General features: G+C 34.7%; 3 protein-coding genes across 7 annotated transcripts; 1 reads left to right on the forward strand and 2 right to left on the reverse strand.

The window, feature by feature from the left end:
- The first annotated feature begins 11,178 nt into the window (after positions 1-11,178).
- LOC132609896 (RING-H2 finger protein ATL20-like) lies at positions 11,179-12,125 on the forward strand. Its single transcript, XM_060324095.1, has 2 exons — positions 11,179-11,439; positions 11,901-12,125. The coding sequence occupies exons 1-2, from the start codon at positions 11,179-11,181 to the stop codon at positions 12,123-12,125; spliced, it is 486 nt and encodes a 161-aa protein (XP_060180078.1).
- Positions 12,126-27,430: 15,305 nt separating this feature from the next.
- On the reverse strand, positions 27,431-39,863 carry LOC132632329 (uncharacterized). 5 transcript variants are annotated; one of them, XM_060348217.1, is made up of 9 exons: positions 38,885-39,855; positions 36,283-36,471; positions 35,232-35,324; positions 34,903-35,085; positions 34,315-34,417; positions 34,041-34,226; positions 30,534-32,725; positions 29,460-29,980; positions 27,431-27,894 (listed from the first exon to the last, which is right to left on the reverse strand). In XM_060348217.1, exons 1-9 carry the CDS (start codon positions 39,098-39,100, stop codon positions 27,870-27,872), a joined length of 3,708 nt encoding a protein of 1,235 aa, XP_060204200.1. In that variant the 5' UTR covers positions 39,101-39,855; the 3' UTR covers positions 27,431-27,869. The 5 variants fall into 5 exon arrangements, 4 of the variants coding, with proteins under 4 accessions (XP_060204200.1, XP_060204217.1, XP_060204208.1 ...); XM_060348234.1 differs by having other exon boundaries at positions 27,431-27,978; XM_060348225.1 differs by having other exon boundaries at positions 27,431-27,891; positions 38,885-39,852.
- A 13,065-nt stretch (positions 39,864-52,928) lies between these two features.
- On the reverse strand, positions 52,929-58,990 carry LOC132609918 (uncharacterized). The gene is made up of 5 exons (XM_060324130.1): positions 58,577-58,990; positions 58,241-58,488; positions 57,695-58,106; positions 56,731-57,365; positions 52,929-53,016 (listed from the first exon to the last, which is right to left on the reverse strand). Exons 1-5 carry the CDS (start codon positions 58,988-58,990, stop codon positions 52,929-52,931), a joined length of 1,797 nt encoding a protein of 598 aa, XP_060180113.1.
- Between the last annotated feature and the right edge of the window lie 13,099 nt (positions 58,991-72,089).

Raw genomic sequence — 72,089 nt, forward strand, 5'->3', positions numbered from 1 at the left:
ATTCTATTTAATAATGGCGAAGAGATTTAGACGTGGTGCCGGTAGTAGTGGGATTGTTAGGCGTGGGCTTAATGAGGAAACATTTGTGGAAGAAACACCTAATTTAGGTATTGATATTGGTGGAAATAATCCACTTTTAGGTCATGAGGCAATGCAACAATATTATACCGACACTTTTAATGAAATTGATGATGATGATGATGATGATGAAACACAACCCCCCGAAAATCTCATAGGAGATACATGTCCTGCACAATCACATACACAAGACAAACCGCCTAGAACTCGTAAGCCAGCCGCTAAAATTTGAAAATTTACGACTAAGGATAGGGAAAGCCAAACAGCTAAATGTACCCTATGTGGACAAGTATTTACTTTTAAGCAAGAAACTAGTAAGGATGGTGAAACGGGTACACTAAATGCTCATATGAGAAAGAAGCATATGGATGTTTGGGGGGAGCAAACGGGTTCAAATGTGGGGGGTATTCAAATGACGATAGACCCACGAACCGGTAAAAATTTTAAGTATGACAAGATAAAAGAGCGTGTAGAAATAGCTAAAATGGTAGCTTATGATTGTTTATCGTTTTCCTTTCCTTCGGGTTTGGGGTTTGTTACTTACATTCAACGTTGTTATAATCCGTTATTTGAGGGTATTCCTAGAAGTACTTGTAGAGCGGATGTATAGATTTGTATAAAAAATATAGATTTTATTTGCGTCATGTATTTAATTCTTTAAATTGTAATGTTTCTCTTATCGCTGATTTGGGTCTTAGTCTTAACAAATTAGATTTTTTTGCTATTACATGTCATTGGGTTGATGACAATTGGATTATGCAAAAAAGAATTATAGCTTTTTTATATGATGAAGGAAAAGGTCGTCACGATGGAAAAAATTTAGCGGATTCAATGTCTACTATTATGAGATTTTTTAACATTTATAGAAAAACGCTTTGTATTGCTTTAGATAATGCTTCTAATAATACAAAGGCGATTGGTCTTTTAAAAAGAGAACTAAACCCTCTGCTAAGAAATATTTTTCATGTAAGATGTAGTTGTCACATTTTAAACTTAATTGTTAAAGATGGTCTTGTGCGTTTTGACGATTCTATTCAAAAAGTTAGAGATACAGTTGCGTTTCTTTTTTGTAATGCTGATAGGGGATATTAGAGATTTTAAGAATGCTTGTGTGAAAAATAACCTTAGACCTAGAAAAATTCAAGTAGAAATTGAGACTAGGTGAAACTATACTTACATTATGCTACAACCGCGAAGAGGCTTTGCTGTGATGTTGACTTTTTGTAGTAATATTTTTTTGCAAAGTGGATTGCAAGTGAAACATCCACATGTCACAGATTATGTTATCTTTAATCGAATTACATATAAAATCAAATATTTATCAATCCCCAATATATTTGCTTATATAATCAAATATTTATCAATTATATATATATATATATATATATAAGGGTCAAAAACACACCCCAACTATCACTTTTGTTTTTAGTTTCATACCTAAACTATCATAAGGTTGAGAAAACTACATAAACTATCATTATCTAGTTTGTAAAACACAACTCAAATTATTCTTGAATGGCATGTGATCTACACTCTCTATTTTATAAAAAATGTTACCAAGTGTTGTCCACGTGAATAAATAGTGTACAATGGCACCTACATGAAAATTAAAAAAAAAAAACTATTAGTTTTAAAAAAATAAACTGAAAAATAATATTTGTAAAAAAATATCAAAAATTATAGAAAATAAAAAAAAATAGTTTAAAAAATGGAATAGTTACTTTTTTTTTTTTGAAAAAAATAAGAAAACTGATTATTAGTTTTCACATTTTTAAATCATTTTTTTCTGATTTTCTAAAATTTTTGAATTTTTTTTACAAAAACTATTATTTTTTCATTTTTTTTTAAATCCAGATTTTTTTTAAATGCAGTTTTTTTAAAAATATATATATACATTTTTTTTATAAAAAAATTATTTTTTAATTTCCATATAGGTACCACCATCGCATTACTTATATATGCCATGTGGACAATTTTCTTGAGAAAATTTCAGCTTCACTTGCCTTTTGGAGAGTGAGTTCACACATTGAGTTCAGGTGTGTTTTGCAAACTAGATAGTGATAGTTTAAGTAGTTTTCTCAACCTTATGATAGTTTAGGTATGAAACTAAAAAAAAAGTGATAGTTAAAGTGTGTTTTTGAACCTTATCTCTATATATAATCACATATTTATCAATCTCTATGTTGTTATAAAACAAAGCTTACACAAAGTAAGAAAAAAGAAAACTATCTCTCTAAAGAAAATCTCTCTCTCTCTCTCTCTCTATATATATATATATATATAGAGAGAGAGAGAGAGAGAGACTGGTATATTATTTCACTTCAAACTAATATATATAAATAAATTAATTTAGCTTCCTATTTATAGAAGAAGAAAAAAAAAACATTTTTTGGATCCTTTTCCGAAAAAATCCCGAGATTCTAGGTTCGAACCCTCGCTCAATAAAAAAAAACAATTTCGCAAAGCAAGCTTCGCAAAAAATTTGTTTGCCTTAAGGCAGAATTTTGCAAGGCATTTTTTAAAAAAAAAAAAAATTACAAAAGTTAGGCCTTAAGCCCGAATGGGCCTAATGTTGCTGCGAAATTCTGTTTGAGATTTTTTTTTGATTGATCCAAGGTTCGAACTTAGAACTTCGGGGTATTTTAGGCGAAGGCCAAAAATTAAAGACCAACAATTTGGGGGGCAAAAATTAAATACACCCCCGGATAAGGGCAATTGTGCAAATTGCCCAAAAAAAAACTATTGTGAGGCTTTTTCATGAAGCTATTGTAAGGCTTTTCAAAAGCTGCAAGTTGTTTGCTTGATTGCAAGCATCAGAAAGTTGTTGCAAGACTTTTCAGGAAATGTTTGCAAGCTGTATTCATGAGCCACTTGCTTCATTGCAAGATTCTTGAGGAAGTTGTAAGAGTACTTAAATGGACATCCACAATACATTGTATTTAGAAAAAGAGCTAAATACTCCTGCACCTTATTAATTTGCTCACACCTATCCTCCATTATCCTATCTGGCCAAAATTATCCTCGTCGTTATGAAACTTATTAGATTTACCCTCTAATTAATGGTTTTCCCCACTTGGCCTATCAATTAGTCAATTTTATCTAATTTTACTCAATTCACTTATTTAACCTATTTAAACCCGTGATTCGGTATTTTTAAATTCGGTTTCGGTATTTTGCGGTACGGTAATTCGGTAACCATAGTTTGTTCGACTACGACTTATATATATATATATATATATATATATATATATATATATATATATATATATATATATATATAATAAAGAATTAAGGCTTCGGTTATTCAAGAAACGTCTTAATTATATTATACTAACACCTTATACGAGTAAAAATATTCAAAAAAAAGTACAAGCAATGTCTTTCGTTAATCAATTACACAAAAAAGGCATTTCAACCAAGATATATATACTTCGGTATACACAAAGGACATTTCAATCAATTATGTCATACTAACATCTTACACATGTGAAAATATTTAAAAGAAACTACAAGCAATTCCAACGTCTAAACAATTGGTTGGTACTAATACTAATTATATATTTGTTAGTATTATGTGTGTGTGTGTGTATGTATATATATATATATATATATATGAATTGTAATTGTAACTATATGGAATACCTCGGTATGATATTCGGTATTTCGGTATTTTCTTTATCAATATCAAATATCAAACTTTTCAAAAATGCATACCAAATACCATAATATCGAAACCGCAGTATCAAAAATTTTGATTTCGGTATGATAATCGGATATACCGTACTGTGTCCACCCCTAAATGACTTTAGTATTTTTTTTAATTAATTCTTATTGTAGTCTAATTATTTCATTTTTCTATATCTCTATCGGTTTAAAAATAGTTAACTAATATTTTATTATTGAGAAAACAACAAAAAGACAAAAAGAAAAGAGGGGTGGCGGGGCATGGGGGGCGGGGGAGGGAATAAAATAGAGAAAAAGACAAAAAGGGTTTGGGGAAACTAGTCTATTTATTCACTCAAAACAAAATGTGTAGTACCTGACGCGCTGGTACAAAAAGGAATTGAATAAAAAAATTAATATTTGGTTTGGTTTGATTTGGTTTTAAATTTTACAAATCGATAATATTTGGTTTGGTTATGGTTATATTAAAAAATAACCGAATAAATAACTGAACCAAACCGATAAATTATATACATAAATTTTATAATTATTTATATGTATAATATTAGTTTTTCATAAATAATTATAAATATTTTATACTTTTAATCATTAATTTTATTTTTGATCTACTTATTTCACATGATTGTTTAAGGCCCATATTTTTAAGAATATGTCTAAGCCCATGTCAAGTCTTTTAACTCTTTAAAGTGTTAAGTGTAAACCTACTAACAGAAGCTCACGTTACAGTCTAATGTCTTTAACTTAAATTTTTAGCCTTTCTTTGTCAGCCATTTAATTTTAGGTTTTTTTTTTTTTCGAATTTATACCTTTTTTTTTTTGTCTGAATGGGTCCTAAACTTCTAATATTTTTCATATGAAAAGGACAGAGGTTATAGATTTGGAGGTTCCTATAGAAGATACTTCAGTAACATCAGCATTTGCCGCAACTCAAGCACATGGTAATGCCCTAATACTTCTTCCGTGGGTAATCCTCCTAAAAAGCAGAAAAGAACAACTCCTTGTAGTTGAGACCTTAGCCTTTGGGATAATGATAGAAAAACATCTGAAGTTTTGGATCATTATACAAAGTTTTTTTTTTAATAAAATGGGAGAATTGAGGGCAAAATGCAAGTACTGCCCCAAAGTTTGAGATCATTACTCAAAGTTTTTTTATTTCATATATTTTCATTTTAATTTTAGGTAATCTTTATATTTAATTAATATGTATGTTTATAACAACAACTAAAAGCTCATATGCTCTACTTTTTTTCCAGGTATGTGTATTAAGATGACAAAAATGGTGCAGCCACCACTTAGTTAGTTTTTAGCTCTATATGTAATAGTTTAGTAACTTTGGGTAACTTGAATACGACACTATCACTAATAGTGAAAATGTTTCTATGATGTATGTTCCACCTTAAACGATAAATAAAAGTTATCGTTTGAATAAAAAAAAAAGACATGTCTTTTTCAACTTTTTAATGTTTTACTAATAAGTCTCATGGCTGTTAGTCATAAACCGAAAAATCCAACCAAACCGACAATAACCAAACCGGTGGTTATTATTTTATTTGGTTTGGTTATGGTTTTAGACGTTTAAAAACCGACTAAATTGGTTTGGTTATGGTTTTAATCAATAACCGATCCAAACCGAACCACGAACACCCCTACCCATAGGTAATTCAATACTTACGGTTAGGTGTTAAATGGGCGGGTTGGACAGAAATTCGGCAAATGAAAATAGACTGAGTTGCACGACCCAAAAGTTATTTGGATTGAAATGGGCTAAATATGGGCTGGGTCATGACACGCCCAACTAAATCCAGTTTTTTTGAAGGGTCTATTTTCTAGGAATACAATTATCGTGGAAAAAAATTTCGAGAATTTTTTTTTTGTCAAAAATATTTTCCGTCATATCAAACACACCCCAAAGTTATAAGATATATGATACAAGAAAAGTGAATATGTAAAAGAAAAAAACTCTCAAGCAATAAACCCAAATTAAAGTAATCTTAAAAATCATTTTTTCAAAGGCACCGGTCTTTAATTTTTATTTTTCGTTTAAAAAAGTAATCGAAAATACCCCGAGATTTCAGGTTCAAATCCCCACTCAGTCAAAAAAACTTAAAAATAATCGCAACGCAGAATTTGTCTTATGCCTCAAGGCAAACTTTGCCTTAAAGGTAGGCAAAATCTTCCTTAAGGGTAGAGTTGCTACCTTAAGGCAAACTCTGCCTTGCGAATTTTTTTTTTAATTTTTGACTGAGCTGGTGTTCGAACTCAGAACCCAGAAATTTTTAGGGGAAGGGCAAAAATTAAAGACCAGTAATTTGAGTGGCAAAAAATTAAAGACAAGTAATTTGAGTGAGGGCAATTGTTCAAATTATCCCTTAAAAATGGGTTAGAATTGGGCTAGTATTGGGCCAAGTTTGAGATCACTTTAAAATGAGTTATGTTGGGTTAAGCTATAATTAGTCCAATACAAAATTATCAACTCAACCCATAAAAATTTGCGCTGATTGGACAGGCCGCCATCTTTTGGGTCATATTTGACACCTTGGGTAAAAAAAAGGATAATTAAATAGATCTAAATAGGTAGTTTGTTCACTTTTCTCAATATTTTAACTAGCGTACCTCAAATTTCTTCAAATGAAATAAAACGGAAAAATTATTTGAACATACTAAGTACGCGTCAAAGGCAACACTGCCGCGACCTCAGGGTCATGACAATCTTTGAGTAGGGATGGGCGTTCGGTTCTTCGATTTGATTTTTCAAACTTCGATTCGGCTATTTCGGTTTTAATTTTTTGAAGGTGGAACCGAACACCGAACCCAACTAGTTCGATTCGGTTCTTTCGGTTTCGATTTTTTGAAGGTCGGTTCGGTTTCTGTTTTTTCAATTCGATTTTTTTTATATGATATTAGAAGCGATTCCATTTACACTAATTCATAATCTCAAAAACAATAAAACATAAAACTGATAAATTGAAATCAAAATCAAACAAACAGGATACACAAGAACAGAAAACCATAACCATGATATAGGATTACTAGGTGTTATATACATACAGTAAGAATAATTAAGAAAACACATAAATTAATCCTAAAGACACATCCTAATCACCTTTCTTTGTAAAGGATATTTGATATTCTCAACGGAAGTGAAAAATTAGGAATACAAAAGCAAAAGAGGACTTGTTACAATTGGATTTTTTTTGGGCTTAAACTTAATGGGCCTGGACTATTTGAATTTTTTTGGGTAATGTATTAAATTGTAAAACTTACACAAATAGCTACCTTTTAATAGCTTCTAACTAGTTATAGCTATAAGTTGAAGATTTACAATTCGTAGCTGCTTTTGGATGTATTTCAGTTGTATCTCGCATTTTTGAAATACAGTGAAATATAGCGAAATACAGAGAAATAGAAAACACGTTAGAGTAACTTTAGGCTCTATTTTTGGAACATATTTTTTTAAAAAAATTCTGAGAGAAAAAATAGGCTATATTTTTTTAACATAATATTTTTTTCCTTTTTAAATAGTAAGTCAAATTAAATCAATCATATTTCACACAAATCACTGAATAGTAAAATCAAGCCCTATTTATGGAACCGTTTTAAAAAATAAATAAATTATGGGATTCAATTTAAACCTTCCCATAAATCATGCATAACAGTTGTTCTTCCATAAAAGCTTACGAATCTCTCTCAACTTTTATCACTGAAAAATATACATTGAAATATAATGAAATATGGTTAATTGTTTAAGAAATATAAAGTTGTAGTATGCATATATACAATGGAATACAATGAAATATATCAGAAACTGTTTCATAAATTAGAAATACAATATGCAGAAATACATTGAAATACAGCGAAATACAAAAGTCGTGAAAACAAAGTGTAGGAAAAATAGGCTCTATATTTGGAACATTCACTATATTTATACAAAAAAAAAAAGATAAATACATTGAAATATACTGAAAATTTAATATACTGTTTGTTAATACAAAGAAATATACTGAAACATTTTATCAAACACTTGGTGGGCATGAAGCTCCACAACTCTCATCAATGGTGTTCTCATGGGAAAGAAGCGAGTCGTCTCAAATTGCTACAAAAAGGACGTTACCGGAGATAAAGACTTTCAATTTGACTAGTTAATAAAGCTTCACTCCGTCGCCCTTCACCGTTGTTAGAGCTCTTTTTTTCACTCCGTTGTCGATCATGGCTTCACTCCGTCATCCACCATGGCTCTTTTTAATAAAGCTTCACTCCGTCGTCGACCATGGCTGCTGCTACTACTGTAGGATTCTTCTGATTTGTAAGAGAAAATGAGATCTAGGGTAGGTGATGGAACAGAGAGAGAAAGAGGGGTGAGGGAGAAAATAAATTTGGTAGGTGAGAGAAAATCAATTTAAAAGACTAGGAGATGGAACGGAGAGAGAAAAAGAGGTGAGGGAGAAAATAGATTTGATAGGTGAGAGAAAAATATTTGAAAAAAAAAAAGATTGTGGGTAAGTGGGAGAGAGGTACCTTATTTTTAGGGAAATACACTGCAGTTACAAAAACAAGTTATAGATGGTAATTTGATAAATAATTAAGCTACCAAATATAATTTAAAAAAAAGATAGTTATTACTAATAAATAAGTCTTAGATGTAGTTATGGGCTGTAAAAATTCCTATTAAATTTCGGTTTAAACCGAAACACCGAACTCTAAAAACTAAACACCGAAGTTTCTGAAAAAGTAAACCAAAACCAAACCGAATTAATTCGGTTCGATCTGATTTTTCAATTTTTGGTATTTATGTCCAGCCCTATCTATGAGGACAAAAGGAAAAAAAGGAAAGCACGATAACCCATGCTTGTTGTTAGCTTGGAGTTGATCCTCTTTTTTTTTTTTTTTTCCTTCTTCTGAATATCCCCCGCCCCCCACACCCACGACACCCCCACAATATAATTTATGATTAATTATATAATGTGGGATTAATTAGTTTTACTCTTTCTTCGTGACTGCAGTATCATGTAACGTATGCATTTGAGTACTAAAAATACAACCCAAGGAACTTTGATGAAGCTGAACGGACAGTGGCCCCTCCATTTCTTCAAAATAGTTGAGTTCACAAAATTCTTAATTATGGAAAAAGATGAACAAAACGAATTTAATCAAGACCTTTTTGATGCGCTGAAAACTCAACTTAATTAAAATAGTTTTCACTTGTGTGTGTTAAATAGTATGTGCGAGATTTTAAAAAATTAGACGCAGAAAGTAAAGGAAAAATTCTAAAACATACCTGAATCGTGCAACCATCTTATCTAAAAACTTAAACAATTAGAGAGGACAAACTTTTATTATTTGTATATTTATGTTATTTGTTTTGTCTCCATGTTTTTGTTCCATTTCACAAACTCATGAACTCATGAAGTCACGTGGGAGCTTTATTTTTTCTTTTCTCTTTTGAGCTAAGCTTGTGATCCTACATGTTCTGATATCATATTTAATATAATTGTGTGATTATCTTATCCAAAAATTTAAGTCATTACATAGATGAGACATTATTACTGATTTATTTTAGGTCTTCAACATGTTAGAACAAAGACAAACTCTTTTTTTTTTTTTTTCTTGTTTTGTTATCCTGCCAAATTCATCACATTTATTTTTCTCTTTATCATATAAAACAATTGTTTATAAGAAGGTTAAAAAAAGCAGTTCGACAGTATTGTTTTTTTCCGCATTAATCGATATCATAACCAATTCTTTGCAGGGGCGGCTCAATAACTTTTGTGGCCTAAAGCGAAACTTTAATAAGGAGCCTTAAACTTATTTGAAGCTTATTTCAATAGCCAAGATTCAACGTAATTAATTAATTTTTTCTTATATTTTTGAGTTTTGAATAATCATGTTTATATTTTCAGTTGACATATTAAATTCTCATAAATAACAAAAAATGATAAACATTTATGAAGAAAAAGATAAAAAGTGAATTTTGGATTAAAAGTAGATAACATAAAGTTAAAAAATAGTATGGATGAATTTCAGATAAATTTTTAGAGACTATGGACAAGCTTGCATTGGATTATTGGCATTGTATGACCTTTTTTGAAATTGCTTTTAAATTCTATCACTTGTTAAGCATTGTACTAATTTCGTCTTTAAAAGTAATAGGTAATTTACGCAAAAATCTCTTATTTAGGTCACTATTTAGATTTTGTTCTTATTCTTAAAAATTATGCAAATATACCCTTCAGGACATATTATATTCGAGTCATATGTTTGTCCACGTATAGCTCAATTTTGCAAACAAAACATTAGACCATCGTCTGACGTTTTGCAATAACTTACAAAATTTTAAATAGTATTATAACATTTTCTCATAAGATTTTTAATGTGCTCAGAAGGGATCTTTACACCATGGTTTAACAGACACTTAAATTGCAAGAAAAATAGAAAGAGGACCATTTACTAAACAACTCTACTAGAAAGGGACAAATTGAAAATCAATTGGATGAATTTCTTTTAGACAAATTTAACCCCCTAAATCAATGGGACATAATTTAAAAAGTGGCCTAAAAAGATCATGTGTGCGACTGTCCAGAAATCACTCTTCGTTAAAAATCACTAATAATAATAACAATTTTCATCTATAATAACAATTATTAAAAATAAAAATAACTATATAAATGATGTAAGGTAATTTTGGGGCCTAAACTTCTCCGGGGCCTAAAGCGGCCGCTTTGCTTGCTTGGCCCTGGAGCCGATCTTGGTGTGTGTGTGTGTGTCTATCGTTAGGTTGTGCCGAGTCAAATCTACTCCCTTTTTTTTCCGTTGCAGAAAAGAGATCCCTTCCCCTCGCTTTCCAAAATGAATACATACATACATACATACATATATATATATATATATATATATATATATATATATATATATATATACACTGTGTGTGTATGCGCCTTATTTTATTTTTTCAAGCTAGATTAAACTTATATTTCCAACATAATTTGAAAAGTTTTTAGGAAATAGTCCGTGCATTTTCTAGAATCTAGAGTTAAAAGCTAAAAATAGAAGAAATTTATTTACAATTGTAAAAACCTCAAATAGAACTATGGTGAAATCTATACTATGATTTACTGGGCTCAAAATGTTTGATGATCATAGCATGACTTCACAAAGGAAATATATTAAAACATAATGTCAACTTAATTAGTAGATCATACTTCATAGTAGGATGATAAATAGCATGCCTTCACACAAGTAAATAAAGTAAATTATAATGTCAACTTTTAGATGACAATAACACAAATCGATCAATTCCATTATAATATGACATTTTAGGAAATCTAAGTATTAATTGACTGGCATGCTCTCTCTAATTTTCATTGCCATTTCACAAATAAAATTGGCATTGGCAACTTTTTTTTTGAGTTTTCACAAGACATGACTCCTCGTGAAATATTTATTCTAGTCCTATTAGTTACAATATGTTTGCTTGTACCATCACTCTTCTGCTTAATCTGTGTAGCTTGTCGCATGCATCTCGATGCCATTCGCAGGCGCCGTCTCCAGGTTTTCCAGGACACATCGTCATTTCCCCGGGATTCCCCCGTGATAATATCTCTACCTAATTCAGGCCTCGATGACTGCACGATCAAATTGTACCAAAAGGTAATCTCAGAAGGCAGATTTAGAACAGGTTCTGTGAGTTCAATTGAACTTATTCATTTTAGTTTGAACTGTATATGTTTGAGGGATAAGTGATATTTCAAAAGGCAATGCCCCTCATTGACTAGGAAAGGACTTTTATTTTCACTGTATTAGCAAGTGTCCTTCTAGAGAAATAGAATAGAGCAAGAAAAAGGGATTGAGCTTGCGCGCACAAGCCTTGAGCCCCAAGACAAAATGTCGGTTATTTTCTTTCTTGAGATTCTGTTGTTTTTGTTCTCAATTTCAGTAAGGGCATCACTTTACTCTATATTTTTCTAATATTATCCTGAACAATCTTATTTTTTAATTATTCAACCATTTTATCTTACCAAGTTCAATGTTAGACGGATAAATCATATACATAAGCAAAAAACTTCTAAAATGTAAAAATAAAAATTAATAAGATCATACACATTTTGGATTCGGTGATTTACATTTTGAATTCGCCTTTTTAGGTTGTCCTTGGTGAAAGCCTACGGCTTCCGGGGCTTAACGCAATGACTTGTCCAATATGCCTTGTTGAGTACAGTGCTGGAGATTCAATCAGGCTCATACCTTTGTGCCAACATTGCTTCCATGCCCACTGTGTTGATGAGTGGTTGACGATGAAGGCTACTTGCCCTGTTTGTCGAAATTCTCTGCCACCCCGTCAAGAAAACACGAAGCTTGACCAATTGTAGTTGATACAGTAACAATTATCATCGAAGAATGTGGTGGCATGGTTGGGATTTCTTAACTCTTAACTAAAAGTTACAATTCTAGTTTCGAAAATATAAAGTCTTCTTTTTGTAGAAAGAACTTTATTTCTTTAATGGATTTATAACGCAAATCTAGATTAGTCGGATGTTCGTGAAATATTACACTCCAGCTTTGTTTCATATTATTTGGTGTTTTAGCCTTTGGCACAACTACATATTCTTAAAAATTAAGAAATTTTTTGACTAAATTACCCTTGATGAAATTTGCACCCTTTCTATGTTGATAAGCACAAACCATATACTCCCTCCATTCCTTATTAAGTGACCATTTAGGCTTTTTATTTTGTTTCAAAATAAGTGACGCTTTAGAATTTCAAGAATATTTTGAGCAGATTCTTCCAAAATTGCCCTTGTTTAAATAATCAAGATTCATTAATTACTACTCAATACCCAATGTTAACTTACAATATAATTAGAGGTAAGTTGGTAAAAACACTCCTAATTTTCTAGGAGTGAGCAATTTCTTAAGGGGTATGCATGAGCTAAAAAAGTCACTTATTATGGAAATAGAGGGAGTAGAATTTGAGGCGTGTATGATAATTGCATTTACACTATCAAAGCAACCAAGCATTATTCTCAATGCAACAACCGTACCCATCTAATGTGAAAGCAATATGACATATGACATAATATTAGGTACATATCAAATGCCTTTGAAGAAAAGAGTACCAATTTAATGTACTCATAAAAAATAGTAATTGAGAAAGAATTCTTCAGAATGTGTAAATAAGAGTAAATTTGAAAAAAAAAAAAAAGGAACTAATACTTTCTTAATTATGTAACACCACTTATTTTGGACTATAATGAGAAAGTAAAAATATCAAACAATATGGATCGGAGAGAGTTCTGCTTGCCCTCTTGTCAACTAAATTGAGTCCATGCACTCGAATTCACCTTTCCAATGGATTGTTAGTTATACGAGCTGACTAACATATTAATTGGGAATTGGAATATTTAGAACGTTTTAATAGATCGTGTTTACATTATTGCAAGCCCTGAGTTGGTTAAGAGCTATACATTGCAAATCAATACAAGTTACCTCACTTTATAATATAAGGTACTTTGACTTCAATTCAGGAAATTATACCTAAAGATCTTGAAAATGGATGATCTTGAGTTTTTTATTCCTAATTGCTCCATGAGCAAACCTTTAAAGTCAAAAGTGTTGTCCATGAGGCAAAACTTATTAAAGTTGTAGTTTTATCCATATTAGAATAAGCGAAGTTAAAAATTCAAGACCACCTACTTCCAAGATCATTCCTGTAAATCACCTCTTTTAATTAGGGCGGATTATAATGAATAAAAAGTCACCTAAGCAGGGAAAGGGCCACCACTAAGATAATTTAGCTTAATAACTTCACTTTCCACGATTGATTTTTTTCTTTTTCAAGTCGTAAGGGGCAATAATAAAGGAATTCTTTGACAAGATATGAAATTTCAAACTTTTCCATTAACGGAAAAGCACGGGCCCAAATACAGTTGAATACCTTACATATAACTGGAAAAATCATTCAATAATTAAATAAATGTATAATGTATGATAAAAAACTATTACTTGAAATTATTGTTATTAAAGATTTCTAATAAAGCTCCATAAAGTAAAATGAGACTGAACATTTAAAAGAAAGTTAAGCAGAATATGTAGGAGGCATTTGGAATTTTTATTTATAAGATATTATTGTGTAAATTCCACTGTATATATACAGTAGCTTATTTTTATCTTTATATTGTAGATGCAAGAGTTTACAATATAAATCCATCTATATGTACCTAAAGGGAAAAAAAGTACATGAAGATGCAGGCTAGGACCTGAATGTTTTCCTTTTTATTTTTTCAGTTGTGTTGCCATGGCCTCTCTTTCTAGTATATATTTTTTTATTTTGGTTCAGTAGTTTCTCCATTGTTCTTTCCAGAGTTGTTAGTGTCAAGTTTTTATGATGACAATTTTATTTGTGCAGGTATAATAATTGAATCGCACAAGCAATAAAAGAGCCCACAAGGCAGCCCAAACGAGATGGGCTTACACAAGTTTAACTCAGTGAAAACTTCCCAGCCCTAAAATTGAATACTACGATGTTACAAATATCGTGGTGGCTGACAAGATATTCTCCAGCAGTACAAAATCAGTTCAAGGAAGGAAAGATATTTGCGCCATTAAAGAAGGAATATTCCACGGAGTGTAACAATCTTGTTGATTGATAATGCGGCCTCATCGCACAAGGAAAGAAGCAACAACTCCAGCCTTATTCTTGGAAATAGGATCACTAATTCCTTTTTCCAAGGATCAAATCCCTTGGGTTGATTTCTCTGCGTGAAGAGCCTAAACAACTATAAAAGGGCTGCTTCACAAAAACAAGAAATATGCTTAGTCTCATTCCCTTAGTACTTTGCTTTACTTTTCATAAATATTGTATGTCTGAGTGATTTATAGTGTAAGAAAAAAGAAAGGAGAGTTATAATATAGCTTGTGAGGCTTTGTATCAAAAAGACTAAGAGTGATTTGAGTGTAGACGTAGGAGCTCCATTCAAACCTCCATTGTACCAAACCTTTAACAAAGAGCTGCAGAGAACACCCTTGCAACCCAAGGGGACTGGACTAGGATTCACATTGAATCTGAACCAGTATAAAATACTTTGTGTCATTTATCTTCTGCACTTTACTTTAGCATTCTCTGAGCAAACAATCGACTACTGATTTAACCTAGTCGACTAACAGATCAAAAAATTTACAATTCACCCCCCCCCCCCCCCCCCTCTCTCGCACTTTCAATTGGTATCAGAGCGAGGTCTCACTTTCAGTTGCTTAACCGCACGTGACAAAAGATCCAATGGCTGGATATCAAATTCCTGGAGCAATATTACAAGATGGACACTCCACAACAAGACCACCATACTTCAATGGTGAACATTATTGCCATTGGAAGGAAAGGTTTAAAATCTTTGTGCAGTCAACAGATTATCAAGCCTGGATTGTGATTAAGAAAGGGCCTAAACCTATTCCAAGAGCCAGCACTGAAAACAAGGAAGACACAGATACTTTGACAATTGATCTGGAATCACATGACATTACCAAAGAACAACAAGAGACATTGCAAATAAATGTCAGGGCAATAGCTTTGCTCTACTGTGCAGTAAGTGGAGAAGAGTATGCAAAAATTTCAAATTGTGACACTGCCAAAGAAATGTGGGATAAACTTGAGGTCACCTATGAAGGAACATCAAAAGTAAGGGAAACAAAAATTGATGCTCTAAGACACAATTATGAAGCCTTTATGATGAAGGACGATGAGAACATTGAATCAATGTTCACAAGATTCAGCAAGATCATTGGAGAACTCAAATCCCTTGGAGTAACTTACACCAACTCTCAACAAGTTAGAAAGCTTGTTAGAAGTCTACCAAAGACTTGGGAAACCAAAGCAATTGTCCTTGAAGATAGAAATCTGGATAAGTTCACTTATGATGAATTAAGAGGAAATCTGATAGCATTTGAAAAGAATTACATTCAAAGATATCAGAAGGATGAAAAGAAGAAAGTGGTTGCTTTCAAGGCTCAAGTTGAAGAATCTGATGATGACTTTAAAGAAGAAGAAGTTGCCATGATTTCTAGGCATGTGATAGAAGCCATGAGAAGATCAAGAAATAATAGAAAAGGAAGCTCAAACTTTAGAAAAGGTAAGACTTCCACTGGGCAGCAAAAGAATGATGGAAAGTGTTATGAATGTGGAAAATATGGCCATATCGCATCTGAATGTCCTGAGACAAGAAAGAAACCAACTAGAAGTTATCAAAAACAAAGGGCCTTCAGCAGTTGGAGTGAAGATGAAATTTCAGATGAAGAATCTAAAGAGATTGAAAATATGTGTTTCATGGCTCTCGAAGGAAGCAGTAAGGTAAGTTCCCATCCCTGCTCTAAATGTGAAGAAACTCAAGAATTATTAGATCAAACTCTTATAGAACTAAATAATGTCTTTGATGAATATAGGAAATTGAAGAGAGAGAAAAAAGAATGGGAATAAAAATTAGAAATTTGCGAAAAAGAAAACAATTCAATTCAAAATGAAGTTTACAATTTACAATCTAAAATAGATATTTTACTAAAACCCTCCAGTCATAATTATGCCAAGTCAAACCAGTCAACTTACACAAATAAGTCCATTGGGAAAAAGGTCTTACCTATGACTAATAATTTTGAAGGGAAGACAACTGTTTTTTTAAAGACTGATCAATCAACTAGAACCTCTAAGTCGACTGAAAGGAAGTCTGGAATACATAGGTCAACCAATCCTTGTAAAGTTGAAGGAAAACCCTTTCAAACATGTTTTTGTTGTGGAAAACTTGGCCATGACTATCATAACTGTGGATTTCGTTTTTCAACTGCACCTGGTTGGGTATGGAAACCCAAGAAAAGTAAGTGTTTTGAAACTAACCGTCAAGGACCCAAGAATCCTTGGGTACCTAAACAAAAGTAAAAATTCTGTTTTGCAGGAACACCACAAGAAAAGAAAAAAGGGAAAATGGTATCTAGATAGTGCGTGTTCAAGACATATGACAGGCGACAAAAGTCTATTCAAATCAGTCGCCGACTTTGATGGAGGATTAGTAACTTTTGGAGACAACTCAACTGGAATGGTAATTGGTATTGGTACTATTACTGTTGATAATTCTTGTGACATTTCAAATGTTTGGTTGGTAAAGGGACTTAAGTACAACCTTTTAAGTGTAAGTCAGCTGTGTGACTCTGATCTTGAGGTAAGGTTTAGTAAAACAGGTTGTGTCATAGAAGACTCCTCTGGGATAAAAATTCTTCCTGGAAGCAGAAACAAAAATGTGTATACCTTGGACTCTATCAAAAATCCTACAGGTCATATATGCCTGGCATCAATGGGAGAAGATCTGTGGATGTGGCACAAGAAGCTTGGTCATGCCAGTATGCACTTAATTGAAAAACCGGCAAGACATGATCTTGTAATAAGATTGCCAAAACTCAACTACACCAAAGATCATATATGCGATTCATGTCAAAAAGGTAAACAAACTAGAAACTCTTTTAATTCAAAAGATATTGTGTCTACATCTAAGCCTTTGCAGCTACTTCATATGGATCTTGTTGGTCCTACTAGAACTGATAGCATTGGAGGAAAAAGGTATGCATTTGTTATAAAAGATAACTTCTCTCGCTTTACCTGGGTAATATTTCTTACTCATAAAGATGATACTCTAAAGAATTTTAAGTTTTTTTGTGAGAAAGTTCAGCGTGAGAAAGGATATTACATCACTTCCATTAGAAGTGATCATGGAGGAGAATTTGAAAACAAAGCTTTTGAAGAATTCTGCAATGACCAAGGGTACACACATAATTTCTCCTCACCTCGATCTCCGCAACAAAATGGTGTGGTTGAACGAAAGAACAGAACCCTTCAAGATATGGCAAGAACAATGATCGTAGAAACAAACTTACCACATCACTTTTGGGCCGAAGCAGTAAGTACAACTTGTCATATTTTGAACATAGATGTCTGATCAGATCAATTCTCAAGAAAACTCCTTATGAGCTATGGACTGGTAAGAAACCAAATATTATCTACTTTCATCCTTTGGGATGTAAGTGTTTTGTTCACAATAATGGAAAGGAAAATCTTGGTAAGTTTGATCCTCGCAGTGATGAAGGTATATTTCTTGGTTATTCTCCTACTAGTAGATCCTATAGAATTTTTAACAAACATACTTTATCTATTGAAGAGTCTATTCATGTTGTATTTGATGATACTAATCACATGGCCGAGAAAAGAAAAATTGCAGATGAAGAAGACAGTCAAATACCTACTGCAGTGGTTACAAGACCCATTGAAGAAAAGGCATCCTGTGAGTCGACTTCTGATACACATCAGTCGACTGATGTTACTATTGGAACAGTTCCAAACGAATGGAGAAGCCAACCTGACTATCCAAAGAAATTTGTTATTGGAGGCATCAATGAAGGGATGAAAACTAGAGCATCTAGTAAATAATGTAAATCTTGCTCTTATTTCTCAATATGAACCAAAGAAAGTTGGTGACGCCTTAAAAGATGAATACTGGGTAAAAGCTATGGAAGAGGAACTTGATCAGTTTGAAAAGAACAAGGTGTGGAATCTAGTTCCCAAACCTGAAAATGCTTCAACCATTGGCACAAAATGGGTATATAGGAACAAGCTAAATGAGGCCGGAGAAATAGTCAGAAACAAAGCCCGACTTATTGCTCAAGGATACTCACAACAGGAAGGAGTTGACTATGATGAAACTTTTGCTCCTGTTGCCAGGTTGGAATCCATTAGAATTTTGCTTGCATACGCCTCTTTTAAAAAATTCAAACTTTTTCAAATGGATGTCAAAAGTGCTTTTCTAAATGGGTTCATTGAAGAAGAAATGTATGTCAAACAGCCGCCAGGTTTTGAAAATCCAAAATTTCCCTATCACGTTTTTAAATTAACTAAAGCTTTATATGGTCTTAAACAAGGTCCTAGGGCATGGTATGATCGTTTAAGCTGATTCTTGGTAAGTCACGGTTTCTTCCTAGGAAAGATTGATACAACTCTTTTTATTAAACGATCCTCCTTAGGGAATCTCATTATACAGATATATGTTGATGATATTATTTTTGGAAGCTCTAACCCCTTTATGTGCAAGGAATTCTCTGATCTTATGCAAAGCGAGTTCGAAATGAGTATGATGGGAGAATTAAAATTCTTCTTGGGACTACAAATTCATCAAACTGACAGTGGAATGTTTATATGTCAAGCAAAGTATGCCAAGGAACTCGTTCAAAAATTTGGAATGTCTGACTCAAAAGCTATGGGAACTCCAATGAGTCCTACTTGTACTCTTGATAAGGATGAGGCAGGAAAACCTATTGATGAAACTAAGTATCGCGGTATGATTGGATCGTTGCTTTACCTAACTGCTAGTTGACCAGATATCATGTTTAGTGTGTGCAGGTGTGCTAGATTCCAAGCTGCTCCAAAGGAATCTCATCTTACTGCTGTCAAGCGTATTATTAGATTACTTCATGGAACAACTAATTATGGTTTATGGTATCCTAACACCAACGATTTTACACTTGAAGGTTTTTCAGATGCAGACTTTGCAGGTGATAAAGATGATAGAAAAAGTACCAGTGGTACTTGCCAGCTTCTAGGAAAATCTATTATTTCCTGGAATAGCAAAAAATAGGGATCAGTCTCTCTCTCTACTACTGAGGCTGAATACATTGCTGTTGGTCAATGCTGCACACAGCTAATTTGGATGTCTTATCAACTAAGCGATTATGACTTGTTTTTTAAACCTATAAAAAATTTGTGTGATAATTCGAGTGTTATTTGTCTGTCCAAAAATCTTGTGCATCATTCTAGGGCCAAGCATATAGATATTAAGCATCATTTTATCAGAAATCATATTGCTCAGGGAGATTTTGAAATAGTTTTTGCTAACACTGAAAACCAGCTTGTTGATATTTTTACTAAACCTCTTCTTGAAGAACGTTTCTGCATGCTAAGAAGATCGTTGGGAATTATTGATAAATCTGTCTAATTCTTTAACCGTGTAGTAATCCGTGCCATAATTTCGGCTATTCAAAATCTTTGCCATAAATTGCATTTCCATCCCAATTATGACCATCCCATCTTCCCATGTTTTACTTCTTTTTTTTTTTTACCTTCCCCATAAAATATTTTCCCCTTTTCCTACATATCCCCATAAAACCTTTCCTCTTTTCTTCTCTTCTTCATCTCTACCCTTCCCCGCCAAACCCTCCTGTCTGCATCTCGTCTCTTCAATGGCGAAAAATTATAAAACCCACCTTCTCTCCACACGCCAAAGTTCCAGGATAAAGGAAATTGGTAAGGGCCTCTCTCCTGCTCCTCATGACTCTGTAAACTCCGGCGAATCCTCTTCCTCTGACGCCTCCGACTCCGTTCCAATTTTCAATCTTGGCAAGCGAGCCTTTGTTGATGCTGCATGTTCAACCTCCTCAAAGAAACTCAAAACCATCACTGATAAACCCCTTGATCTTCGCAAACAATTTTGGGATGACCACCATCAAGAACTCTTCTCATCTCTTGAAGACAAAACCATTGTATCTGGTAGGATTGTCGATCTTGACCATATGCTTTCTCTGTGTTGTAAGGTAAAACATTTATTTGTCTATCAAGGTTGGGAATTTTTTTTCAAAACCCCTCCTCATGTGTATGAAACCCCTGTTCGTATGTTTTATGCAAATCTCCGGTCCTCTAAGGCTAATGAACTCGAAACCATGGTCCTTGGTACCCACATTGTATTAAATTGCTCTGTCATTGACTCTATTCTTAGTTGCACCTGTTCTAGTTTTTCCGAACTTCCAAAAAATTCCTGGCCTGAATCTCTTGAAGTCTCCTTTGATGATGTTAAGAAAACCCTTTCCAATTCCACCTCTGTCCTTGCTCAAATTGGTCCGTCTAACATCTCTTTTGAGGCTCGTGTGTTGGCTCATATGGTTGCCACTACTATTGTCCCTCGCGCTGGGTCCTACTCTACTATCTCCCAACGTGATGCCATCTTTGCTTTTTGCCTTCTCTCCAAGAAGAAAATCAATTTGTCCTCCATAGTCATCAACTACATGATTACGTGTGCTTTAAATCCTTCTAGCCTCCCATATGGTATGCTCATCTCTCGCATACTTGAAGTCCACAAAATTGACTTAGTCGACTATCCCATTACTCTCGTTAAGCAGTGTTACGACTCTAGGGCGTTTGGTAGCATGGGGTATGTCTTGAGCAATGAATCTTGGGTGCTAAAGGAAGTCTATGATTTATCTCAACCTGACCCCTCCACCAAAATGAAAAAATCAGATCCTTCTGTCATCTCTGCTGAATGTTATGCAAACCTTCTCTCCAAACTTTCCTCTATGGATGCGAAGATTGAGTCCATCAAAGACTTAATGGAATCCACATTGTTTCAAGTCGAGAAGATTCGTGATACGACTAAGGAAATGGGTACTGATGTCTCTAAGCTGCGGGTTAAACTGGATGCTGTGATAAAGGAAGCTGTCAAATTGTCCGCCAAGCTTCAAGCCAGTGTTGGCGCCATGCCTGAACGTCTCACTACTCCGTTGACTGAAATGAAGGATGCTATTGTGAATGCCTTGGCTTATTTCCTTCATCGTCCCGTGTTCCGACGCCAGGAGTAGTTCTTTTAAATCTGGTTGTTTTTGGTCTGTTTAAATAACGTTTTTATGGGACCTAAGTTCGTTTGTTTTTGTGTTGCACTTTGGTTTAATCCTTTTGTGATGATTGGTTCAGCATCTTACTAATGTTATAAGCCTATATATCTATTTGTTGTTTCTTTGTATTTTTTTTTTTTTTGAGTGATGCCAAAGGAGGAGAAATAGACAGTCAACTATTCAGGGGGAGCCTACAAGGACAAGTCAACTGATCAGGGGGAGCCTCCACCCATTCGGGAGGAGCATCCGCCATAGGGAAGTTGACTACATCTCATTTAAAATTGTCATCCTAAAAAATGGGGAGATTGTTATGTCAAGTTTTTATGATGACAATTTTATTTGTACAGGTATAATAATTGAATCGCACAAGCAATAAAAGAGCCCACAAGGCAGCCCAAACGAGATGGGCTTACACAAGTTTAACTCAGTGAAAACTTCCCAGCCCTACAATTGGATACTACGATGTTACAAATATCGTGGTGGCTGACAAAATATTCTCCGGCAGTACAAAATCAGTTCAAGGAAGGAAGGGATATTTGCACCATTAAAGAAGGAATATTCCACGGAGTGTAACAATCTTGTTGATTGATAATGCGGCCTCATTGCACAAGGAAAGAAGCAACAACTCCAGCCTTATTCTTGGAAATAGGATCACTAATTCCTTTTTCCAAGGATCAAATCCCTTGGGTTGATTTCTCTGCGTGAAGAGCCTAAACATCTATAAAAGGGCTGCTTCACAAAAACAAGAAATATGCTTAGTCTCATTCCCTTAGTGCTCTGCTTTACTTTTCATAAACATTGTATGTCTGAGTGATTTATAGTGTAAGAAAAAAGAAAGGAGAGTTATAATATAGCTTGTGAGGCTTTGTATAAAAAAGACTAAGAGTGATTTGAGTGTAGACGTAGGAGCTCCATTCAAACCTCCATTGTACCAAACCTTTAACAAAGAGCTGCAGAGAATACCCTTGCAACCCAAGGGGACTGGACTAGGATTCACATTGAATCTGAACCAGTATAAAATACTTTATGTCATTTATCTTCTGCACTTTACTTTAGCATTCTCTGAGCAAACAATCGACTACTGATTTAACCTAGTCGACTAACAGATCGAAAAATTTACAATTCACCCCCCCCCCCCTCTTGCACTTTCAAGAGTAACGTCTACCATGCTTTCTGAGTTATGCTAATTGATATTTGACACAAATATCTAAAGTTTCGTATCACTTTCCCTCTAAAACTTAGTACTTTACTTGTTTTCTTGAAGACAATATCGTTGTATCCGGGCTAATGTCGTTATGTTTTGTGAATAGATGCAACGTAACCATTTGGGGGAGAAATGAGCAATTTAGTGGACTTTTTGGAAGCTTTGGCATCTGATTGTGGCGATGTGAGAAGCAGGAACAGTAGAGAAGAAGTGATGAACCGAAGAATCCGCTATCCATCCGCATCGCGAAACAAAAGCGGAAGAATTCTATCTCTGATCAAATTGCACAATTGGGATTTTCATCCGCATCGCGGGAAGAAAGCGGACAAAACAAGCTCCTGAACAAAAGTTTACCATCAGGCTTTTCATCCGCATAGCGGAAGAAAAGCGGAAGTCGTGCGCGCGATCCATCCACATCGCGGAAGGAGAGCACGACGACGGGCAGCTTTCCCGTTTCGATCGGGATTAGGTTTGCTTATTTTTTGTTTTAACCCTAGGGTATATATAGACGCTTTATTAGCTGAAAACGGTGTGCTGGGATATTCTAAGAGTTGTAAGCCGCCGTCTCTCTAGACTTTATTTTATTTTCATCCTTTTAACCCTAGATTATTCATGAATTCTTGTTGTTCATTGAGAATCAAGAGTAGCTAAACTTCTTAATTCTAGGTTTGTGGCGAAATACATGATAGTTGGTTTAGCGACAATCCCTATCAATTAAATTTCCATATTTTGGGTTTCTTATTTATTCTTGATCTTAATTATTTGATTATCTGGCTAATAGTTGAACACTATCTGTGGCTTGTGAATTGAACTAGGGATAAGGAATTTGCATGCGTAATAAGAATAAATAGGGTTCGTTCGATATAATCGTTTCGCTAATGAGGATAGGAATATACCTTTTAGCCTTGCTTAGTTGAATACGGAGAAGTAAATGCGTTCTTGTTACCTCTGGCGACCATAAGGATATAGGCGTTATAATAGGATCTACAGGCTTGTGAGCAATTCGAAAGATACTCATAAAGTTATAATTAACCCATCAACTACTAACCCAGGAAATAAGATAGGTAGAATTGTCAGATGATCAACTGGATTGTCGAAAGTCATGACCCTGAAACTTTCTCTCATCTGATAAATCTTACAGTCTTTGTCAAAATACTCTCAGTCACAAAAACACCCATCACAAATTGTTTACTTTTCAGTTTTAGTTTAGTTTCAACAAACATCTTGATTTTCACCTTCTTGAACAGTTTTATTCAAATTTGAATTAGTTTAACATTAGAATCTAAATCTCTGTGGGATCGATATCTGGACTTAAAAGTTTTATATTACTTGTACGACCACGTATACTTGCGTGTGCGTTTGGGAGCGACACTAATTTTCTTTCTGTCCGAGTAACCTCTTCCATCATAATTTTGTGAATGGATATTGGATATGTATGCTTATTGTGAGCAAAAATTAGTGGACTACGTATCAAAGTGAAAGGCTTGGAAGAATTAATCCTCCTACTGTTGTAGTTCATGAACTAAATCATGATGTTTTGGGTACTTATATTACTAGGAAGGTTTCTATTTGTCGTACTCTAGCTAAGTTGGGTAATCGTACCGTTATCAACTCCAATGTAATGTTGAACACGGCAGTTATGCCGTAATTATAAATATATAAAGTCTACTTTCTAAAAATAAAAAATAAAAAAGTGTAGGACTGGGACCCACACAAAGGATAAGCTTTTCACTTTCTACTCTCAGCTAAAATTGACACGAATCAACAATGGCAAAAAGGCTTGCACAACCAAAATGTAACAAAGCAACTACAGTAAACGAATTTCCCCACCAATGCAATTGCTTTATATCAACGTAGTTACATGAATACCCACCAAAAGCTAAATGTAAAAGGAAGGGATAAACACGGTGTTGTCAAGATTGGGTTATGGGTTTTTTGTCCACACTTTTAGGAACGGTCTAAGGAAGCAGAATGCCCAGCTAATCAACTTTAGGTGAAAATCCAAATTTCAGTGAAATAGCAGAATCACCCCATACTGAATGTTAATCCCAAGAAGCACGCATGTTGACGGGAAACTCCTCAACTGTGGCTTAGGTATTAGTAGTAACTAGTAAGTAGTACGGGCCCAATGTTGTATTCTATGTAAACAAATTGATTATCTTAGTTTTTGAAAAATATGAAATATAGAAGGGACAACTACGTGTATACACATCTTAAGGAGAAATATTTACGAAACGTGACGATAGTTTTATATTTACAAAACGTAACATTACAAACCCTATACAAAATATGCTTTTTAAAAATAAAAAACTAAAAAAACTAAAAATTATTTTTTATTTTTTTTAAAAAATATTTTTTTATTTTTTTAAAAAAATATTTTTTAATTTTTCTTAAATATATATTTTTTTTTAATATTTTTTTTGCTCAAAAATTTATGTATGAAATGTGTATATCTCGCTCAAGGCTTAAAAAGTTCGCTCAAAATTTAGTGTATGAAAACGGTATGAAAAATGTATGAAATGTGTATATCTCGTTCATGGCTTACAAAATCCGCTCACAATTGTGTGTATGAAAACAATATGAAATTTGTATCTCGCTCAGGTCTTAAAATTTCACTCACATTTTCGTGTAGAAAGTTCATGTTAGATTTCTGTAAAATTAATACAATTACAACAACATTGTATACAACTTTGATACAACATTCAAGACTTAAAATAATCTTTCAAATTTTTGTGTATGAAATGTGTATATCTTGCTCAAGGCTTAAAAAGTTCGCTCAAATTTTATGTATGAAGAACGTATGGAATGTGTATATCTCGATCAAGGCTTTAACATTACGCTAAAAAAATTATGCATGAGAATGGTATGAAATGTGTATATCTCGCTCAAGACTTAGAATTTCATTCACATTTTTTGTATATAAAGTTCATATTAGGTTTCTGGAAAATTAATACAACTACAACAATATTGTAACAACTTTCATAAAATATTCAAGGCTTAAAGTTTTCATTCACAATTTTGTGTATGAAAATTATATTAAAAATTTCGCTCACGCATACACATTTCATACATTTTTCATACAACTTTCATACACAAAAATTTGAGGTAATTTTTTAAGCGTTTGAGCAAAAAAAAATATATATATAATTTTTTTTTAAATTCAAATTTAAAAAAAAATATTTTTTTTATAAAAAATATATATTTTCTAGAGAAAAAAATAAAAATATATGAAAATCCGTCGGTAGTATATCGTTATGTTTTGTAGATAAGAAAAACTATCGTCACGTTTCGCAAATATTTCTCCTTAACTTGTATATATATGTAGTTTTCCCAATATCAATATAGAATATGTTATTATCAAATTAGTGTGATGCTTATCTCATAAACAATCATACTCGTACTATGCGTAAAATAGTTTGTTGACTGCCTTTTTTAATCCATTTAGACGGTGCTTTTGAATGAGTGATGCATGAAATTTATTTAATGAAATTTTTAGTATACAATTTCTTAATTATCATACATTATTGTAGTGTTGTAGGGTATTTTTGTATTGTTGGCTCCCCCTTATAAGATTTACTTGAGTAAATAAGGAAACAAAATAAATAGATTACTCTTTATTTGGATATATAAAGAAACAAATAAACCTATTTGTATTTTTATGTAGTTCCAACCTTTTAATCTACATCTATTGTAGTTAAAGTAAATCAAACATTACCTGAAGGCAAATGATTACGGTATGTATAAGACTATACCAGTAGTCATTAAAGCAGCATTATACAAAATTAATCCCAAGGATTTTTTTTATAATAGAAGTGAAATGAAAAAACTGATGAAGGCTAATTGACTTGGATATTTTAATTCTTCACTCTAATAAAAAAAATGGATTGAATAGTTAAGTACAAAAAACACTTTTTTTGCCACTAAAAGGACAAGTTATTACAAAGAGTTGTCAGACACGCAACAGTAAAGAAAAAAGGAATGGTCAAGCAATATAGGAGCTGGGGTCCACAAGTTTTCAAGAAAATCCAAACAAATGGAGGGCAAAGCAAGTAGGGCCCAGGGTTGTAGGAAAGCTGAAATACAACCTTTTTGGCTGACACGCATAATAAAATAAACATTGACTTGTTCTTTTGTCCAAAAGCAAAAACGTACATCTGTAATGCAAGATGGTACAATATCTTTAAAGCTCGAAAATCTATAAAATACCGAAATTATCCAGACAAGCTTTTGGATTATGTGGTGACGTATGCTGAGATAAGCAAGGGCAATTTGGTCAACTCACTCAAATATCTATATTCCAGCTACAGTAAGATACCTTTTCAGCCAATCACATTGCTCCATTTCGCCCCCAAAATGCCAAGCAGGCATGTTGACGTCCTATGTGCTTATCCCCTTTTATTATTAGATAGTAGAATATAAGTATTAGTAGTAATAAAATATTTCGATCATGTCCAGCTTTCTTAAACTTGATGAATAAATATAATTTCTCATATCCTTCAATTAGAACAATTTTCAAGTCCGGAAGTTGATTCAAGAGTTGAAATTAGTTGTTTAAATACGGTTACTCATAAAAGAGACATTATGCTTGAAATGAATTCCAATTTTTTGTCTACTAATATGACAAAAGAGACATTGTGCTTGAAATGAATTCTAATTTTTTGTCTACTAAAATCACAAAAAAGACATTATGCTTGAAATGAATTCTAATCTTGTCTACTAAAATCACAAGACATTATGCTAGAAATGAATAGAATTTTGTCTACTAAAATCACAAAAGAGAAATTATGATTGAAATGAACTCTAATCTCTGTCTGCTAAATTCACCATGGTAAAAATCATATAACACTACACTGTCGAAATCCCAGAGTTAACTGAAGCTACTACAGAGTCATCTGTAAAACAAAATTCTGGTACATTCCATTGGAAATGAATTCCAATGGTAACACTAGCATAGCAACCCCTAAATTCTCTGAAGACTTACCAACTTCAATAAGGTTACAATATGTCAATCCTACAATAGGAATATAAAATCTACATGACATTTTACCTTTGGCGTCGTTGAAGAGGGGCATCATGATTTCACATCTTAGTTGAATAAGTAGAAGCTACGGACCAAGATGTGACCGTTTACTAGAAAATTTTGAAAAGCTAGTGCACGAAAGCCCTATTCGAACGTGAGGATAACAATGATTGAGCAACACGCCAGCCCTCGCCGCTGTTTCTTGCATCACCACTTCTCGGTCTTCTTTCTGCTTAATATTCATGGGATGAAAAATCAGCATTTTCAATTGACAATTCTTTCGAGAAAAATGATCTTCCAAAATAATTAAATCCTCCTGTTGAGATGCATGATGCATTGACAAAGTTAAAAAATGTCTCACCAAAAAAGAATAAAGAAATAAGCAGTGAGCAAAAGTACCCCTATTTTCCGGAGCATCATTCTACGCTGCAGAAATACAACATACTGCTAAGGGCTTCGTTTTTTTTTTTTTTTAAATAATCGTAGTGTCCGGGTCAGATTGCGCGCACCGTGACTAATTCCAAGGGTTATCTGTTAGCTCCCACCAGCAATAGGTACCAGGGAACTAGGCTTAGACTAATGGGAAGAAATCACCTAGTGTTTTTGTTTCCGTTGGGATTTGAATATGAGACTACGAAGGCCTTCATTTATTTAATCTAAGTACATATGGGTATTTGAAAAAGATAAAAGCAACTATATAGAGGAAATGTATACAATCTCCAAGATCTAATTTTACCTGCAGTAATTACTAAACCAAGTGTGAGGTCCTCTCCATTAATCTACCACTTGAAAGTTTTATTATAATTAAACTCAAACAAGCTTATAAGTGCTTCAGTTTTTATTGTGTGTTCAAGCTGCAATTGTTAAGGGGTTGTTTGGTTGCTGGTTAGGAAGGTATTAAAACTAGCATAGTTATACCATGTTTGGTAGCTTTTTAGTTGCTTTGTATGAAATTCAGCACATCAAATCTATTGGAACAGCCTTTCTACCCCGCAAAGGTAGAGGTGAGTCTGCGTACATCCTAACCTTCCCAGACCCCAATTGTGGACTACACTGGGTATATTGTTGTTGTTGTTGTTGTTGTTGTTGTAAGCATGGTGTTCGGTTATCATTTTACAATCCCACATAACTGAAACATCTACTCCCTCCATCCCAGTTTATGTGGCACTGTTTGACTAATCACAAAGTTATAGGAAAAAATGGAAGACTTGAAATTTGTGGTCTAAAATAGACTTTAAACATTTGTGTGACTATAAATTATTTCATTAAGGGTAAAAAGAAAAGTTTAAAGTTAAGTTGTTTCTAATCAAAGAAAGGTGACATTCTTTATAGGACAAACTAAAAAGGAAAGTGTGCCACATAAATTGGCAACGGAGGGAGTATAAGTTATGAGTCATGTATTATTTTATGTAGGGTAGAACATGCCAACATGGAATAACTAGTACATGAATTACTAAATTCTACAACTAATCCCTGCAAAACTCTAACCAGCAACCAAACGACCCCCCTAAGTTTAATTGTCTTATCAGCAAGCGGCAGCACCATTGATACTTGTTCACCATAGGCATCTTTGGCCACACAACTTATCTAGGAATTTATTAATGGCTTGATAAGACAAAGTCAATGATCCCAGTAAAACAAGCTACAGAAACTGGGATGTCAAGGCACATGTGGAAGCAGACTTGGCATAAATATAACAAGCAAAAATCAGCTAAACACTAAGTAAAATACTATGATTCCAATGAATTTCTCCAAATCATGAGTTTGATGTATCTTAGAACCAACTAAAATAATTACCTTTGATAATGCGGTGAAGATGGTCGATCAGGAGAACACCGTTGAAATCTCTGTTCCTCAAATACTCCCTTTAGTCGACTTCCATCACCTGTCTGGGCTTGTTCATTTACACCTACTTGACCCATAGACCCGAACTCAAGCTGTTTTCCATTTTGGTCAAATGGACAAAACATTACAACTGGAGGTCCATTGGAAGACACTGCATTTGGGTTCACAGGATGCATGCCATACACCATATTGGGAGGGACCCCACTTGGGCTTGAGGAGTTTGCATGCAATGGACCATTTTGGGACTGATATGAAGGGAAGGAGTCGTGTCTCCATGACCTGTCAGATCTGCTCTCACTGGAGACCGGACGATCCAATCTTGAGTTAAATTTCTCAGATTGGCTGCGGCTGTAGTTGCGCCCACCACCACGGGATTTCCAATTCCCCTCTCTGTCACCATAGTTATCGTTTCTGTCATGGTTGTAATTCCCCCTTCTTGTACCAGGAGCGTGCCGATCCCTCACTGAAGCCTTCTGAAGAAACAGTCAAATCGTAAAATGTAAATATCCACCAGAAGTGACAGTACCATATATCTTAGTAAAGCAAAGTGAAGTGAGGCTTCACTTACATAAAAATAACTCTATTCGAACTCGGAACAAGCAAAACTCTTTTCTTTTGAAATTAAGTAAAACTCGGGGCAAGCATAATATCCACATCCCACCAGTAAAAGAAAGCATCTCTCTTTTTTCTTTTTTTCTTTTTTTTTTCTTTTTTTTTTTGAGAAAGTAACAGTTAAAAAGCATCTCTTTGTAGTAATGTTTAAAATTATTGTCCGAAAAGCAATTAGTGAAACATTCAGATGCTTTTATTGATCTAAAAGTCACTCTCGAGGATCTGAAGAAGAAAAAGGTGGCTAATAGACAAGTGAAGACAAAAATGTGCAAGTATTCCGCCCGCATGCTTTTTACATAATAACATAGCATATATAGCATGTACCTCTCTCCAGCCACACCTTTTAGGATCAAACATACAATGGAATAGAACAAATGTCAATCAATAAACAGGTTTTCTGAGCAACTTTCTTACTGGATTTGGCAAATATGTTCCTGTCCCGCTACGATATCTGGGTATATCCTCCACATAATGTTGAAACATATTGGGAGGTCTATTTGAAACAGATTGTAGCGGTGAAATCGGTAATACACGAGGACCACCATAGCTCATCAGCTGAGTAAAAAGGTTCATGTTGGCTGACGACGGTCTTCCCGGACCATCCCACAGGAAACGACCCTGTAAGTATACAGGTGGTACCATAACAGGAGAAGGATTAACAAGTGGCCCAGGATGCCTTGGATTTTGGCAAAACCGTCCGTATTGTAAATTTTGCCAATGACTAGCAAAGTCACTGTGAAGTATATCAGACTTATGTGCTTCTATAGAAGTAGCACCTCTAATAGCATTTAGATTTTCAGTGTGATCAGGTCCCTCAGACGGATTATCAAAGCATTCTTCTCTTCCAAAGTGGCTGGTTGATGCATCAGGAGTTCCAGACTCAGGTGGACTATTATATACTGGAAGCATTGTAAGAAAGGGAACTGGTGGTCCAGTGGGATAAAAAGCAATAACCCCAGAATTATTCGCCGCCATTCTTTGCCGAGAATCAGGCCCTATGAGCATTGGTGCAATGGGTATCATTGGGTCGGAAGATCCACTTGTCTGAGCACCTTCATATTCATGCCTTGCAATGTGCATGGAGATAATAGATTGAGGTACTTGGTTTCCCTCAGTCATTTCGTTCCAATCCTGATCATCCTCCTCAGTACCCATATGGTCAGACATCATCTTACCTTTTCCATAACTAGTAGTTGGCTCTGTTTTATTTCCCTGTCTTCCCCTTGTTGACTTTGTACTTTTAGAAGAAGAACCATCCCAAGAACTCTCCGAAGAGGTTTTGCTTCTCACAGAGCTACTGTGAGCAGTGGTTGACAACCTTGAACTTGCCAATCTTTCTTCAGCATAAACATCATGAATATCATCAGAATGTTCTTCCTTGATTGGCCCACGTTTTTCCTTTGCATGCTTCTGCTGAGATCTAGTACCGGAGGAAGGAACGAAATTAAAACCTGACTGGACTGCATGTGTCTTATGATCAGTTTCATAATTTCCGTTTTCTGGTTCAAATTCAACGTTAGAACCTGCATCTGACTCGTGCCAGAAATCTTTTGAGTTCATATCCATATAACTAAAATTTTCATTGTTCCGGTCAATTGTATCTTCAGAAGTTGGACTCAAGCCAAGGGCTGGGAAGTAATGATTTAAGTGGGGCGGAATCATACCATGAGGAAATTGCATATTGGAAAATGCAGGATCAATCACAGGAAATGGAATATTTCGTTGATTATATCCCATAGAAGCCAGAACGGAAGGCGAGATAGGGAAAGGCAGTTGGGCTGAAGCCCAATTAAACGGCAAATGAACTTGACCATTATTAAAACCATGGAGTGAAGTAGAGGCCGCCATCAGGTTCACAAGATCTTGCTCATCCTGTGTACCACCAGTGAATGAAAGCTCTTCACTCGGAGCATCTAAACCCACATCTCGATTAAAGCTATTTGATCTACTGTTGGAGTCATCAAGACTTTGATGAGATGGAAAATGTCTGATAGATGAAGTATCATTATTTAGAGATGGACCGCTCTGGCTTGCTAAATTTTCAGATCCTTGATTCTTCCTCCAGTTCCTACTATCCTGCCTCAATGGAGGAGGTTGCATTTTTGCAGTCTCCGGAACATTGCCACGCCTTCCTTCCGTCAGCTCAGGACTAGACCGTGTTCTAGAAAAAACAAACTTGCCCTGTATATCATTCGCTGTTTGATCAGATCTTAAATTTCTCTGATTTTTATCAGAACGAAGAGCCTGAGAGGAAGTGACCTCCTTTTTCGTTTGATCGGATCTCAAATTTTCATAGTTCTTTTGGCTCTCGGTGTAAGAGGATTGAGCTAAATCATCATGACCAGAAGATTTTCCATTCACCTTTTTCCCACTAGAGTTGACCCTATCGTACTCTGAGTCAGGTAGGTCACTTTCCGGTGTTGGCAATCTAAGACACAACAAGTCAGCCCCTGATGCATCCGGCCTTTGACCACTGCCATGCCTGTCCCATATATTCATAAAGAACTGATTTACTTCATGAATGAGATTTTCTTTGGGGCAGTCCAGTAATCTTGCCAGTCTTTTGGCACCAAATCCAAATGCACTCCGTATCCTATAGAAGTTACCTGCCAACAACACAAATCATATCCACATGAAGTAGCAAAAGAAATCATATCCACATGAAGTAGCAAAAGAAATCATACTAAGAACTGTACAAGTGGGACTTTAAGAACTGAGTAAATACTGTTTATAACGCTTTGAAATGATAAATAGTCTCATAAAAGTGTGCGTCGAGATTTTCAACATTCATAATTAGTCAACAGAAGTTTGCCTAAGTCCTAAGACAACAACCAATAGAATTTTAACTTTTTGTTCTTCTAACGCACCAACAAACATTTTCTAGGGATCTAGACAGAAGAAATTTAAAATAAGAACCTTCAAACTACCTAAGAATCACATCTTGTTCAAAAAAACTACTTTTCATAATATGGAGCATACCAAAACTCATAAGAAGCCAAAAACATTTAAACATAAATAATGAAAGAGAGAAGCTTCTCAATGCATCTCTTAGTTAATCATCAGGAGTAAACAGCAAGAAGAACAATACATAAACATAAAGTCAACAATTGAGCAGTGAACATAGAGTTCACTCCAACATCAAAATTTTAAAGAGAAAGGAACCCTGTACAATGCCCTGCTGACAAATCTTTCAATTAAATACACTAAAAATCAATTTTTTTTTTTTTTTTTTTTTAAACTGGCCTGATAGAAATAAGTTTTGTAAACCAAGAAAGATGAAATCAAGAGAAAGATAAATTGCAACTAAATTTAAGTAAATCCCCATAAGCTAAGACCCAATGTGCCTAATAGCCTGTTGGGCCAAGCATCTAAATCAGCTTATTTTGAGAAGTGTTTTTTGAAAAAGTACTTTTAGTGAGAAGCAGCCACTAATGCTTGCATTAGGGTAGGCTGTCTACATTACACCCCTTGGGGTGCGACCATTCACTGGACCCGGCTAACGCGGAATGCTTAATGCACCCGGCTTCCCTTAGTGAGAAGCAGTTTGTATTTGGATAGTCAATTTGAGAAGCACTTTTGAGCAGCAATTAGAGTTTGACCAAGCTTTTAAAAAGTGCCTCTAAGTGTATGTTCTCAAAAGTGCTTTTCAAAAAAAAAATTTAAGGAGAAGCTACTTTTTTCAGCTTCTCAAAAACAGCTTTTGTGCTTCTACTCAAAAGCACTTTTTCTTCTCCTAAAAGATTGGGCAAACACCTTAAATTTGAAAAAAAAAAAAAACTTTTTTTGGGAAAAACAAAAAGCACTTTTTGGCCTTGGAGAAGCTTGGCCAAACAGACTATAAATAAAAAATATAATTACAGAAACTAGTTTGAACAATAAGGAATAACTGATGCGATTTAAAAACTTTCAAAGTTTGAGTACCTTTACTCACACTGCGGCCAAGGTTGTTGTTTTCTCGCAAAGGATCAATCACATTAAAATATTTAGAAACAAACGGTTGTCCTTGGTTCTCCTGGCCACCAGGGAAAACAGCATATACAGAGCTACAAGCATCAAGAAACAATTTGCTGAGAAGCAATTCTCCACTATCTTTTCGAGGAGGTTCCGCTGCATGTTCCAACTATACTTAAGCTAACAAATAAACTCACATCAAAGTAAAGGAAAACAGAACTAAAAATGACTCTTCCGCATATACCAGTGACATCAGGAAGTGAATTAATTGGCACAGGTCCCCACAAGCTAACACAAAAGTTGTCCCAGTCAAAGTTGCTGAAGAACTCCAAGAAGCGATATAAAACCTGCAAGTATAAATACAAACCTTGTTTTGAGACTGAAGTATAAATACAAAACCTTAAGGGGTTGTTTGCTAAGTTATATAAAAGTAGTACTTAATAGAGTGTATTAGTAATGTTGGGATTGGTTATGCTGGCATTATTTTTTATCGACTGTTTGGTTTGTTGTATTAAATAGCATGCATTGCATAATTTCTAAACAGTACTGAATAGGTTGTATTAGAATAGGAATAGTAATGGTATTGTCAATGCCATGGTTTACTATGTATAAGAATAGTATTGAATAGGGCGTATAGGTAATACTGGTATTAGTTGTACCAGACTTAAATTTGCAACTAGACATTGTACTAAAATTTAGTACCAGAATTATTTTACCTAATACACCCTACCAAACGACCCCAAAAGGATAGATATGATGAATGCAGCACTAGGAACACCTTAATCAAAAGAAAATAGAAAGAGAAAAAAAGTAAAAGTTACGAGTTAGTAACCTCAAGAGGCCCAGCAAAAGAATTGTTGAACATGTGAAATATGTAAAGAACCAAGGTCTCCAAGGCATAAGTTGAAATAAGACCGTGATGAGCACCCAGTATACGGCTCTCGTAATAACACCACGCCTTAATCAAAATAATGCTGCGCTTGAATAAATGATTCTGGTTTATCAGGTGATCGACCTACAAAAGATGAGCAAGTAAAGATTTCATTTCTTCATTGGTTTATTAGTTTGTTATTTAGGAGATAGTACTTAAAAAGGTATATCAATGTTATGACCATATCATCATATATCAGGTTTTTTACGACATAAGAAGAAACTGCACACCTCCTCAAGGAAGCAAAGGGTACACAAACCCCCTAGCTGATTGAAAGATATGTCAACCACGATATTTTCAACTAAACATTTTATTAACTTCACCTGCAATAGAAAAGAAAAGAAAACAACGAAAAGTGAGTGCACACAAAAATAAAGAATATTAATGATTGTGGTGCACAGGAATACAAATGAAGAAATGTAAAGTATAACAACCAAGAATGTAAGCAGCAACGCCTCCTCTAAGTATTATAATAAGACAACAAAATAAATTATTGATTATTCATGTTAAATATCAGCAATCAGGACAGATCAGACGAGTCTTAAATAAACGCAAGAGTAAAATGAGCAAGTCTGTCACGCCCCAAACCTGGATGAGGCGGAGCAAACCATCTATATAATTCATCTCCAATGGAACTTTTAACCCGTCGATGAACATCTGAAGCTATTCACATGACTCATCTTACATTACCATCTATACTCAATAATGGTAATCCAGAAACTATCGTCATGAATCATCTTGAATGCTCTATACCTCATCAACAGCCACAGGGAAACTATTAACCTGATTCCTCTTAATTAACCATCTATAATCTATTGGAGATGAATTATAGAGATGGTTCCCAAGGTATGTCTCATTAAATTACAACTCTTAACATATGAGATCTAAAGAGAGTCACAAACAAGACATTTGACCACTGAAATATGTCCTGATGAATTATAAGTTTACCGTAATACAAAACCATCACGTGACAAAAAGATATATGAACAAGGCAATCAAGTCTTTGATTTTCTGTTAACATAATAAAAAAGGAAAAGCGGAAATTCTTTTAGCATGACATGTTTTTGATGAAAAAGGTAAAACGGAAATTCTTTTAGCATGACATTTACTTTTGTTCTCAAGGTTCAGAAGCAAATGAGAAAACACAGATATCATGATAGACTTCATTTTCCTTATGATATTCCTTTAAGGCCCAAAAAATGCATATACCATTCAGGCCCAAAATAAGAGTCTATTGCATGCAAACTCAATAATTAAATGGGGGTTTTGTAGAAGACATACTTCAGCTTGAATGTACTGAACCTCCTTAACACGAAATTCAGCGTTTTCATTTTTCTCCTCTTCCTCTAACATATCCCGAACCTGATAAGCCCATGTATCTTTCAAAGTTTGGTTATTACAGAAGGCAGTTAAATCAATGTCCCCGTCAGGAAGATAAGTCTTCAAGGGTACTGAACCAAAAGTGAAAACCTGGAAAGCATACGGTGATCAAAAAGAAAATTAGCAGCAAAAAGCCTCATATTAGCAAGCCACAACAGAATGTCTGCATATTATCTTTCCTTCAGTAATAAAAGTAAGAGGACTAAGCACTGTATGGCCAAGCTTCCAAAATCTACTTATTTTTTGAAAAGTGCTTTTTGACTGAAGTGATTTTTGAAAAAGTATTTTTGGAGAGTAGCAGTTTGTGTTAAGCTAATTAATTTGAAAACCAAGAATGCTTGCTAGGTTAGGTGTGTGCAAGGGAGTTTGGCGCTGGCACAAACTTAATTGGGTTGTACAACATAACAACAACATACCCAGTGTAATCCCACAAGTGGGTCTGGGGAAGGTAGAGTGTACGCAGACCTTTCCCCTTCCTTGGGAGGTAGAGAGGTTGTTTCTGATAGACCCTCGGCTCAAAGGGAAAACTTCTAGAGCAGAGCTTCGTAGGAGTCCTGGCATGTTGCATATACCACATTTGGATTGAAAAGAACCAGGGGATATTCTAAGAGAAGGCCAATACTTGTGATGATGTGCTGAGGATGAGACACTCAGGAGGTGCATGCTAGGGGAGATGGGCTACCCAGAATTGCAGGACAGCTTAGAAGATTGAAATTTGTATCCCTGATTCTATTGATGAATGTTTTTGCTTTGTAGTAGAAAGTAGTTACATATCTGTTATATTTATCTTGTCACTTAAAGTAGGAGATTACAGGCGGAGCTGCCCAGTTTTTCGGTTTTTGCTCTGCAAAGAATTCTGTATATATTTTCCCTAGTAATAGAAATCAGTTACCAAAAAAAATAATTGAAAAGTACTTTTGCAAATATTAGAGCAATACTTTGTGCTTGGCTAATGTTTCAGAAGTGTTGTTGGGGAAAATCAACTTTTTTAGCATCTGAAAAACTTCTGCAACTACTCGAAGTCAAAAGCACTTATTTATCCCTAAAAGTTTGGCCAAATACCTAAACATTCTAAAATAAGCACTGCTGGTTTCCCAAAAGCTTGGCCAAACGGGCTATAAGTAATCCTTTCTTTAGCAAAGGAAGCTTACACCAGAATGAATGACATTGTCAACTGCATCATAAACACTAATGCCTAAGATTCACTTTATCAGCATAAAAATAATCACCTCTCCATTAACAGTTTCAAAAAAAAAAAAAAAAAAAAAAAGGATTCCTTTTCCTCGTCAATGAGATACAACTATGTTTTTAATGCCATACTCTGTCAATTGTTCGTGATGATTCCATGCTTCGCTACATTTTTAACCACTCCAAACCAGCAGTCCACTTAGCACTTTTGTTAGCCACCTCTACTTAGCACTTTTATTGTTCTTATATCTACTCCACTTCCTTAACTCTTCAGATCAAAAAAGAAAAGGAAAATGAAATATCCCCAAGTCCACTGTGATTCTGTATGTTCTATAATAAAAGATTAACACAAAACATTACTCTTATTTACTCTCCCAGTTTCAGACAACATACTTTGCTAAGCAAAGCAGACTAATACGCTCTATAATCTGAACAAGGCATCTCACTAACAACCATTCTCTATAACAGCCATATTTTTAGTGGAACCGATCTTTTATGTTATGTTACCTTATACGTTCTCTATAACAGCAAAGAATATCGGAACAAACGAGCCTGTTACAGAGAGGTGCGTCTGTACTTTTATCGTAGCCATAGTTTCAACCAATGTATACTGAAGCCCCAAAGTCATTGAGAACTTGAGAATCCAATTCTATGGTTTCTAAGAGAAAACTCTAAGGGGCCGTTTGGTTGTTGGTTAGAGTAATGTGTGTATTTGTAATGCAGGATTTAGTTATCTAGGGTTTAGTTATCTAGGTATTAGTTATTCCATCTTTCACCCTGCATAAAACAATACATAGATTCCCTCATAACTTAAACATATATGAGTCGTTTGGTAGGGTGTGTTAGGTAGAATAGTGCTGGTATAAAATTTTGGTAAAATGTTGGTTGCAAATTTACAGCATTACTTATACACCCTATCCGGTACTATTCTTATACATAGTAAATCATGACATTAACAATACCAGTACAATTCTTATTCTAATACACCCTATTCAGTACTATTAGAAATTACGCAATGCAGGTTATTTAATCAACAAACCAACCAGTCTATACGAAATAATGTCAGCATAACTTGTCTTGAACCAAATGGCCCCTTATAGTTATGCGGTATTGTAAGCTGGTAATCAAACACCATACTTGGCATGCTAAATTTTATACATAGCAACTAAAATGCTACCAAACATGATACTTAATGTTGGTTTCAATACATGAATAATTCACTTTCTAACCAGCAACCAAACGACACTAGGTCATATATCATAATGGATTAGCCAAATATTGCATATGAAACTTCTATACATCTACTCTTATATACCTGACAAGGAAAGCACTTCATGATAAGCCGTTGAACGTAATCAGCAACGGCATTTCTCCGCTCCTCGGATGGTCCATTAGGCTGAATACAACCAATTAACTCACTAGTCCTTTCCTCAGCCCTTGACCATCTTTCAAATTCAAGAACTCGGATCACTGGTTCTGCATCGGGCAATAGCCCGTTCGGCAATAGCCCACTTCCCTCATGTTCTCCCATACACAACACTACTTGTTTAACCACACTAAAAAAACTTGAAATGCTCTCTTTTTCACCTTTTATCAAATCCAATATCTATCTATCAACCTTTCTTCTAAAGTTAACTCCACTAATATTACAATTTAAGTTACAACAACAAAAAAATGGCTAAACAAGTAATTTTCAATACTACCAGTAACCAAATTTAACAATGATTCTTGATTCTTGATATGCTCCTAAAACCATTTTTCACCCCCAAAAATAATTAAAAATAAATAGAGAAAAAATAAACCCTAACAAAACTATGATATCACTTGTTGATCAACAGATTCAAATGGAGATAAAAGAAACCCCAAATGAAGAAAAAAAAAATTATGTATACAATTAAAAAAAAAAAAACAAAAACAAAAAACCAAGAATCTCTTCTTGTTTCTATGTAATAATAATAAAGACGGGATTTTTCATTTCAAGAAAATTATAAGGATCTTGAAAATCCAGATTAAAATTAAAAAAAAAACTAGAAATGAGAAGTATTAGTATTTCAAGAAAATGGGTAACATAGACTGAAGTGTGCGTTTATGTGTGAGAGAATAATCATAATCAAAATTCAAAGAAAAATTGAGGAATTAGCATTGACCTATTTGAAGATGTAAAGGGATTTTTATGTATATGTTTGTTTCTGGAAAAAATAATAATTAGGGAAAGGAAGATATGTTTTTCTTTTTTCTTTTTTCTTGATCTTTTTTTTTTCTTTCTAGTTTTGGGGTTTTTTTTTTTTTTAGATTTTCTTATGGATATTTCGTTATGATAAGGTAAGATAGTTATTTAAATCGGAAATAACTAAACAATTATTGATATAAGTTTTAGTGTATATATAATAAATATATTCCCTCCGTCTCATTTTATAGGAAGGTATTTGATTTGACACGAAGTTTAAAATTTATGATCTAAAATAAACTATAAAAATTTATGTGACTAGAAATTATTTTACTAAAAGTAAAAAAGTAAATTTAAAATTAATGTTTTACTGAATATAAAATTATGTCATTCTTTTTTTAGACTGACTTAAAAGAAAAAATGTCTATAAATTGGGATGAGGGAGTAGTATAATTCAATTAAATTCCATTTATTTTATTGTGAGGAAATTTTCCGAAGTTGGATTACACCATTTGGGCCACCAAATTTGCAGGTGTTGTTTGTTAAGTTTGTGCCCTAGCCTAGAGGAGTGGGATCTGGCCTGGGCCTTAGCCTTAATAATAAAGGGGCTTATTTTTAGGTTTTTTTTTTAATTATTTTGAGATTTGATAAGACATGAGGATTTTGTATAACAATAAGGTACCGTACAAATTGTACAACATTCATGAACATGTGTTACTCGTTTACCATAGTTTACATCGAAGAGAAGAACATAATTGGCTGAACGGATTTAGTTAGAGGTGGCAAATGGACGGGTTAAGTTAAAATTGGGCGAGTCATATAATAGATGTTGAATATCTTTAGCTTCTTCGTGTATTTACTTCCTCATATTTTTAATGCAAAATGGCTTCGGACCCCTTGAACTTGTCATCTTTTATTGGGCAAAAGTGCAAATATACCCCTTAACTTTGCGATTTAGAGCAGATATACCCTTCATTACAAAAGTAGTGTATATATGCATGCGTTATAAAATGATGCAAATACACCCTTTTCGCTGACGGGATTTTTTTAAAAAAATTATTTAGGTTATTTTTTAATTAAAAAAATGTCACATGACTTTAAAAAAAATATACTTTTTTTTCAGTAGACATATTTTTCTAAAGCCACATGGTAATTTTTTCCTGGTGTGTCGAGTCTAGTTTGTTTTAAAAAATATCTCCGTGACTTTAAAAAAATAAGTCTACCCATTTTTTAAAACGAACTAGACCCGACCCACCAGAAAAAAATTACTATGTGGCTTTAGAAAAGTAAATCTACTAAAATAAATGGGTAGAATTTATTTTAAAGTCACGTGGTATTTTTTTTAATTAAAAAATAACCTAAATGATTTTTTTTTAAATTCCGTTAGCGAAAAGGGTATATTTGCCCCATTTTGTAACGGCAAGGGTCTATATACACCACTTTTTTAACGAGGGGTATATCTGCTCTAAATCATAAAGTTGAGGGGTATATTTGCACCTTTACCCTCTTTTATTTAGTGCACACCTAAACTATGCATTTGCTTAATTAACCCCTGAACTTGGTAATATAATAGTCTTGACCCCCTCGCTGATGTGGCAAAGAGCGTGAATACACTCTCTTTTAGGCGCGTGTAATGGATGAAAAAAAAATCAACTTCCAAGTGGGGTATTTTTCAACAATTAATTGCCACATAATCAATATAATGATTTAGTTGTTCCAATTGTATTTCTCTTTGTTTTTTCTTAATATACCGTGCATATTTTATCTCAATTATATTTTTTTCCTTTTTAGATATAACAATTTTTTATTTCAACTATGTATGTTTTCTTAATCCAAATCTACAAAACTTAGTTGAAACTCTATTTATTTTAGCCAAATAAAAAAGACGATTTAGCCAAAGTAATGAAGTTTAGACAGTGTATTTTCTACAAAAAAAAAAAATGTGTATTTTTCTTTTCATGCAATAACAATTTAGTTCGGCTATGCATTATTTTTTCGGATCAAATTCGTAAATTATTTGGTCGAGATTTTGTTTTAATGCAAGATTATTTGTTCTAACTATGTATTTCTTCTCTTACTGGCCAAATATATAAAGATAACTTGATTAGAATATCATTATCTTTAGGCAAATAAAAAAATATAGTCAAAATATTATTGTTTCAGGTTTGTCTTACATATTTGGCCCCAAAAAGATGATTTTGAATAATTGGTGAACTTAAAATTGTGAAAAATATATATTTTATCCTTAAAAAATGCCACTTAGACAAAAAAATCCATGTGGCGCGCGTGTGTCACACTTCCATGGGTTGTCAGCATTCAGGGGAGTCGCGCCTATCATATTGTCAAGTTGAGGGGGGTAATTAGGTCAATGTAAAGTTTAGGTATGCATTGAATAAAAGTCGCCAAGTTCAAGGAGGTCTTGATCCATTCTGCCTATTTGTAACTTTCTTAGAGAAAATTCTGATTGCGTCATTGAATTCAAGATGTGTAAAATAATGGGTTATAATCCAACCCGCTCAGTGTTGCCCAAACATCACCTCCTTATTAATGATATAATAATTGTTATTTTGTTAGGAACAACTAAAAGACTGTAATACAATAATGACATTAAGAGATTGTATAACAATAATGTAATGTACTGTATTTGGTAACCACACTCATGAATAACATGTGTTACTCGTTTTTACGTAGTTCTGGAAGAGGAGAAATTAATTGGGTGAATTGATTGAGTACAAACTTGTGAAAATATTGTGAAAACATGAAACTACCACAAATGAAATGGGGTCATTATTATTTCTTTTTAAAGAGTAAGGATAAACTTCAATCGTTTAAAAGAATAATTACCATAAATTGTCATTTCAACATTGATTATGACAGTTGTTTTATAATCCAAAAAACTTTTTATTAAATTTTTATTTTATGGTATCTTTTTTTTTTGTTTGTTTTTCACCCGGTGTCCGGCACTCGATTGGAGCCCGACAAAATCCGAATTCGCACCGAGAAGTCCCTGAGGGTAAGGTGCTCCCGAACAAAAGCAATTTTATACCCAGTAGGATTTGAACTCGAAACCTCCGATTAAAAATGAAAGACTACTTACCACACACGTGATCTTATCGATAGTAATTGTAACTTGTGATGATGTTTAGCTTTTTTATTTTAGTAGTTTTTAATACAAACTTACGTGTCTTTATTTTCATCCTCTTGATGGAAATATTCCCACATCTATCTTCAGTGCAGCAGTTGCATCTACCCTCCATCCTTTTTCCGTCCTTCCTTTCTCTTAACAAAAAAATTAAAAAAAAAAAAAAAACATTGAGGGGAAAAATGAACTCATATGACACTAATTTGTTTGTGTATACATTATGTATTTGCTATCTTAAAGCTTAGTTTCATGTATATCGAAAGTAATACTAAAGTGTCATTAGTTTTCACTTAATGAAAATCATATTCTGAACCATAAAAATGAATGGATAAATATATTTATTTTACAATCACTTATTTACTCTTAATAGGTCTGAAATATCCGAATCTTGTACCAAGCCTCAATATTCATCAATATTTTATAAAAGTCTTAATATTACCAAGACAAAGTTCACTTAAAAGATTCCCATGAACACGACCTTTTACCAATATTCTATCAATCACAGTCATATTCTATCTATTACAGCTGTTGACACCCAATTTTGACCCTCCTTCCTCCCAATTTATTTTTTCGAGCTTCTAAGTTAATAATATAACAAATATTTTATCATCGCTAATGTTTTCATTATTATTATTATTGCTATTAGTACTAGGATTACTATTGATACACTCAATCATCATCATCATCATCGTCGTCGTCTTTCTTTTAACTTCTAATTTTTCATCTTTAAGGCTTCTCATGTTCATTGACTTAACCAAGTAGTAATACAATTCTAGTTTTACACTTTATAAATAGCTACTATAATACTTTTACTATAGCATTTTCATTTCAATAAACTTTGGAATATCCCGTAATTTATTTAAGTGCTAGCAACTATAATTTTGTAAGGTATATTAAGTAATTGAATCACCTAATATTAATATATTAATACTACGCGGTATTATATAATTTTGGTTAAAATATGTTTTTATTCAACTATGAAGCTCAAAGAAATTTAAAAGAAGAAGGAGAAAAGGCTAATAATTTCAGCCAAATTAAAGTCCAAACATGACAGCCCAAACGACCTGAGCTAGCCCATTCACACAAGTCCAATAAGAAGATCCTTCAGCAGCCCACATGAAATTATCCTATCCAAAATATCATTTTGCTAAAGTCAAAAATAGGGTTTTTTTTGCTTCTCTACACTCAAAGTGGCGCCTCCTTCCACACTGAGACAAGAAAACATTTCACTTCATCCATGACAGAAGATTGCCCCCTCCAATTTAGAGTAAGTTGCTCATTCTTTTACCTTTTCTCTCCTTGCTCTTTCTCCTATACATTTCGACGCTGCCAATAGCACTCTCTCTCATTGATGCGGTCAACGCAAGAAGCCAAAATTGCTTTGTCAGAGATCTGATTTGCTGAGCAAAAGGAGATCCTTCACGGGTCTAATTCAAACGACTATATTCACTTTGAAATCCCGCCCAAATTTGTGAACATGAGCCAACTCTAAGTCCGTCCTATAAATATTTGCTTTGAGTCCATTTCGGTCAAGGTTTTTGGCCGTCGTTTCTGCCTAAAAGGACTCTTGTTTTCCTCTCTTTTCATAATTGCTAAAAAAATCAACTGCTTGCTGCTATCTTTTTTTTTTTTTATCTAAAAACCAGTCGAGTTCGAGGTCGGAGTACGTCGGATCTAAGACCCCGCACCCTAGTTCACTGCACTACAAAAAGGTCAGTGATGTCTCTTTTCTCGTCGATTTCTTAGCTCTAAGCATGTTTATGATTTTGTACATACTGGAGAAGTGTGGTTATTTCTTTATTTTTCAAGACATTCAACATGTTTGGTGTCGTTTGCTTTGGATATCCGATTCTGTGTCTATTGCTTCATTAGAAATCATGAGCTAGCTATTTTTAAATAGGTGTATATGTGTTAAGAATCATGCTTAAATATCCTCTGCTGCTCTTGTTTGTTGAGATAATTTTCGGAAATGTCTATATGTTCCATATCTAGAAATCTTAGTTTGAAGTCTTGGTTCATGAATAGGATATCCTGTTGATTAGCTCAAGGTCTGAATGTAAATTTTTATACTATGTTTGAACATCATGTTTTTCAAGCTCTCTTATTTATATACTACTATGTCCGTTAATAATTTATTCAAGAACTTCATAACCTTAAATAATACCGTAGTAACTATTTTAATCCTTAATCTTTAGGATTTCGGTTTAACCCTGTCCAAATATAATGTTTTATATTAGTTCAACTCCCTGCAACTGCTGCCATATCTTTGGGTTTTCTTATGCATTCTTAGTTGGCCTGTGGAACACATTTTGAACTCTAAAAATATTCAAACTGGTAAATAACCTGCGTTTAAATTATTATATGTTCTTTGCAAAATCTGGTTTGTGGATCTTTATCGTTCCTCTTCTTTTACATGTACACTTCCGGAGCAAAATGGAGTCTTCGTAAAAGACTCTCACCGTTGCATAATCTCTTGTCGCCATTAGACATGGAATTCACGTCTCCTTTTCGGTCACCTCTCTCGCTCCTTTGAGATGCATCAGAGAAGAAAGAAAATGAAGTGAGGGGAAATCTAGAAGCCGCATCCTTTCCTTCGTTCACTCCTTTCCCGCTCTGGAAAAGAAAGAGCGGGCTGTTTCGTTTTTTTCAGATTAGTTAACTGTTGTTGTTTACTTATTTGTGATTGTTTATTTGGTTCGTTTAAGTTTATCGACATTAGAATACCTAGTTTAAAGGGGGGATCGGAATATTTTTAGCCGAGTATCGAAAAGTAACTGTTTTTTTTTTTTTTTTTTGCTTCAGTTCTTTCGTAAGTCGAACTTATTTTTCGTTCCAGAATAAACTTTGGGGCTGTGACCTATTTCTTTGAATCGTCCAAAAAAAGATGGTTTCCTAAAGTCCCTTTGTTGGTTCAAAATTGAGAAGCAGATTTTTATCTTCACATTAAGTATAATGGAGTTAAGTTATTATCAATTTGTTTTGCTAACTAAAGTTCCAAATTTTCTCCCAAGTACAACAGTTTGGCTATTAAATTATTCTTCAAATCATTTAGCCTAATGCTGCGTCAAATGTAAGTTTCTTTTTTCAACTGTTCAAGTCTTTTAAAATATGAAGCTTAATAGTATATCATGAGTCATTTAGTTTAATGATTTTATGCTTTAATTGTTTAACTAATAGCATTTTCGCATATGTTAATTATAACCTAAGTTTGGTCGGTTAACCGTATTTAAACGGATCTTAAAGAATGCTTAACCCCCCATTCCCTTTAGGATAATTAAGAACCTTTATCTAGAATCACATTAGTTAAGTAGATCATTAATCGGAGTTAATTTTTAGCATTTACTTAGTTAAAATAGGTGTCCTAATTCTCCTTTAAAAGTAATTAGGTGGCGACTCCTTGAGTTAAATAATATAGGAATCACCAATAGGTTGTACTCTACTTTGATCCTGTACTCTACTTTGATCCGGTACTCTACTTTGATCCGGTTAAAATGGGGCATAACAACACCCATACAATAAATTACCAAAAACTACCACTATTGGTTTCCAATGCACAATCAGCACCACCAACCATATCTATCGCCAGCCACAATTGCGTAACCACCACCGTGGACTTACTTGCACCACAATCGCCAACACCTTCACTGTCAGTCACTTGAACTGTCAATCATGATCATCAACCATCTAGCCACCTCCACACCAACTAGAAGTCTACAACCACCACCAACTAGTGCTACATTACAAGTGTCATCACCAACGACTGTCCTTACTAGCTATTTACCATCAGTAGCTTATAGATTATTCTTAATAGAACAAAACGATTGCATAAACCATATAAATTTAATATTTTCATTAAAAATTTGTTGTAATAATATTTTAATTACTATTATGTTGAAATTTTATATTTACTAGTTTTTAAATAAAGATAAATTACACTAATTCAGGTGCTAAAAAGATAAATAATATTTATTATTTAGTGTTTAAATCTAGACATATCATCTTAATAATTAGATACGTATTCAGCTTCCATATGTTAATCTCAGTAAAAATAAATAGAGCATAAGTTAGCAAGTGTTATTAAACTCAATAAAAGATGGAAAAATTACGTGGCATAACTACTTCAAAGAGGTAATTATTGATAATAACGATCTTTTAATTTATTTATATTTAATAGTTACAGTGATTTTATAAATTACGTAGCTATACCAAATACAATAGGTTTTATGACTTATTTCTTCCTCACCTCTCTCTCTCCGTTCCTTCTCTCTCCCTCGGCTCTCACCTCTCTTTCTCTCTCTCTCGTTTCCTTCTCTCCGGCCAGATCTGGTCAGATCTGCCTCCGCCTCTTTCTCTTCCGGCCAGATTTGTTCTCATACTCCCTCTCCCTCGACACCGCTAGAACGAAAACACCACGGCGACATTAAATACACAAATAGCCGGAGAGTTTTGTCCGGAACTGAAATAAATCCTACTATCGTTGCTTTGCTGCAAAAGGGTTGTACAGAAAGCTAGTGTTTTCGTTAAAAATGGATTGGATAGATTAGAACAACTTGTGGCTTCTTCAACCAAAACTGGATTCACAACTTCGAATAAAGTAGATGGAAAAATTGCAGTCCTAGTACTGTATTTACACTCAAATTCATAGCGTAGTTTGTAGTTGTGTATTCGACGGTATGTAGCTAGCTACCTCCAGTCAAAGTTACAAGACTTGTATAGAATCATGTTGTGTATCTTTGTATTTGAGATAAACACATTTTTGTATACTTCACCGCGTGTATTTAACGGTATTTTTGTTGTTTGTATACAATTGTTTTGGATTAAATACAGTGTATCCTTATATTGATTTGAGTGTATTCTCCATTTGTTGAGTGTAAATAAAGTGTATCTTGTATTCACCATTTTTTGAGTGTATCCGACCGGATTTGATTGTATTCTCCATATTTAAACACAGTGTATTTTGTATTTTCGCTGGTGATTTTGATCGAATTTTACTATATTCTTCACTTCGTCATTTTTTAGTGTAAATATATTCAAATACAGTCGAATACATTCAACCTTGCGACATCAAATAAGGTTGGATATAACTGAACAATGTATTCAAATACAGTGAAAAAAAGACAGCTGAACATTGCATTCAAATACACTCAAATACAACGAATTTGCCATAAACTAGCTACGAATTGTAAATTGATAAAAGATAACTACTGATTGTTAACCGCCCTTAAAAAGTAGTCATTCGTGTAAATTGTCCATAAAAGATTGAGGGCAAATACGTGGATAGTATTTGAGTTTATCGGCAATTGGTTACTTTGGTTTGTCAAGTAGTTTTATTATTCTTCTATCGTTCAAATATTGTTTTGTTATTCATTTTCTCTTATTTTATGTAGGTGAATAAAACTTAAGTAACTTGAGCTAATTATAAAATGGAACGTGTGTAAAACATAAACTACTTGATGAAAATTTGTTAGTACTTACGAGAAAGCATGACTTTGATATTACTCTACTTGTTTTTTTTTTTTTTAATAGAAATTTTGGTCCCATTCACTTTGGGATAGTCTAATGTGTAAACATAACACTTTTGGTAAAAAATCAAATGCTTGAGACCTCTCCAACTCTAGGATATGATGATGAGTCGACACCGAGGTGTCAAACAACACTGTCATAAAAGCATTTGAACAAGAGTCAACTTGTATGACAAGTTCTAATTAACCAGTGATGAATATTACGACATTAAAATATCTTTTAGTATTGATTAATTCGCTCTTTTTATGTTTGTTGTGTGGAATCCTGCTTACAATTAGGTTCAGTTAAGTAGGTTACTAAAATAAGAAATTTAATAACTTAGGCGCACATACTATATATGTTTAATGTCTTTATCACATGCATCCCGATCAAATTGAATACGTAATAGATGAATTTTACTAAATAAGTTCACATATGTCCAAATTTAAAAACTTACTTATTATATCAATGCTTACTAATCATTGACAATTTTTTCTTCAGGTTGTGTTTGTAATTTGATAAAGGTTGGCCTTTCTTTATCGCTTCAAGTAGTAGCAATTATGATGTACACGACAATTAAATATAACTTTCACTTGAGCTACAATACAAACCTAAGGGAAATGCTTTTTTGAAGAATAAAAGAAGAGAAAGTACTCAAAATACCCCTAACGTTTGACCAAAATTCCAACTACACACCTAACTTTTGCGGGGGTCCTATTACCTCCCTGGACAAATTTTTTCGGTATCAAAATGCCCTTTTTTGCTGATGTGGCAGTCCAATATGATAACTCCCAATTATTAACAGGCGCTTGTCCACACGCGCCTGGCCCACGTGCCACATCTTTAATTTCTCTCCATTTTTTATTAATTTCCCCCTTCCTCCATGCATCTACTCTTCTTCAAAAAAAAAAAAAAAATCTCTCAATTTTCCATACTCCATTTTCAATATGAGGATTCGAAAACCCATACCTAATTCTCCTTCATCTTCATCAACATCATCATCCCTAATTTTCTTTAACAAGATTAGATTTTTCAACCTTGTTTTTTTTTTTCCAGATTTTTCGTTTTTTTTTCTTCAGTTTTTTTTTTTTAATTTGATTTGGGAAAACAGTGATTATAATCCAAACAAATCCAAATGTGAAAGGAAGCTTCCTAACACCAGGTTGAACAAAGTTCATCCATTAATTTGATCAAACAATCAAGAATTTAAAGAAACCCACTTGGTGTTCTTCATAGCTTTCTCTACAATGGAGTTTAATTTTCTCCCCAAATCAACTCAAAGAATCTCCAACCAAGCAACAAGTAGCAACTCCAAACAAGCAACTTCCATTCAGATTCTCTTTAACAAGATTAGATTTTTCAACCTTGTTTTTTTTTTTTCTTCAGATTTTTCTTTTAATTTGATTTGGGAAAACAGTGATTATAATCCAAACAAACCCAAATGTGTAAGGAAGCTTCCTAACACCAAGTAGAACAAAGTTCATCCATTAATTTGATCAAACAATCAAGAATTTAAAGAAACCCACTTGGTGTTCTTTATAGCTTTCTCCACAATGGAGTTTAATTTTCTCCCCAAATCAACTCAAAGAATCTCCAACCAAGCAACAAGTAGCAACGGAGTTTAATTTATGAATTTATAATGGGTATTATTTTGACAAAAAAAAATGGAGATGAGTATTAAATAGGGTGAAGAAGAAGATGAAGTAGCCTAAAAATGGAGGGAATTTAAATTTATCTATGTGGCAGCTTAGTTGGCGCTCCAAAACACGTCAGATGTAGTTTTTGAAGGCTATAACGCGCCACTGAGCAGTGCATTCACGCTCTTGTCCACATCAGCAAAAAAGGGGCATTTTGATACTGAAAAAATTTGTCCAGGGGAGTAATAGGACCCCCGCAAAGGTTAGGTGTGTAGTTGAGATTTTGGTCAAACGGGGGTATTTTAAGTATTTTCTCATAAAAGAAACATTTTTATGGGGTTGATGCTAGGCTGGACCATGAGCGAGACTTGCATATTTGAAGAGTAGGTGCTTTTATGTCGTTCAATAAAATCTATACACAAGTAGAAATACAAAATTGAACAAAATTATGTAAATTGATAAAATTTGAGTGGAGATATATATGATCTCATCCTTATCAATTTTTCAAACCTCATAAGCATCTTCTTCGTCATGCTTTTTTTTTTCTTTTTTCCTTTTTGGCAATTAACAATCATTTTATTAATTACCAAGTGCAAGAATTACAAAACCAGAGCCAAGTCGCTAGCTTGAGTAATTGGTCTCTACTTCCAGTGTATTCCAAAATTTCCTCATATGGAACAACTTCCTAACCATCCAGGAAGCTTGTTTAGGCACCTCCATAGTAAGCCAATGCTGGTTCTTGATATAGTATGAATGAATCCAAGCAATCCATAATTTCTCCTTTTGTAAGCTAAGAGCCCATAGCAGTTTGCATATAGCTGCTTGATTCCACAACTTCAAATTAATCATATTAAGCCCACCTGCATCCTTAGGTATACAAACTTTCTCCTAAGTCACCAGAGCTCTTTTTGACACTGTTGCTTCCCCTGTCCACAAGTATGTTCGACAAGCAGCTTCAATGAGCAAGATCACCTTATGAGGTAGTAGAAACATTTGAGACTAATATGCTTGGATGGCCACCAAAGCTGATCTAACCAATTGTTTTCTACCAACATAGGACAGCCCCCCAGCCATCCAAGATGTAATTCTTGCAACAAACTTATCTACAAGCGGTCTACATTGAGCAACATATAGTTTCTTAGTCGACAAAGTTACCCCTAGATACTTGAAAGCTAATACCCCCAGCTCATATGCCATATATTGCAGAATATCCTTTTTTTGTATCATTATCAACTTCACCAAAGTAGATATGGCTTTTGCTTAGGTTTGCTTTCAACCCAGATGCATCAGAGAACATGTTGAACTTGTCTCTTAACAACTGGACAGAAACAAGATCCCCTCTAGTGAACATCAAAAGGTCATCTGCAAAGCACAGATGGGTGATTCCCAGTTTCTTGCACCTTTGGTGAAAATTAAATCAAGGTTCCTTCCTTAGAGTACTGAGGCACCTATTGAGATATTCCATTGCCATAATAAATAGGTAAGGGGATAGAGGGTCTCCTTGCCTTAGTCCTCTCTTGACCTGAATAGAATCAGATAGCACCCCATTAATCTAGAAACTATAGCTGACAGTGGTAACACATAGCATAATCCAAGTGATCATTCTGCTAGGAAAACCCAATTCCCTTAATACTTGTTGCAGGAAACACCACTCCAAAGAGTCATATGCTTTCTGAAGATCTACCTTAATCATGCATCTTAGAGATAACTGCTTCCTTGTGTATCCCTTTACTAGTTCATGACTCAACAGTATGTTGTCAGATATCACTCTACCAGGAATAAATGCAAACTGGTTAGCATCCACAATCCCATCAATGATTGCTCTAATCCTACTAGAGATGATCTTAGATATTATCTTATAGATAGTGGAGCAGCAAGCAACGGGTCTGAAGTCCTTACTGTCTCAGGTTGTGGAATTTTTGGCACTAAAGTAACCACAGTGGCATTTGCAGTCTCAATATAATGTCTCTAAGGAAAAACTCCTGGACTGCTTGGAACACATCAGCATGTATAATATCCAAGCTTTCTTAAAAACAGAGCATTGAACCCATCAATCGTAGGGGCCTTATTGTCCTCAATAGCAAACAATGCAGCTTTAATCTCAGCTTAGGTAACATCAATACACAACATTCTTTGCTGCATCAAATCCCAGCTTGGTTCTTTTCTCATAATGTTCAAATCAATACATGGTAGAGAAGAATTACTAGCCCCCATCATCCCCTTATAGAATTTCAGAACTTCCTCTTCAATATCCTCATATTTCTGCACCAAACTTCCATTAGCTCTCTTAAAATGGATATATGATTGGAACTACTTCTTGCCTTCATACGGGCAAAAAAATATTTATTGTTACCATCCCTTACCCCTAACCAGTGAGCCTTAGACTTCTGCCTATAGACCTTCTCTTGTAAATCAGACCATTTTTGTAAATTAGCAAGCTCTTGCTTTTCTGCTTCCTTCAAATCAACAATACTAGCAATGCACTGTGATATCTCAGCTTTCACTATCTGTAATCTCTTCCTTGCTTCCAGCACCCTCTTGTCTATGCTACAAATCTCAGTTCTCATGAGTTCCTTTAGAGGCCCTTTACATAAATTGAGTTTGGTCCATATTCTATACATAGCTTGCCCTTGCATATGTTTATCCCAAGCGTTCTTGACAGTAAGGACAAATCTCTCATGCTCAATCAATATATTCACAAATTTGAAAGGTCTTTTAGTATGCCTTGCATTGCCCTGATGCTCTATGTGGATAGGAGAGTGGTCTGAGAAACCATTTTCTCTGAATTGAGCATTCACTGGTCCATAATTATTCATCCAAGCTCCATTGCACAGTGCCCTATAAATTTTACTCCAAACCTGTCCATTAGACCATGTAAGTGTTCTACCAGTAGCTTTCATATCAGTCAAATTCAAAGTCTCTCAGAATCCCTTGTCTCATGATCAGATACCTCTTGGCCTCCAATTCTGTCAGTACTAAACAGAGGTGTATTGAAATCCCTACAGAGACACCAAGGTTCAGTTATATTGAACACCAGTAACCAAATTTAACAATGATTCTTGATATGCTCCTAAATATGAAACAAAAAATCATTTTCACCCCCAAAAATAATTAAAAATAATAAACCCTAACAAAACTATGATATCACTTGTTGATCAACAGATTCAAATGAAGATAAAAGAAACCTCAAATGAAAAAAAATAATAATTATTTATACAATTAAAAAAAACTAAAAAAAACAAAACAAAAACAAAAAACCAAGAATCTCTTCTTGTTCCTATGTAATAAATTTAAAGATGGGATTTTTCATTTCAAGAAAATTATAAGGATCTTGAAAATCAAGATTAAAATTAAAAAACAAAAAAATAGAAATGAGAAGTATTAGTATTTCAAGAAAATGGGTAACACAGATTGACGTGTGTGTCTATGTGTGAGAGAATAATAATAATCAAAATTCAAAGAAAAATTGAGGAATTAGCATTGACGTATTTGAAGATGTAAAGGGATTTTTATGTCTATGTTTGTTTCTGGAAAAAAATAATAATAGGGAAAGCAGGATGTGTTTTTCTTTTTTCTTTTTTCTTGATCTTTTTTCTTTCTTTCTAGTTTTGGGGGTTTTTTATTTTTTAAAGATTTTCTTATGGATATTTGGCTATGATAAGGTAATCTAGTTATTTAAATTGGAAATAATTAAACAATTATTGATATAAGTTTTAGTGCATATATAATAAATATATTTCTGTCGTCCCATTTTATAAGAAGATGTTTAACTTGACACGAAGTTTGAAATTTGAATTTAAAATAACAACAACAACAACAACAACAACCCAGTGAAATCCCACAACGTGGGGTCTGGGGAGGGTAGAGTGTACGCAGACCTTACTCCTACCAAGGTAGGATGGCTGTTTCCAAACAATAAAAATTTATGTGGCTAGAAATCATTTCATTAAAAGTAAAAAAGTAAATTTAAATTTAATTTTTTACTAAATATAAAAATGTGTCATTCTTTTTTTTAAGATTGACTTAAAAGAAAAAGTGTCTATAAATTGGGATGAAGGAGTATGATACATAATTCAATTAAATTCCATTTATTTTATTGTGAGGAAATTTTCCAAAGTTGGATTTACACTATTTGGGCCACCAAATCTGCAGGTGTTGTTTGTTAAGTTTGTGCCCCAGCCTAGAGGGGTGGGATCTGGCTTGGGTCTTAGCCTTAACAATAAAAGGGCTTATTTTTAGGTTTTACCTTTTTTTTTTTTTTTTTTTTTTTTTTTTAAAGATTTGATAAGACATGAGGATTTCATGAGGATTTTGTATAACAATAAGGTACTGTACAATTTGTACAACATTCATGAACAACATGTGTGTCTCGTTTTTAGTACACAGTTTACACGGAAGAGAAGAACATAATTGGCTGAAGGGATTTAGTCAAAGGTGGCAAATGGACGGGTGAGGTCGAATTTGGGCGAGTCAAATAATAGAGTTGAATATCTTTAGTTTTTTTGTATGTTTACTTCTTCATATTTTAATGCAGAATGACTTCAGACCCCCTGAGCTTGTCATCTTTTATTTAATGCACACCTAAATTATGCATTTGCTTAATTACCCCTGAACTTGGTAATATAATAGTCTCGACCCCCTCGCTGACGTGACAAAGAGCGTGAATACACTCTCTTTTAGGCGTGTGGAATGGATAAAAATTTAAAAATATCAGCTTTTGCTTTCAAGTGGGGTATTTTTCAACTATTAATTGCCACATAATCAATATAATGATTTAGTTGTTCCAATTGTATTTCTCTTTGTTTTTTCTTAATATACCTTGAATATTTTATCTCAATTGTATTTTTTTTTCTTTTTAGATATAACAAATATTTATTTCAACTATGTATTTTTTTTAAATCCAAATCTACAAAACTTAGTTGAAACTCTATTTATTTTAGCCAAATAAAACGACGGTTTAGCCAAAGTAATGAAGTTTAGACAGTGTATTTTTTACAAAAAAAATGTGTATTTTTCTTTTGATGCAATAACTATTTATTTCAGCTGTGCATTATTTTTTCGGATCAAATTCGTAAATTATTTGGTCAAGATTTTTTTTTCTTTTGATGCAAGATTATTTGTTCTAACTGTGTATTTCTTCTCTTCCTGGCCAAATATATAAAGATAACTTGATTAGAATATCATTATCTTTAGCCAAATAAGAAAATTATAGTCAAAATATTGTTGTTTTAGGTTTGTCTTACATATTTGGCCCCAAAAAGATGATTTTGAATAATTGGTGAACTTAAAATTGTGAAAATATATATTTTATCCTTAAAAAATGTCACATGGACAAAAATATTCATGTGGCAGCGCGTTTGTCACACTTCCATGGGTTGTCAACATCCAGGGGGGTCGTGCCTATCATATTGTCAAGTTGGGGGGGGGGGGGGGGGGTAATTAAGCCAGTGTAAAGTTTAGGTGTGCACTGAATAAAAGTCGTCAAGTTCAGGGGGGTCCCGATCCATTCTGCCTATTTTTAACTTCCTCAGAAAAAATTCTAATTCCGTCACTAAATTCAAGGTGTGTAAAATAATGTGTTATAATCCAACCCGCTCGGTGTTGCCCAAACATCACCTCCTTATTAATGATATAATAACTGTTATTTTGTTCATTTATGAAACAACTAAAAGATTGTAATACAATAATGACATAAGAGATTGCACAACAATAATGTAATGTACTGTATTTGGTACCACACTCATGAATAACATGTGTTACTCGTTTTTACATAGTTCTGGAAGAGGAGAAATTAATTGGGTGAAGTGATTGAATACAAACTTGTGAAAACATGAAACTACTACAAATGAAATGGGGTCATTATTATTTCTTTTTAAAGAGCAAGGATAAACTTCAATCGCTTAAAAGAATAATTACCATAAATTGTCATTTCAACACTGATTATGACAGTTATTGTTTTATAACTTTTTATTAAAATTTTATTTATGGGTTTTTTTTTCTCCATTCGGTGTCCGGCACTCAATTGGAGCCCGACAAAATCGAGTTTACACCGAGAAGTCTCACATTTGAGGGTAAGATGCTCCCTAACAAAAACGATTTTGTACCCAGCAGAACTGAACCCAAGACCTCCGATTAAAAATGAAAGACTACTTACCAACACACGTGATCTTATTGATAGTTATTGTAACTTGTGATGATGTTTACCTTTTTTATTTTAGTAGTTTTTAATACAAACTTTCAGAATGTGACTTTATTTTCATCCTCTCTGGATGGCATATTTCCCATATCTATCTTCAATGCAGCAGTTGCATCTACCCTCCATCTTTTTTCCTTCCTTCTGTTCTCTTAACAAAAATGAAATTTGAGGGGAAAAATGAATATGAATTAACCAAAGTTCTAATTTAGAAGCGTCAATAATCAAACACTAAATTGTTTGTCTATACATTATGTATTTGTTATCTTAAAGCTTAGTTTCATGTATATCGAAAGTAATATTAAAGTGTCATTGATTTTCACTTAATGAAAATCATATTCTGAACCATTCAGATTCAATCGATATATTTTTTTTTTTTTGGTAAATAAAGTTCTTTATTAACCAAAGTAGAGTTGTGTACAGAGCTTAGGAAATCTGGCGCATGGACAAACAGTCCCATGGTCCAGTGCATCTAACATTTCTATCTATTCTTCTAAATTCTCCCTAGTCCAAACCCTACACAGGGTAATGATCTAGCTGGCTGAGTCTAATGACCAGTTTTGATTGCATACTTCCCCTTATCATCACTTCTTGAACGATTCTCTTTATAAGCACCTCAGGAGTCCTTTGTTTGCTTGTAAACACCCTGTTGTTTCTCTCTTGCCACACATAGTAGACACTTGCAGCAACTACCATTCTAACCATATGTGATTGAGCAGCTCTCCCATTCACTTGTGCTGTCAGCCAAGTCATTTCATTTGTCCATTCCATTGCATCCCTATTATAGCCCAGCCATCCTAGCAGTTTTTTCCAAACACTAGTAGAGTAGTTGCATTTGAAAAACACATGCTCCACTGATTCGTTTGCACTCTCGCATAAGGGACACATTATCTGATCAGTGATGTTCCACTTGTTCAGCCTATCTCTTGTATACAACTTTTTGTTAAGTGCCAGATAGAGGATGAAGGTCCATTTAGGTGTGCCAAAGTTGTTGCAAATAATTCTTCTCCAACTGACTTTTTGGAAATCCCCCCTCAATTTCAAATATACCTGTTTGATGGAAAACACCTGTGAGGCTCTGAAATGTTCTTCATCTATACCAGCCTCATCTAAGGTTTTGATAGCTTTGAAAATCTTTTTTAACATCCAGGATGCCTGATTTGGAAAATAGTTCCATAGATTTTGACCTTTGATATAATACACATGTACCCATTTTACCCAAAGTTTATCCTTTTTTTTGCACAAGTTCCATAACAACTTACATACTGCAGCCTTGTTCCATGTTTGTGCATGTAGGATATTCAGCCCCCCAGCAACTTTTGCAGACATAGTTGTTCCCAGGCTATGAGTGCTTTTTTGGATGCAGTCGTATCACCAGTCCATAGAAAGGTTTGACAAATAGTTTCTACTGCTTTCATCACCTTCTTAGGGAGTATGAAAATTTGTGCCCAAAAGGTTTGTATAGCAAACAAGACAGTTTTTACCAGCTGCAGTCTGCTAGCGTACGAGAGTAGTTTAGCAGTCCATTGAGTGACTTTGCCTATCATTTTGTCCAGTAATGGGGTGCACTGCATGACTGATATCCTCTTGGTGCTAAGTGGCACTCCCAAATATCGAAAAGGTAAAGTCCCTTTGGAGAACTTCAATCTTTCTAGTACTACTTGTTGTGTCCTCTCATCCACTCCTCCAAAGTATATAGAGCTCTTGCCGGTGTTTGCGATCAACCCTGATGCTTTGGAAAATCTTTGAAAGCAATCGAAGACTTTATAGATAGATATCTCATCCCCACGGCAAAACATCAAAAGGTCATCTGCAAACCCCAGTTGGACGATATTCAGTTTGTCACATTTTGGGTGGTGGTTGAAATTAAGGTCAGTCCCCAGTGGTTTAAGCATCCTATTCAAATATTCCATACACAACACAAACAGATAAGGGGACAAAGGTCCCCTTGTCTAAGTCCCTTTTGGGCTCGGAAGGCTTTGGTTAATTTCCCATTAATGACTAGGGCATATGATACAATAGTGACACACATCCTGACCCATGTAACAAACTGATCAGGGAAATTCATGCTGATAAGGATTTGCTCCAAAAATGGCCATTCCACTGAATCATATGCTTTCTGCATATCTATCTTAAGCATGCATCTGGGAGAAAAAAATTTCCTATTATATCCCTTCACAAGTTCATGGCTTAAGATGATATTGTCACTGATCAACCTGCCAGGCACAAAAGCAGTCTGATTGTTCTCCACTAGTTTTTCCATGACACCATTCATTCTCTTAGTTATAATCTTGGATATGATCTTATAGATCACTGTACAATAAGAGATAGGTCTGTACTCCTTCACAGAAATAGGATTTTTTTACCTTGGGAATTAATGTTACACTGGAGCAGTTTACTTCAGATGGCATGTTAGGATTGTCAAAAAATTGCACTACAGCACTTGTGATGTCCTTACCGATAATACTCCATGCCTTTTTAAACAATACTGCATTGAAGCCATCATGGCCTGGTGCTTTCCCATCATCAATGTCATTTAGAGCTTGTCTTACTTCCTCAGTAGAGACAGTTTGGAGTAGCATTAATTGATCCTTCCTATCAAGAATATTCCCCATTTTCATTACTCCAGGTTCAATAGCAGGAAGTGCTACTGCTTTGGTTCCCAGTAATGTTTCATAGAAAGTACATATATTAGTTTCAATCTCCTTATCAGTGTGCAATAATCTCCCAGTATCACTTGTAAGACAACTAATTTTGTTTTGTGCAGTTCTACTCTTCATGCTAGCAAAGAAATACCTTGTATTAGAATCTCCAATTTTAGCCACTGCACCCTTGATTTCTGCTGCCATACACTTTCCTCAATGTTAGTCCATTTTTCTAATTCCTTTCTTAGGCCTTTTTCCTCTTGGAGGAGCTCCTGGTGTTTGCCATCAGCTGTTAGGGCTTGCACATCCAGTAGCTTCTGTCTGGCCTGAGCAATTCTCTCCTTAATTCCTTGAAACTCCACTTTCCTCAAATCTTTCATCCCCTTCTTCACCTGCATTAGTTGCTGCCAGACTTGAATAAGTGTTGGATGAGACAGGTTCCTATTCCAGCATCTGCTCACAGCCTCTTTGAAACCATCATGTTCAGCCATATAGTTGTAGAATCTGAAAAGTTTTTGTTGATTCCTTCCAGAGTCCGTAATGTACAGGCTTAGAGGAGAATGATCACAGAATAAGGGTTCCATGGCAGTCACACTAGTAGTTGCTGCTATAAGCATCCAGGCTGCATTATATCTTGCTGTATATCGTCCCATTACTCCAAGTATACTGCCTCCCAGCAGTCTGGAGTTCATTTAAACCTGTATTTTGAATGAAATTTCTGAAATCTCTGATTTCATTTTCATGCACTTCAGCCCCATTAATCCTATCCCCCCCCCTTCAGTGATTGCATTATAATCCCCCATAAGCACCCATGGTTCATTTATACCTCTATTCAGTCTTTCCAGCTCCTTCCACAGGGTCCTTCTAGCTACAACAGTGTGCAGCCCATATATTGTAGTGAAAAAAAATTGGAAGCTTCCACTAGTGATTAGGCAGTGGATGAACTGATCCTGAGCTTGTAGAACCTTAAGAGCTACAACTTTTGGGTTCCACAGCAGTCAAAGTCTGCCTTGTTCATTGGCATTGTAATTTTCAGCCCATTCCCAACCTGGACACACCTTTTTTACTATTTTTTGTGCAAATTGTTTGTGAACTCTATGTCCAGTAATGGCAATAATATTCACCTTATTTTCTCTTAAAAACTTCGTCATCTCTATTTGCTTATACAGCTTATTGAAACCCCTCACGTTCCATGTGACCAACATAATTTGGTTCCATCAGGAGGTTTACCCTCCAAGCCTTGTGCGTGACCACTTGTTTGTCCACCTTCTGCCACCACACCTGGTGCTGGTCTGGCCATGTTTTGTCCCCCATCTGTACCACCAACTACATCTTTTACCATTTGTGGGAACATGTTTCCTCTAGCAGCAGCTGTTTGTTTTACAGTTTGCCAGTCAGCTCCATTAGGTGGTGGTGTCACGCTAACTGCCACCCCACCTTGATTTACTCTAGATTTCCATTCATGCTTGTTTCTCTGCTGATGGGCCTTAGGGACCATCTCTGCATTTTTTTGAGCAGCCCCTACGGCTGTTGTGGCAACAGCTGGATACCTTGGTGGTGGAGCCTTAGCAACTTCTACAGGTTTCACTGGGAGATCTCTTGTTGCATTTTTCCCATTTGGCACCGGCCCCTTCGATCTATCTTTAGAACAATCATGGCCAAGTTGGCAGCATGATCCACAATACATTGGCTTCCAGTCGTATGTGACAGTTTGTTCAAACACTCTACCTTGTGGGTCTTGCACTTGTACAGTTCCTGGCAATAGCCTTGTTATATCCATTTCAATCAAGACCCTCGCATAGGAGATCCTTTCCATAGTGGTGGTGCATTCATCTGCATAAAGAGGGTTGCCCAAACTGCTACTTATCCTGCTTCACGATTCCATTTCCCAGCAACTAAGGGGCAGAGTGGGGTATTTCACCCATAATGGGATTGTTTTCAGCACCTCGTTTGCAAAATCAAACTCAGCTGTCCATGCTTTCATAATAATGGGTTTGGTATTTAGCATTTGTGGCCCTGGATACAAAACCTCATTTCTGTCTTCAAGACTTCCAAATCTAACCACAAAATACCTATCGTTGTGGTAATAGATCTTTGGTCGTGCCACATACTCCCAATTTTGACCAATAAACCTATCGATGCTCGCAATAGTAGGGGAAGCCCCAATTACATACAGAACAATTGCATATTTCCACTTTTCACTACCTGCATCCACTGCTCCTTGGTCTAATTCAGCAATTTTTTTCCCATCTCGAATAGTAGGAGCGATATAAGTGAGACTCATACCTTTCTCCGCCATTTTATTCCCTTAGAATAGTGTATTCCAAGATTTTGGTGGTTCCTGTTCTACCTGTAGCTCCTTTGCCCTTTGTTCTTCCATAGCCTCCTCTGTATTATCGCTTATGGCCCTCGGCATAGTCATGCCGCTAGGGTTTTTAGATTCCCCCGATCCACTTCCTGACACGGTGGTTAGCCCATCCTTGGCCATGTGTGTTTCATTTGCTTTCACTGGCCTAGTAGAAACGTTGGCTTTTGCTGGTAACACCGGCCATAGTTCATTAATCGCCTTCTCCTTTTGGTTGGGTAGCGGTGTCGCTCCCGGTCCTTTCCCAATCTATTTTGTCGCCATAATCGGTTGATCTACGGTGTTTCCACCCTTCTTCATCCTCCCTCTGGCCATCCGGCCAGTAGGCGTACCCTAGCACACTCTAACGTGCACCTAGATGGAAGAGAGAGGAGAGAGAGAAACCTCTATTTCCTTTTTTCACACTCTATTTATTTTACAATTACTTATTTGCTCTTAATAGGCCTGAAATATCCGAATCTCGTACCAAGCCTCAATATTAATCAATATTTTATAAAAGTCTTAATATTATCAAGACAAAGTTCACTTAAAGATTCCTATGAACATGACCTTTTACCAATATTCTATCAATTACAGCCATACAATAAATTACAAAAAACTATCACTATTGGTTTCCAATGCACAATCAGCACCATCGCCAGCCACAATTGCATAACCACCACCGTGGGCTTACCTGCACCACAATCGTCAACACCTACACTGCCAGTCACTTGAACTGTCAATCATGATCATCAACCATCTAGCCACCTCCACACCAACAAGAAGTCTACAACCACCACCAACCAGTACTACATTACAAGTGTCATTACCAACAACTGTCCTTACCAGCTATTTACCATCAGTAGCTTATAGAGTATTCTTAATCGAACAAAAAGATTGTATAAACCATATAAATTTAAGATTTTCATTAATACTTTGTTGTAATAATATTTTAATTACTATTATGTTTAAATTTTATGTTTACTAATTTTTAAATAAAGATAAATTACACTACTTCGGGTGCTAAAAAGATAAATAATCTTAATAATTTAGTGTTTAAATCTAGACATATCATCTTAATAATTAGATATGTATTCAGCTTCCATATGTTAATCTCAATAAAAATAAATAGAGCATAAGTTAGCAAGGTTTTAACTCAATAGAAGATGGAAAAATTACGTGGCATAGCTACCTCAAAGAGGTAATTATTGATAATAACTACCTTTTAATTTATTTATATTTAATAGCTACAATGATTTTGTAAATTACCATTCGTAGCTATAACAAATACATTAGTTTTTATGACTTATTTCTCCCTCACCCCCCCCCCCCCTCTCTCTCTCTCATTTCCTTCTCTCTGGCCTGATCTGGTCAAATTTGCCTCCGCCTCTTCCTCCTCCGGCCATATTTGTTCTCATACTCCCTCTCCCTCGACACTGCCAGATCGGAAACACCATGGTAACATTAAATACACAAATAGCCGGAGATTAAGCCGGAACTGAAATAGATCCTACTATGGTTGCTTTGTTGCAAAAGGGTTGTACAGAAAACTAGTGTTTTTATTAAAAATGGATTGGATAGATCAGAGCAAATTGTGGCTTCTTCAACCGAAACTAGATTCGCCAGTTCGAATAAAGCATATGGCAAAATTCTATTCCTAGTACTGTATTTACACTCAAATTCATAGCATAGTTTGTAGTTGTGTATTCGGCGGTATGTAGCTAGCTACCTCCAGTCAAAGTTACAAGACTTGTATAGAATCATGCTGTGTATCTTTGTATTTGAGATAAACACATTTTTGTATACTTCACCGCGTGTATTTAACAGTATTTTTGTTGTTTGTATACAATTGTTTGGATTAAATACAGTGTATCCTTATATTGATTTGAGTGTATTCTCCATTTGTTGAGTGTAAATACAATGTATCTTGTATTCACAATTTTTTGAGTGTATCCGACCGGATTTGATTGTATTCTCCATATTTAAATACAGTGTATTTTGTATTTTCGCTGGAGATATTGATCGAATTTTACTATATTCTTCACTTCGTCATTTTTTTAGTGTAAATATATTCAAATACAGTCGAATACATTCAACCTTGCGACATCAAATAAGGTTGGATACAACTGAACAATGTATTCAAATACAATGAAAAAACGATAGTTGAACATTGCATTCAAATACACTCAAATACAACGAATTTACCATAAACTAGATACGAATTGTAAATTGATAAAAGATAGCTGCTGATTGTTAACCACCCTTAAAAAGTAGTCATTCGTGTAAATTGTCCATAAAAGATCGAGGGCAAATACGTGGATAGTATTTGAGTTTATCGGCAATTGGTTACTTTGGTTTGTCAAGTAGTTTTATTATTCTTCTATCGTTCAAATATTGTTTTGTTATTCATTTTCTCTTATTTTATGTAGGTGAATAAAACTTAAGTAACTTGAGCTAATTATAAAATGCAACGTGTGTAAAACATAAACTACTTGATGAAAATTTGTTAGTACTTATGAGAAAGCATGACTTTGATACTACTCTACTTGTTTTTTTTTTGAAAATTTGGTCCCATTCAATTTGGGATAGTCTAATGTGTAAACATATCACTTTTGGTGAAAAATCAAATGCTTGAGACCTCTCCAACTCTAGGATATGATGATGAGTCGACACCGAGGTGTCAAACAACACTGTCATAAAAGCATTTGAACAAGAGTCAACTTATATGACAAGTTCTAATTAACTAGTGGTGAATATTACGACATTAAAATATCTTTTAGTATTGATTAATTCGCTCTTTTTATGTTTGCCGTGTGGAATCTTGTTTACAATTAGGTTCAGTTAAGTAAGTTACTAAAATAAGAAGTTTAATATCTTAGGCGCACATACTATATATGTTTAATGGCTTTATCACATGCATCCCGATCAAATTGAATACGGAATAGATGAATTTTACTAAATAAGTTCACATAACAACAACAACAACCCAGTGAAATCCCACATCGTGGGGTCTAGGGAGGGTAGAGTGTACGCAGATCTTACTCCTACCAAGGTAGGACGGCTGTTTCCGAAAGACCCTCGGCTCAATAAAAGCATAAAAAGAAGTCAGATAAGGTTAAAAGAATCAAAGCGATATGAAATGAAATAAAGCAAGCGACACATATAACACAGGATAATCAAAGCACAGGAAATAACAGATACAAGCAGAAATCTGAGCAGAAGAAATTATATTGCGATAATGCGACTACTAATAAGAACGGAAAACGAGACTATCTACTAGCTTTCTACCCTAATTTGGGTCCTCCAAACCCTCCTATCTAAGGTCATGTCCTCGGTAAGCTGTAGTTGCGCCATGTCGTGTCTAATTACCTCTCCCCAATACTTCTTCGGTCTACCCCTACCTCGTCTGAAACCATCCATGGCCAACCTCTCACACCTCCCCACTGGGGCATCTGTGTCTCTCCTCTTCACATGCCTAAACCATCTCAATCTCGCTTCTCGCATCTTATCTTCCACCAAGGCCACCCCCACCTTATCCCGAATATGCTCATTCCTAATCCTGTCACTCCTGGTGTGGCCACACATCCATCTTAACATTCTCATCTCGGCAACTTTCATCTTTTGAACGTGAGAGATCTTAACCGGACAACACTCCGCCCCATACAACATAGTCGGTCTAACCACCACTTTGTAGAACTTGCCCTTAAGTTTTGGTGGCACCTTCTTGTCACATAGCACTCCGGAAGCAAGCCTCCATTTCATCCACCCTGCCCCAATACGATGTGTGACATCATCGTCAATCTCCCCGTAGCTTTGCAGAATAGACCTAAGGTACTTGAAACTACTTTTCTTCTGGATGGCCTGGGTACCAAGTCTCACTTCCAAGACAGCTTCCTGAGGTGTTTTACTGAACTTACACTCCAAGTACTCTGCCTTGGTCCTACTCAGCTTAAACCCTTTAGACTCCAGAGTATGTCTCCAACTCTCCAGCTTAGCGTTAACTCCGCTACGAGTCTCGTCGATCAGGACTATGTCGTCCGCGAACAACATACACCATGGCACCTCACCTTGAATTTGCCGTGTCAATTCATCCATCACCAAGGCAAATAAAAACGGACTAAGAGCTGATCCTTGATGCAACCCCATCACAACTGGAAAGTGCTCTGAGTCTCCTCCTACTGTCCTTACCCTGGTTTTGGCTCCCTCATACATGTCCTTGATCACCCTAATGTACGCCACAGGTACACTTTTAGCCTCCAAGCATTTCCATAGGATCTGTCTTGGAACTTTGTCATAAGCCTTTTCTAGGTCGATGAATTCCATGTGTAAGTCCTTCTTCCTCTCCCTATACTGCTCCACCAACCTTCTCACAAGATGGATGGCTTCTGTAGTTGAGCGTCCCGGCATGAATCCGAACTGGTTCTCTGAAATAGACACACCTCTCCTCACCCTCATCTCCACCACCCTTTCCCACACTTTCATAGTATGGCTTAGCAGCTTGATACCTCTATAGTTGTTGCAACTCTGGATATCTCCCTTATTCTTGTATAGAGGGATCATTACACTCGCCCTCCATTCTTCGGGCATCAATACCGTCTTAAAGATGACATTAAATAACCTAGTCAGCCACTTCAAACCTGCCGGGCCCACGCTCTTCCAGAATTCCCCAGGAATCTCGTCAGGTCCGGTCGCTCTTCCCCTGCGCATCCTACGAACAACACCCTTAACCTCGTCAACCTTAATACTCCCGCAATACCCAAAATCGTGACGCCTTCCTGTATGTTCTAATTCTCCCAACACAATGTCTCTGTCCCCTTCTTCATTCAAGAGTTTGCAGAAGTATGACTGCCATCTCCGTCTAATGAGAGTCTCCTCTACCAATACTTTGCCATGCTCGTCCTTGATGCACTTTACTTGATCCACATCACGTGCCTTTCTCTCCCTCGCCTTGGCTAGCCTGAACAATTTCTGGTCCCCTCCTTTCTCTTCTAGTTCAGCATACAGGCGTTCAAAAGCTACCGTTTTTGCCGTCGAAACCGGTAACTTCGCCTCCTTCCTCGCCATTTTATAAAGTTCTGTATTCGTCCACTTCTCCACCTCATCCTTGCTTTCTATCAACTTCGCATACGCCACCTTCTTTGCTTCCACCTTCCCTTGAACTTCTCCATTCCACCACCAGTCCCCTCTATGCTGACCACGACTACCTGTCGAGACCCCCAACACTTCCCTTGCTACCACCCTAATGCAACTAGCCGTATTATCCCACATACTGGTCGCATCCCCACTACTATCCCAGGCCCCCATATCCTTCAATTTCTCTCCCATCTCCAGGGCACTAATCGTGGTCAAACTCCCCCATCTGATCCTAGGTCGGTCCTCCACGACCCTCTTCTTCCTCGTCATCTTGATCGCTAAATCCATCAGCAAGAGCTTATGTCGGGTTGTAAGATATTCGCTCGGAATGACCTTACAATCTTTGCACAGACCTTTATCATCCTTCCTAAGGAGTAAAAAGTCTATCTGAGTCTTAGCCACCGAACTACGGAAGGTTACCAAGTGTTCCTCCTTCTTTGGGAAACTCGAATTGGCTATCACCAACCCAGAAGCTCTTGCAAAATCCAAAAGTGAGACTCCTTCTCCATTCCTGTCCCCGAAGCCAAAGCCTCCATGCACATCATCATAACTTCCCGAAATAGGCCCGATGTGTCCATTGAAATCACCTCTCACAAATAAGTTCACATATGTCCAAATTTTAAAACTTACTTATTCAATGCTTACTAATCATTGACAATTTTTTCTTCAGGTTGTGTTTGTAATTTGATAAAGGTTGGCCTTTCTTTATCGCTTCAAGTAGTAGCAATTATGATGCACACGACAATTAAATATAACTTTCACTTGAGCTACAATACAAACCTAAGGGAAATACTTTTTTGAAGAATAAAAGAAACATTTTTATGGGGTTGATGCTAGGCTGGACCATGAGCGAGACTTGCATATTTGAAGAGTAGGTGCTTTTATGTCGTTCAATAAAATCTATACACAAGTAGAAATACAAAATTGAACAAAATTATGTAAATTGATAAAATTTGAGTGGAGATATATATGATCTCATCCTTATCAATTTTTCAAACCTCGTAAGCATCTTCTTCGTCATGCTTTTGCTATTTAAATCTTTCCCTATATTTTTATTGTGATGAATGAAAGACATTTGTTAACATCGATCATTTTTATGGCTTGTAATTTGATGTCATTTGATTGCATTTTGAGTCTCCAAATGGGGTTTTCATGTTCTCGTCCTTTTAGTAGGTTTGATAGTTAATTATAGTCTGAAATTTTTCAAAAAAAAAAAAAAAACATTATACAAAACTAAGTTGGAGATTAGACAATAATGTGATATGGCAGAACATTTTCTAAAAGGTGTTACTACGAATTTGTGGTGGAACTTATTGTTTGTGGACTAATTTATCTTTAGTTTTTTGAGTTAATCGAGCTTACAAAGAAAAGAAAATTATAAGCATGTCACATCAATTTGATTTTGAATTTGTTGAGTGGCACATCAACAACTCTTATTCTATATAATTGAAAATTCGAAGCCAAAAGGAAGAACGAGAGGTAGAAGTATAAAGGGATTTTTGATAGTGGAAGCCTCCCTCTACTTTCACATATGTTTTCTGTCAAAGAAACTAATTGTTAACAGTCCTTTTATTCCTTTTCCTCCCTCCAAGGCTCCAACAAAAGAAAATTGACAAATTCAAAGGAAACCATTTTTTGCCTAGGCTATACAAAGAAAATCGATAAATCGTACCAAATTGATAATCCGAGTCAAACTGAGAAAAATATTCGATATTGGTTTGATTTGACTTGGTTTGATATTGGAAAAAAAAACCCAACCATAATTGGTTTGATTTGGTTTTAACTAAAAAAAAAAAAAAATCAAACTAAACCAAATCAACCCGACAATACATATATACAATTTTAAAAAAAAATACTTTATACATAATTTTTTTTATTTGTACTGCGATTTATAAAGATTTCTTAAATATTTTTCATAGTTTTTGTCTTTTAACTTTTTATTTCAAGCTTGGACTTAGAATTTGAATGGTTCAATAAGTTTTATAGCCCATAGAATGTTGGCAACTCAAATAAAATTCAAAACCAACCAAATCAATACTAATGCTAACAAAAGAAATTCAATTCTATCACTAGGAATAACAATAATGTTAGATATCTACTATTTGTTACGGTTCACTTTACGCGAAGCATAAAAGCTACTTTGATATTGTGGACTCTTTTGGATTTCTTGTTTTTTAGAGTCGCCACCTAATTTATTAAGTGAAATTAGAAAACCAAGGTAAAAGAGTTTATTCAAACAAAGAAAAATCTGCCGCAAAATCAGAGTTCGAGGCAAGAGCTCTGGTGATTTCTTGGGAAAGGTGTTAGGCACCCCGATATTAAGAATCCGTAAAATACAATTGACCTTCGAGCTTCAATGTGTGATTTGTAATTATTTGGTTAAAATAGTTTCAAATCTTGTATATCTTTTGTCATGGCATATCATTTGAAATATTTGGCAAAAATCCTTTATTTGAGGAAAAAGAAGTTGAATTCCCTAAAAATGCGTACAAGGTTAAAACGGTCATCTCATTTCCGGACCAAAACACACCCAGGATTTCTCTCGAGTAAAGTTACACTTAATTTGGTCTAAACGTTATGTCCTTTTGCTCTTATAATTTTCTGTGAGAAAAAAAGTGTTCCAAGTGTATGTCATTTGTAAAAATGCCATGTAATTTGTATAAGTTTATAAAGTTTAGCAAATATATTTTCAATTTTAATGAAGGTCAACCATATTCATCTTTAAACCTTTTCCAGTTTTTGATAAGTCGTGGATTTTAGGGCTTTTTACATCTACTACTTATACTTTTTGAGTAGTCTTTTCAAGTGTTTGTTCGTGTTTTCATAGTGTTTTGGTGTGTTTTCAGACTTTGTGAGTCGAGGACAAAAGAGGGACAAAATTGACAAAAGGAGCAAAAGAGCAAAAAGTTGCGGCAAATATGTGGCACCGCAAGTTGGACTTGCGGCCGCATCTTTGCCCAGAAAAATGACAGTGAACTGAACAAAATACATTAACTTGCGGTCCGAATGCGGCACCACAACAAGCAAAATGCACTAATATGCGAAGCAGATGCGGCACCACAAACTCAATTTGCGGCGACATCTTCAGGAGGACTAGGAAAGAATACTGAGTGACTTGCGGTCGCAAACTCGTGTTGCGACCGCAAACTTTGGCTGCAAGTCGTCAATTTGTTCCGAGATTTGACTTTTTGTCCTCCCTCTATAAATACTTTTACCTAGTGCTTTGTGCAACATTATTGAACTTTCTCCATTTTTACTTTCTAGTTGTCTTTTAGCATTGAGAGAGCATTGAATACTATTTAGTGTGGAAGCTTTTAAGAAGATTCGTCATTTTTTGTCATCTTCATTAACATTTTTGTAGGCTTTATGAATACTCTCTTTGCTACTAATTTCTATTTAATAAATATGAGTAGCTAAACCATTTAGCTAAGGTTGTGGATGGGTTTTTTATTCACCCTCCATTTATGTGTTTTAGATGTTTTTCTAGTTACTTTTCAACCTTTAATGTCATTTAATGGTGTACAACATTATTTGTGTCTAGTTACTTTTCTTTTGCTTGAGAAAGCAAGAAAAAATTAGGAAAAGAGTAAATAGCAAGAATTTGAGGCTTATAAACCTCATCTAATAACTTAAGCTAGAGATAGGAAAGTTACTTGAAATAAAATAGTTGTTCATATTTATTTTTAACATTCTAAGGCTTGAGAAAGCTTAGTAATGATATTTATCAATTTGGTTGAGAAACTTTTGATAGACTCGAGTAGCCCATATTTAATTGCATCTACACATATAAAGAAATTGGATTGATACCCATTTGCATTATTTTTTTTGGGACCACAACCTTAGTGCCTTAAGTAATTGTTAGTTAAGAATCAAATATCCTTTTACCAATGATCATGACAAACATTAAAATCAAACTTCATTTAAACTCCCTTTTCCTAGAAATATAGATTATTAGTCAAGTGTTACACTTAAAACGTATATTTCTTCGGTGTATTCCCTATGGGATTCGATCCCAATCTTGTTGAGTTTTATATTTGACAATGACCGCTTACTCCTAATTTTAAATGTGTAATTTGGACACATCAATTTTCCTCTAACTTGGGTCTAAGTGGAATTCCACTTGTTTTATTTCAACTTAAAGGGGGCTTGGCCCAAAAGGTTTTGAAAGTCTTTAAGCTGTTAGAAAATCATTTAAAGCCCATTTCATTTGTTTTCAAAACCAGTTTCTTATCCTCCTTTTTGTAATACTTGAGTTTAAAAAGAGTTGCACTTTTTATGAAAAAATCATTGTTTTATATCCATTTTTTTTTTGAAAATCCAAGTTAGAAAAAATGGATTTTTCTTAAAATATACTCCATTGTCCAGTTTCCAATTTTTGTAAATAAGGAGATTGCAAAGTATTTATTGTCTATTTCTTTGAAGCAATATTTTCTTTTGTCGAGTCCAAGTTTGAAAATTATTTGGATTCCTATCCATTCTAAACGATATACGTGTTGTTTGCCTATTTCGTCTAAGTTTTCACCATATAGGTTCCAATATTTACAAGCATTCTTACAAATGTAATTACTACAAATACATATATAAAGGAGAAAGGAAGGCTGGTGGGCCTACCGAGCCAACCAGTTAGCCACTTTCATCCATGGTTGAGCCTTCAAGTTGGTTCAGACTCGATGGAAGAAGGAGATGTTGGGCCTCTGACCTATCAATTATGGCTGATATGTCCATGCAAAAAGGGAGAGGGGAAAAGGAAAGGTGTGGTGTGGTTAGAGAGTATCTATGCCTAATAACTAATTTAACAAGAACTTAAAGAAAAACATTTAAGCATGATCACACATATAAGTATATATATCGAGTATAATTCAGTTATATCTACTGAATTAACATAAGGAGAATCAAAACCAAACAAATGGGAAAGACAAGCCCAAATATACTTTAGGTAAAAAGAAACAAACAAGCCCAATGCAAGGTGGTGTGCAAATAATAGCCAGAAAAGCCGAAATTAGTTATTAAGGAGATAGCAGTAAAAGGACAGGCTCAATTCAGCCGATATCAATTCTAATTCACAAGCAACAGCATGGTATACCATGGGTATACACGATATACAACCCAAAACATAGCGGGGTATATATGGAGCATATATACATTGTATATTTGGTTTATATTCAACCTCAACAATACCAGATAAGAAGGAAAGCAAAGAGGAGAGGCAGTGTGAACAAGCAGGGTATAGCATTTTCCTTAAGTCAGTCTCAAACACACATGTATACACATATATATAGAGGATATACATCAATATACTCAACATATTCACTCTTCAGAGACTATCATAATAAAGAATTGATCACACATCAACTCAGATTTCATTTATTTCTAAAAGAGGAAAAGATAGTCATATTGATTTGCCCTTATACTTCCTCTTTTCTGTTTACACTTGGGGAAAGACATAAGAGAATTCAGACTATTGAGAAAGTGTCTTAAGCATGAAAATATCCAATTAAAGACATTTTACAGCCTAGACTATCTTAGAAGAGAAATAACAATCTAATTCCTCAAATTCATAACATTACGAAATAACAGGGCAGAGCACAACACAGAAATACCAAGAAGAAACAATACTACACATGTACAGTGTTAAATTTGAACACAGACCCCAACACTCCATTTCAAAATGTTATTTTTGCACAGTATTTCCTTTTTCCACTTCTTAGAGGGTCCCATAGAATTGTGATTCAACAAGAGAAACACAAGTGGACTAGG

The sequence above is a fragment of the Lycium barbarum genome, chromosome 1 (assembly GCF_019175385.1).
Source record: "Lycium barbarum isolate Lr01 chromosome 1, ASM1917538v2, whole genome shotgun sequence".
In the NCBI taxonomy this organism is placed as follows: Eukaryota; Viridiplantae; Streptophyta; class Magnoliopsida; order Solanales; family Solanaceae; genus Lycium; species Lycium barbarum.

Bases quoted from the DNA above. Each gene is read 5' to 3' on its own strand.
- LOC132609918 (XM_060324130.1), bottom strand. From the start codon at position 58,990: ATGAAGAGTAGAACTGCACAAAACAAAATTAGTTGTCTTACAAGTGAT. The intron at 58,107-58,240 runs GTGTGTCACTAT...ATATTTGAATAG, and splicing joins TTTGTTACATGGGTCAGGAT to GATGCTTAAACCACTGGGGA. The intron at 57,366-57,694 runs GTAAAAACTGTC...TTTCCAAATCAG, and splicing joins ACGCTAGCAGACTGCAGCTG to GCATCCTGGATGTTAAAAAA.
- LOC132632329 (XM_060348217.1), bottom strand. From the start codon at position 39,100: ATGGGAGAACATGAGGGAAGTGGGCTATTGCCGAACGGGCTATTGCCC. The intron at 35,325-36,282 runs GTATGTCTTCTA...TTTCTATTGCAG, and splicing joins TTCAGTACATTCAAGCTGAA to GTGAAGTTAATAAAATGTTT. The intron at 27,895-29,459 runs GTAATTATTTTA...ATGAATATTAAG, and splicing joins TCTTCACCGCATTATCAAAG to CAGAAAGAAGACCGAGAAGT.
- LOC132609896 (XM_060324095.1), top strand. From the start codon at position 11,179: ATGACTCCTCGTGAAATATTTATTCTAGTCCTATTAGTTACAATATGT. The intron at 11,440-11,900 runs GTGAGTTCAATT...TCGCCTTTTTAG, and splicing joins GCAGATTTAGAACAGGTTCT to GTTGTCCTTGGTGAAAGCCT.